The sequence below is a fragment of the Nicotiana tabacum genome, chromosome 21 (genome assembly GCF_000715075.1).
Source record: "Nicotiana tabacum cultivar K326 chromosome 21, ASM71507v2, whole genome shotgun sequence".
Taxonomy (NCBI): domain Eukaryota; kingdom Viridiplantae; phylum Streptophyta; class Magnoliopsida; order Solanales; family Solanaceae; genus Nicotiana; species Nicotiana tabacum.
In genome coordinates, this window is record NC_134100.1 from 85,579,039 (window position 1) to 85,651,127 (window position 72,089).

A 72,089-nucleotide genomic window follows, 5' to 3' on the forward strand; every position below is an offset into this window, starting at 1 on the left:
TGTGCGGCCAAAATAGACTCACCAACCATAGTAGATACAGAGAATGACTCATGAAGTTGTTCCGGTTCTATCTCAAATTCCATAGCAACATAAGGAGTGACATATGACAAAGTGGAACCGGGATCAATAAGAGCATACACATCATGAGATTGGACAGTCAATATACCTGTGACAATATCTGGAGAAGTCTCTTAATACTGGCGACCCCTCATAGCATAGAAACAGCTGGATCCTCACGAACTCTGTGCTCCACCCATAGCTGCACCATGCCCTGCGGGTGTTGGAGTGCCTCGAGCTGGAGGAGGTGTTGCGGATGTAGTAGCTGCAGAACTGGCTGGCTGTGCCGTGCCCTTTCCCGCACCCTGGCGGGATGAATGATAATCCCTCTGAATATGACCCCTCAATCCGCACCCGTAGCATATGGGTAAGTCCATGTAGCATATTACTAAGTGCATCTTTACACACTAAGGGCATGGGTGCCTCCGCTGCTGCTGGAATCTACCACCATGCAAACCCTGTTGGTAGGCGCCCATGTTGCTCTGACTGGGCTTGAAACGGCTCCATTGCTACTGACTGGGCCCTGATGGCGGTGCACTAGCCGAAGACTGAGCAAAGGACTGAGATGGACCTGACGACCCTCCCCTGAATGTTGACCTGCCACCACTAGAATAACCACCAAAGTTGCTCGTAGACCAAGCCTTATTGCAACCCTCTCACTCCATTCCGTTCTTCAATTTGTGGGTCTATGTGGCTTGAGCGAATGCCACCATCTTCCCATAGTTCATATCAGAATTCAAGGTAGCTGTAGTGGTCTCATTAATTACTGAGGGACTAAGTCCCTGCACAAACTGGCTCACTCTAGCCTCTATAGTGGGCAGCATGAAAAATAACATACTTGGACAGGTGCGCAAATCTCATATGGTACTCCCACACACTCAGGATACCTTGCCTCAGGCTCTCAAACTCAGCGGCACGGGCTTCCTTAGTCTCTGCAGGTAAGAAATGATCAATGAAGGCATCAGCAAACTCACCCCACCTCGCCGGGGGGCTCCCTTCCTCACGAGACTCCTCCCATAGCTCAAACCAAGAATATGCCACCTCTTTCAAGCGGTAGGAGGTCAACTCCACTGGATCTGTCTCAGTAGAACGCAGAACCCAGAGAGTCTTGTGCATCTCATCAATGAAGTTTTAGGGGTCCTCCTCTGGGTTAGTACCGATGAACACTGGAGGATCCAACTAGAGAAACCTGTTCACCCTGGAACTAGTAGAATCCCCTGGTTGATTGGAAGGAGTGGATGTAACATTTGATCTCTAGGTCTGGGAGGCCACTATCTGAGCCAACATCTGTATGGCTCCCCTAAGATTCCCATCGGAAACACCGAAATCGGAAGCTCGGGCTGGAGGTGGAACTGGAATATCAGTTGGAGGGATAATTTCACCCTCAGTAGGTATAGGGACAAGTGCGGTCTGATCAGTTGTAGTAGAATCAAGCAGTGTAGTAATTGGGGGAATATCCTCACCCCTTGGGTGCTCAACCGCATTATCAACTATAGGATCAACTGCCACTCCCGGGGTGACATTGGCTCTCTAGCCAGTTCTTGCCCTTTTCTTAGGTGCCATGTGTTGAAAATAAGAACAACGCACGAGTTAAAGGAGGAACAATATTACAATCAGCTTTATCGCACGATCGAGAACATGAAAGAAGTGTATTATTCCTAAATGCCCAAGTAGCATCCTAATTATAGATGTGGTCAACAACACACCGATAAGAAGGACTCCCCTAGACACGGCTCCGAGACATCCTAGGACACTTTAAAAACTTAGGCTATGATACCAAAGTTTGTCACGCCTCAAACTCGGGGAGCGCGACCGACGCTCAACCGAGTGAACCCGGTCAAGCAAGCCTGTTAGATACTTTCTACCCAAACTCACTTATGAATAAAGAGAATACATATTTTCGTTAATTAGACAATAAGGAGATCATGTATACAATACCAATTCATTACCATTAGTTACTTCATTTTAAAGTCTCAAATTACACACATTTTCATGGTCTGAAGTGGAACAAGTAATTCAAACACAACATAACTTGTTTGACTTTCCCAACACTAATATACAATCCATACTATATCTACGGAGCCTCTAATAGATATAAAAGAGTACTATGATAGTGCCGGCAAAAAGGTCCCGCTCTACCTAAAACACAATACACTAGGAACAAAAGATACATGACCCCGAAATGAAGTGAGGCTCACCAAGTCAGCTGGGAAGAGGGTATACCGTTATCACTGATCAATGTCTCCTGCTGTGGAACTACCTGCATCCATTGAAGATACAGCGCCCCTGGCAAAAAGGACGTTAGTACATATGGAATAGTACTAGTATGAATGACAAAACATCCTCTCAATAGAATGATAAATAATACAAGCAAGAACAATCATAATATCAGTGGAAGCCACAAACAACATCAAACCTCAAATTAGGATCAAGACATTGTTCAAATAAATTTCCATATCTTAAGTTGGGAGATCTTTAGTACCAATATACCACCATTCACAATACCAATACCACCGTACTTTTATCACAGAGTCCAATTATGTAGGCCGTCTCATCTGAGACATTAACCATAATCACAATTTCAATTATAATTTCCAACACAATCACGACCATGTGTGCGGCATGGCGTCCGATCACGACCCGATCAGCAAGGCCGTCTCACCACAATGATGTGTGGATCGACATCATCCTTTTCTACCAATCATCTCGTTTCATGCTTCTTTCACATCTTTTTATTTCATTGGCACTATTGGCCACAATTATAAAATTATTCTTTGCACGTGGACCGTATTTCATGCTCACCTTTTTCACTTTCAAACATCATCATCATCATCAACAACAACAAGGCATTTCAAATCATGGTTTTTAATACACAAATGAGCAATTAAGATTCTTAGGCACATAGAGATATTTCACAAAATTTGACATAATAGCCTTCGTTTGAAATTGACTTAAAGTTGAAACATTTTTAATGCACAACCCATACTTTGAACACATTCTCAAATGATAACATAACATGATAAAAACATTTGGGATACAATCCTCAAACATGTAAGCCTACCTCGGCACCACGAAACCTTAAATTCCTTTACGAAATTTTACGGGGCCTTACAGATATGCAACCAAAGAGTCAAACGATGAGGCCACAAAAACGAGCCTGGAATTATTGGACGAGAGGCGCGAGGCTGCCCTCGTCCGATTGGCCGCCCAAAAATAATGGATCGAAAGGTATTACAACCGGAGAGCCAACTTCCGACACTTCAATATCAGGGACTTGGTGTTAATAAAGGTGACACTAAACACCCGGAACCCGAATGAGGGTAAGCAGGGACTGAATTGGGAAGGTCCATATCGAATTACCGAGATTACCAGCAAATGATTATACAAACTCGAAGCAGGGAACGGTGAGAGACTACCGAATAACTGGAATGTAACCCACTTAAAACGATACTACTACTAAGGTACGACCCCATCCATTCTTTTCTTTACATATATTACGAATTGGACTAACACTTGCAGGCAACGACCAAAGAATGATGCAGCTATTAGGCCCGAAAGCACGCATTTCACTCCTTTTTCCTTGAACCGGTTTTGTCCCAAATGGGTTTTTCGGCAAGGTTTTTAACGAGGCAACAATAGATCGTGCTAATTTAGAATTGAAGACCGGTTATGAACCAGAATTGAGGGTCACGTCAACAGTATCCGAGCCCTCTCTATGATCGGCCTTGAATACTGGGGGCCGTCACCCTCAGATAATGATTTTAATAAGGAAAGAAACGTTATGCTCGAACAGTCTGGGCTTGGTGGATAGGATTTATTATAAGGGCCAAACGGTCAAATGAACCGTGCCCACATAGACCACTCAAGCCATAACACAAAGTTTGTACACATTTGCAATCTTGTATGTTGCGCACATAAATGAAAGGAAGTTTTTACCTTGCAGATACATATTTTGTCTCCTAAATATTACTACATTTTGTTCCTTTAGGATAGATATTGAGCCCAAGGTCCACCTCTATCTGAATCCAAGAGATCACCCCCACTCGGGGACTGTCGTCCTAAGCAAGCCCGGACGATTCGGGTATCGAAGCCTGGGGGTACAAAGCCTATTAGGCAATACCCGAAGTTAAAAGGCTACCACCATCCTAGAAATGACTCGGAGATGTCCGAGGCCCATAATTAGAACATAAGGCCTTCATAAATTCCAAACCGGTTCAAAGGCTACCCTCGACAAAACTATATTCTAAAAACATTTAAGTACGCACTTTGGGGAAAGCTTCCGGTCATACCAAGCCTCCTCGAATTTTAAACAAAATTACATCGAGCACGAGCCTTGTTCGAACCTCCAAACAAGACCATATTACTACGATTTATTTCGTGCTAAGGCATTTTCTCTCTCTCTCTCTCTCTCTCTCTCTCTCTCTCTCTCTCTCTCTCTCTCTCTCTCTCTCTCTCTCTATATATATATATATATATATATATATATATATATATATATATATATATATATATATATATATATATATATATATATATTACAAAGGCCAAACGGCCTCAACAAAGTGAACAAAAATACAAAAACAAAAGAAAATCTCTAAGGCACCTAAGCCTGATCTCCACCGGAGCCAGCCTCGCCACTGGGGCCATCGGGGTTTTCTCTGCCCTCGGGTTTGCTGGAGTCCTCAGAGCCTTTCTCATCCTCGGGGTCAGCCAGCTTCTTGGCCTCGGCCTCGAGCCTTTTAGAATCTTCGATATCGACTGACAGGTCGAAACCCCAGGCATGGACCTCCTCAAGAACCTTTCTTCGGGATTGCCATTTCACATATTCAACAGTGACTTTTAGGCGGTCCTAGGATGCCTCAACATCAGCTTTGTACTGAGTCACCATCTCTTCAACATCGGCCCTGGTTGTTTCCATCACTGACTTGGCTATTTTCAGCTCTTTGCCAAAGGCATCCCGTTCAGCGATGGTCGAGCCCCATTGAAAATGAAGGTCTTCGACTTTTTGGGCCGGGGCCTAGGCTTTCTCCCTAGCCACTCAAAGTTGGACCTCCACCGTGGCCAGATGCTTCCGGGCGGTTTCTTTCTCCAAAGCCAATCGGTCCATTTTTCCCTTCCACTCTTCGGCTATGGCCTTAACCTCATCTATCTAGGCTCGAAGTTAGTCGATCTTGCCAACCTTCTGCTGAACCTGCACATTTTGACCGTTAGTCGCCATGTCTAACTCGTCATCGCTAACTTTAAAGATCTTTACTTATTCCACTAGGTCGGCATGTTCCTTCTGAGACGCGTCCAACTCAGCCCGGAGATTCTTGACTTCTTCTTCGCGTTGCTCGCTGAGAAGCTTATACATGTCCCTTTTCTCTGCAAGCTCCTTGACCTCAGCCTCGAACTGGTTAATCTCAGCCCGGTACCGTAGAAAGGATTCATGATGGAGTATCGTGGCCTGCAAAGATACAAAAAGGAGAACGCATGAGAGCTATCAAAAATTAAACTCAAAGACAAAAGAGTGTAATGACGCCTTACTCGATTCAGTGCATGCTGTGCTTCGTTGAACAAACACGACGCATCCACCTCGTTCATTTTTGACTGATCTTCTTCTGTTACCAGGCACCAGAGGTAGCTAGCTACTCCGACAGGGGCAGAAAGAACCCGGGCATCCTCCGGGACAGTGATGATAACTGATCGCTTCCCACCGGGATCCATGCTCGGGGAGGGGAACAAGTTGATCAACTTTGGGCTCGAGTTTGGCCCACCAACCTCTGAGGATGAGCTTTTCCTCGGTACCTCTAAATCACCCAACCCGGAGAAGTGTTCTAGAGCGGTTGAGTCCACACCATCAAAAACCCAATGGAGGGGATCGTCTGCGCCATGAACACCTTCGTTGAATATCTCCTTCGTCGCTCGGGATTCATCGAACATGGACTCTGTAAACGAAGGTGACCTCAAAATTTCTATAACACCAGGCGGGGCAAAGCCGCATCTCAAGAGGTCTCGGCCCTCACTTCTGTACCAGCCTCCTGAACCTGAGGGGATTAGCCTCCATTGTTCCTTCTCGGTTTCCACCCGCTCCTCGGGGACGGATGGCTCACAGGCCAAAAAAGATCATCCTCCTCCAGCTCTCCCCTGAGCTGGTAAAGAGAGTCTGAGTCAGGAACTCGAGAGAGGGAACTTTCCTTTAGCTTACGAGCCAACCTTCTCCTTGGTTTCTTTTTCTCCGAGCTTGGGAAACTCGGAGCCCTCCTTCTTTTCTTCTCTCCTGTTGCGGCCCCGGGCTGCCCCAAAGTAGAAGGATCAACGAGCAGGTCTTCGCTCCCTACTAAGGGCCTAAGCTCAATGGTCTTAGGTGGGCCTGCAAAAAAAGAAGAGAAGGAATGAGAACATAGTGCTGAAAACGAAAGCCTAGTGCTACTTATTCAGAAAAAAAAATCTTACCGTGGGAATGGGCCTCCTAGTGGACCTTCGAGAACTCGCACCACGAGCGCTCGACATAAGGCATCTGCGAACAAATGCCCTCAATCCACTCCTTGAGCCAAGGAATCGCATTTGGGACTCGAGCAAGGGCTGCACCACAGCAAATACCGATGAGGAAAAAGGAGGTAAAACGTAAAATCGACATCTAAAAGAAAAGGATACTTACATGCTACATTCCACTTCTCGGGGAATAGCCTAAATTCGGCAGGTATCAGGTCGGCAGTCCTCACCCGAACAAAGCGTCCCTACCAACCCCGATCCCAGTCCTTGTCGATACTCAAAAATGAGGCTTTGCTGGCCCGTCGTACGAGTTTATCAGTTCCCCCGGATGATTCGGGGACTGTACAGGCGGAGCAGATGATCGACGGTAAACAAGCAGTAGTCGATTTTATTCACGAAGAATCGGAAGAGGATTACGATCCTCCACAACGATGGGTGGATCTGGCCGAGACACACTTCATACCTCCTATAGAAATCCAAAACAACTGGGTCCACCGGGCCCAGTGTGAAGGGGTAAGTGTAAACACTCAGATACCCCTCCACATGGGTAGTAATGTCGTCATCGGGCTCGGGGATTACTATGTCCTTATCCGCCCAGCAGCAGTCCTTGCGAATAGCAGGAAGGATAGCCTCGGTGATGGAGCAAATGTACAGGGATACCGCCTCGTATCGGCCTTGCACAGATGAAGCTTTTTCGACCTTAAAGTCATCAGCGACTGAACTCTCCCCGGGGACGAACATTTTCAAGGGAGGTTCGGAGCGGACCTCTTAAGGTCAACCACATCGGGAGCGCTCTCCTCGACTTTCGCGGTCGGCCTTGAAGAGAAAGTAACAACTTTTTGGGGAGCAGTCTTAGAAGTCTTCGCCATTGTTATCTAAGTTAGAATAAGTGAAAAGGAAGATTAGGAGATGAATGATAAAAGCTTGCTGAGAAAATCAAACGTACTGGTTTGGATAAAAGATAAACGAAAACTTGCAATTTGCTGAAAATTCTTAGAAGAACAGAGGTAAAAATGTTAGGGTAGGAAGAGAGGCATTGATATCCCGAAGGTACGAGGGTAGAAGCTTGGTCAAAAAGTAAAAAATGAATGAAAGAGGGGATTATTTATAGAGGCTTCGCGCCATTTCGTATCTAAGGACGGCTGACACGTGCTTAAAGTCATTATGACACATCTGACGGGACGTTTTGAATCTTTTATCGTTTCTGCTATGGTGTGTTGGGGAAGGAATCGAGGTGCTCATGTCGTTTCTCATCGTTTTCGTAAGCTTACTCTATGAGAAACGAGGGGACTATATGTATACACATAAAATCGAGCCCATGAGATGCCTCGTCTTCCGATGAAGAAAACGGAGTAAGAGACAAGCAACAATAGGGAACCAGAATCGAGACCAGGAGCCCCTCGAGCCAGGGTCCGGGCAAAGTGCCCGGCCTCGAGAGTATCGGGGCCATGACCCCGAGTTTGGTTCGAATCCCAAAGGCCTCGGAGAACACTACCAGGTAACCGAGCATGACCAACAAAAGGCCGTGGTATATGATAAATTGGGATTTTAACTGTTTATTAATGTCTTTTAGCTTTTGTTTTAGTCTAAAAGCATTGAATTGTGTTCCTGAAACTAATGAAATGTCCAAAATTGCAGGAATGCTGGAAGTTGGACTCCCGAGATGAAATCCGACTAAAAAAGGAGTAATTTAAACACAAGGCAATAAAGGGCACAGAAGCATGCATTGTGCTATCCGCAGAATTCTATCCGCGGCTGCAACCAAAGAAGTAAAAGTAAGCAGGCATTCGTGCAAATTACAGACCGTACATGAATTATGTGGCCGTAAGAGATGGGCTTAAGATCAAGATCAGAGAGATGACAAAAAGAACAAGTCTAGAGCTTCATTGAATTGCAGACCGCACAAGATTTGTGCGGCCGCAGAAGATTTTCTTGCGGCCGCAATCATACTATTGCGGACCGCAGAAGAGTGCCTTGCGGACCACAGTTCTAAATCTGCGGACCACAGAAATGTTGCCTTGCGGCCGTAGTTCAGAATTGTGAGGCTGCAGTATCCCTGCTCCTGCGAGATGAAGAAGTCTGCGGACTGCACATGGAATTGTGCGGCCGCAGAACCTCCCTAGGGATATTTTTGTCCGAAATTTTCAGCCTTGTATAAATAGACGAGTTTCACAAAATTAGGTTAAGGTTTGACATCAACAATTACTGTAGCTATTTTTCTTTGCCTCTTTTGGAAGTTTACTATATTTTGGTGTATTTTACAATAGATTTTATAATTTTAAGCTTACATTATGAGTTTAATTAGTCTCTCTTCTTCATTTTCTTCAACCCCAAGTATGAGTAGCTAGATTTTCACTAGGGTTGTGACCCAACCCTAGTGTGTTAACCTTATGGGTAATTAAATTAGTACTTGTTTATGATTGAGTTTTTATTATTTAGCCTAATTCATGCTTTAATTTGAGGAATTAGTGGTTGCAAACATTAGTTCATGCCTATTTGACTTAGTCTCTTCTTGAGAAAGAGAGACCTAGTCTAGGATAATTTGGCTAACAAGGAATTAGGTCAATTGAGAGATTGATTCACCCAATTAAAAGGTTTAACTTAGAGATAGTAATAACCCGACTTGAGCTTTTATCAACTATTTTGTGTGATACCTATTTGGTCTTGAGAAAGCCAAATTGGGCAAAATCACTCTCTAACCCAAAGGTATTGAGTGGGTAATTTAGAATTGATAGCTATAATACACCCCAGTCAACAAAACAAGCATTAAGGTCTTTAACCCATTAGGTAAACACCTAGGTAATGGTCACAGCCCTAGGCTTTTTACCAATTTGACAAACCTCAAAAACAACTATTCCTAGTCTTCTTTCTTTATTTAGCAATCTTTAGTGTTAAATTAGAAATAGCATGCAAACCTTTATGTGGAAGTTCAAATCAAGATAATTCAATCACGCGCATTAAAATATATACCCTTAACTCCCATCTTAGCTCCATGTGGATTCGATCCCGACTCTTAGTTGGGTTACTATAATTGCAAATGACTATTTCATACCTTTTTAGAGGTATGCATTTAGAAGTGATCAATATCTGTGATCAGCCGGATATCACGGCGGGGATCTCGGCACGTATCGGCACAGAACCAGTGATTGGTTAAACAGAAGATTTTTTACCTTTCATAAAATTGTACTTAGGGTAAAACTCCCTTACTATATAAAGGGGGGTCTGATTATTCATTGGGGACACTGTAACACGTATATCAAGGCAATAAACTATTATTTACTTTGTTATTCAAAGTACTAGTTCTTGTTCATCAGTGCTTGGTCATTGTGAGTCCGGGATCGAGGGCAGATACTTCATTAAGGCTGTTATTAAGTCTAGAATCGCCCTCCTCGAGTGGTTTGATAATTTATTACCTCCTTTATCCGTTTAATCTCACGCAATTTATCGTTTGTATCAAATTAATCCATGTACCTTTAAAACCACAAACAAATTTAATTGTTATCCATTTTTTAGGGTAAACAGTTTTATTAAATATAATCCGTCATGAATTTTTGTCAAAATAAAAGTATTATTTATTCCACATTAGATGTGGTGACAATATTACCCAAGATTAAAATAAAATAAATATTTATTCAACTTTATCCAGTTAAAAATCAAATACAAAATTAAAATATTGTACATCCCATTTTTAATTTAATAAATCAAACAAAACAAATGCTAAATAATTCAGGAATTATTAATCCAGTATTATTATCTAACATTATAATCTCAAATATAACTTTATTGGCAAATCAAAAGCAATGTTGTGTACGTCAAAAAGAAGTCAAGAAAGTCTCAGCCAAGAGATTTTTAAAAGCCACGTGGCACAGCAGAGACCTCTTTTATGCCATGTAAGAATCAGAAGGGGAATCCAAATCCAAAGCAGAAACCAATCAGCAGCAGCTGCTTTGTAATCCTCAAAATCCATTATTTTCCATAAATAAGCCTTCTTTTACTTCCCAATTAGCAGTGAAAGTAGAAAGTAAGCTTTTTCATAGTTCAAACTTAGCAGCAGCACAAAGAAGATAAAAAAAAAGAAATCTTTAAATGGCTACTTCTGCAATTCAACAATCTGCATTTGCTGGACAGACAGCTCTTAAGTCACAAAATGAGCTCGTTAGGAAGATTGGTAGCTTTAATGGTGGACGTGCCACTATGAGACGCACCGTTAAAAGTGCCCCGCAAAGCATTTGGTAATTTCTTAATTTCTTGAATGAATTATATATTAATGAGTTGTTCTTGTCGATTATTTATAAGGTAGTCTGATATGGACTATATTTTGCATATTGTGTTCAATCTTACCTCGCATTTCTGCGAGCAACTATTTTCATGACATATATTTTTGACCTCTTGATCGCACGATAACAACTCTAATGGTTGCGTCAAGATTTCCTTTTGCGTTAATTATTAAGATACACTAAAAATCAAAAAGACATTTAACACACCCATATTGAATCCATTTCCACTGAGAAAGTAAATTTGTAATTTGATAAATCTAGAGCTTGATGACATAAATATAACAAAATATTGTGGCTTGATAAAAGAAGAATTAACCCAAATTGCCACCCACCTAATTTCGTAAACTAAAAATAGTCGGCGGATGTATAATATATGTAAAATTCATGTATAATATATATATATATATATATATATATATATATAAAATGTGTATAATCTATGTATACCGGCAAGAAAGAATAAACAGTGAATCTGACTGACTATTTGTGTAACAATCCTTGATAAAATAGATATGGAGAAGATAGGCCAAAGTACTTGGGACCATTCTCCGAGCAAACTCCATCGTACTTGACTGGTGAGTTCCCAGGTGATTACGGGTGGGACACTGCTGGACTTTCAGCTGACCCAGAGACATTCGCTAGGAACCGTGAGCTTGAGGTGATCCATTGCCGTTGGGCCATGCTTGGTGCTTTGGGCTGTGTATTCCCTGAAATCCTTTCCAAGAATGGTGTTAAATTCGGTGAGGCAGTTTGGTTCAAGGCCGGATCTCAGATATTCTCAGAAGGCGGTCTTGACTACCTTGGTAACCCAAACCTTATCCATGCACAGAGCATTCTTGCCGTTTGGGCATCCCAAGTTGTGCTCATGGGCTTAATTGAAGGGTACAGAGTTGGTGGAGGCCCACTTGGTGAAGGTCTTGACAAGATCTATCCCGGAGGAGCTTTTGACCCACTTGGGCTCGCTGATGATCCCGAGGCATTCGCTGAGTTGAAGGTGAAGGAAATCAAGAACGGTCGATTGGCTATGTTCTCAATGTTTGGTTTCTTTGTTCAAGCTATTGTCACAGGAAAGGGACCAATTGAAAACCTTTTCGATCACGTTGCTGATCCTGTTGCCAACAATGCTTGGGCTTATGCTACAAACTTTGTACCCGGAAAGTGAAATGATTAATTTGTAATCTGTACAATTTGTGGGGCTACTGCATATTTTTGATGTACTATAAACCTGCTAATATATATGCAAAAGCCAACATTACATATTCTTCAATTCAGTATCTCTAATAAAAGATAATCATTATTCCCTCCATTTTAAAAAGATTGTCATAGTTTGACTTGACACAAACTTTAAAAAAGAAGAGAAGATTTGTGATATGTGGTCTTAAATAAGCTATAGCATTTGCGTGACGGTAAAACTTTTGAAACTTATGTTTTGAAATTTGACATAGCATTTGTGTGTGGCCAAGAAAGAGCTGATCTTGATCTGATTCAGTTGTCCGCGATAGAAAAATCAGTTCATGTGGTAAGTCTGGCTTGACGGCGACAACATTCTTGGCTGAAGTCATTACATGTGACTCTGAGAACGATTTTATTGTTCTGTTTTCTCTCTGCTGTTTTGCTCTTTCTAGTTGCCTGAAACTTTCTTGTATTAATGCAATAGAAGGACCTGTGATATTAGGATCACTACTCTGCCTTTCCATGAAAAAAGCAACTTCACCTACCAACTCCAAAATGTGATAACAATAGCGGATTTTGTTTGTTTTGAGGGCTTTGAAATGTGCATATATAGGGAGAGAATGGCTAGTTTTTGACGTTACAACAACCCAGTGAAATCCCACAAGTGGAGTCTGGAGAGGGTAGTGTGTACGCAGACTTTACCCCTACCATGAGAAGATAGAAAAGCTATTTTTGATAGACCCTCGGCTCGAGAAAGATGAAAAGAAATAGTAGAAACACACAATATCAACAAAGAGGGCCGGAAGGATATTAACAGCAAAGAAAACAGCAGCAACAAGCTGTAACAACAACAAATACTGGTTTGTGACATTGGTTTATTGAAATTTCAGCCAGGATGTAGCAGGGAGCCGTATGGGCGACTAGAGAACAAAATCCAAAAAAGAAATGTTAGAATGCTTATGTTAAAGGTAGCTAGTTTGATGTAGGGAAAGCAGTATTTAGTTTTATTTTAAGAGGAAAATGGCAAGAGGAAGTGCACAAAAGAGGAGAGTTGCACTTGGAAGGTTGTGTTTGAAGGACTAAAGGATTAGGTATATTAAGTCGGCTTGTCTTTCATTAGACCATTTTTTTAACATCCTTCTTGTTGTTCTGCTGTTGATTGTGTTATGAAAATTGTAAGGTACTTCTCCCAAATTTATGGATGTATTGCTTTCCAGGTTGAAACTATTGAATCAAATTATACATACAGGCAATGGACTAAAGATAGACATTATCAGCACACTTACATTAGGTCTCAGTAGTCTTTTTTAGTTTAGTGAGTTATTGTATGACATGTAAGGATAGAGTGCGCGAGCTCCTAATTTGTTGTGAAAGACAGATTATTGAGTAGTGTAATGAAACAATTCTGAAAAGAGTAGAACAGATATAGATGATTCATACAACCGACTCCAACTAGTTAGGGATTGAGCAACGATGTTATTGTTGTTGTACTGCTCCGCACAGTGAACAAATGAACCTTTGAAAGTGATAATCATAGCTTATATGTTGGTGAAAACACCAAGGAAGACACGAGTTAGTTTTTCTCACACAAATTTGACTTCTTATCCAACTGAAACAACATCTACTATGTGATCAAGAAAAAGGACTGTAAAAATCTAAAATAATACAAGCGGATGACACATAAACTGTCAAGTAACATGATAAAACTAGACTATATCAATAAAGGTGGTGATGTAATTCTCACCTAACAATTTATCTGCAGCTGTAATTAAGCATAAATGACCAGCAGCGCACCAACTTCAGCTAAAAACTACTACTTTTACAAGCAAAGATTTACCATTAAGTGTGTATTACATATTCAAGGTTAACATCAAGCATAACTGATATTCAAAAGATCACATAATCTTAAAACATTCATTGAAAATCATCTTATGTAATTACACAGAAGAAATATTTCAGGAAACAAAACAACAAAGTGCTGAACCAATTAGGCATTCCCTGAAACATTAGAGGCCTAAAGACACCATTTTGAGGATCATATAAAGCCACATTGCCACTTTTGTACTCAAGTAAGAGCTCTTCATTCTTCAACAGGCATACAACTTTCACCAAATGTTCCATGACAGAATTTGGAGTTGGTGTATAAGCCCCAATTATGAACTCCTTCACCCATGACTCTTTCACATTGTATTCTTTCATTACCCAAATTTCTGTTCCTCCGCCATTTTGGTGAGGCAAAGTTATAGCAACAGCAAGACAATCTCCAACAACTGCTAGATGAAACTTGTGAATTCTTGGCTTGTCGACAAAATCAACCTTTGGAACTTCAGCAAATACCTCATCAGCTAAATCAAAGGAAACAATAAGCTTATCACGACGTCCATTATACTTTCCAAATCGAGTCAACCAATGCATCTTCCCGTTTAACATAATTCCTTGATAATTTGAATCAATAAGGTAATCAACTTTCTCAATTCTCTCTTCAACTGTTGCCACCAAGAGTAAATACATCAACTTTTGAATTATTAAATGAACGGCCGTCATCATGATAGATGGCATAAAACATGATCTTGATCACCTTGTACTCTTTGGTAATAGGATGAAAACCAAACGCAAGAATCGATTCTTTCTTCTGAAATAGATTCATATAGCAACGTAGGTGCTTGTAGTCTCCTGTAAAAGGATTGTACACATAAAGTGCATCAGTAAACAGAGAATCACACATGCACAATAGTCCATGGCAAGAGCCATCCACTCTGCACCGATGCATAAAATTTGAATGGGGATGTCAAGACTCATGAGTTGCTCCATTCAAATACAATGCATTGGTGCAAAGTGGATGGCACGGCCCCTGCCATATGTATCCAAGGCCTGCCCAACAGCAAGTTGTAGGAAGAAGAGATGTCCATTACTTGAAACAACACCGGAAAATCGACCGGCCAATTTGCAAGGCTAGATAAATTTCTTTGATAACATCTTTTTGCGAACCATCAAAGGGTCTCACACTTACGTGGCTTTCTTTGACTTCCCTCAAATGATTTCCCAACTCCCGTAGGGTGAAGAGCGGTCAAATGTTGACCCCTGATCCGCCATCGACCAACACGGGACACTATTTTGTCCCCGCATTTGACGTTGTTGATAACTTTTCATTTCTCCAAATGTCTTTTAGTTTTTTCAAGAGCAATCTTCTAGGAACTTGTAATGCATTTAGTATACGTTTTTTATTGTGCCCAAGACTCTTGAGCTGCTCTTTTGAGTATTTATACTTCTGTATGATCAAGTGAAAGGACTATTAATAAATGGGAAAATTACTTTGGGCCACACCATGTTTGGCCACATTGACCCAAATGGGGTCATTAAAGTAAATTTACGCCCAAATTAGGGTTTCTGGCCAAACTTTATACCGAGAATGCCCTTACAGTTAGGTTTGAATATTTCTCTCTCACCCATTTAATGCTTGTCTTCCCAATACATGGAAGATCTCAAGCATGCAAACCCTATTTCCCATAAACCTTTTTTTTAAAATCTTTTTACGTATTTTTCATCCTTTTTTTTTGTAGCATACACATATATATTTCGAAATTATTCATCTATATACACGTATTTGATTGTGTATTTCGTATATCTTTCGTATAATAAGGTCTTCAAAGCCCTACTATTTAAACAAACCTAGATGACCGAAAGCATACTTAAGCAAACCTTCATTTAAACTCCTATGTTCTTCTAAGTGTGAGTTAATAGATTAAGGAATCAATAATGGTGCATTCGAAGAAGAATAGTGCTTCAAAAGTATATGTGGTATTTTCTAGTAAAAGGCGAGGAATATACTACTCATGGAGTGAATGTTCTTCTATAGTTATCGGGGTTAAGCGTAGCATCTTCCAGTCTTTCAAGTCTCACGATGCAGCCATATAGGCGTTCAATGAATTTGAAAAATCAATTGAAGGTAAAAAAAATCTCAAATCTATGGTTTTTGTTGTATTTTGTGGTAAGAAGCCGGGATTATACAAATGTTTGGTCTGAGTGTGTTAATATGCTTGTTGGAGTCGAGGGTAGCTACTTTCAAGCTTTCCAATGTTATGATGAAGCCTTCAACAAATTTCAGAAAACAAGTTGTTCACAGGAAGAGTCATCTTCAAGCTCGGCCATTGAAGAAAGTGAAGAAGTGATAACAAATAAAAATGCAGCAAGTGCTATTTCATCTGCTATATTAGCCGGCATATTTATTGGGTTGAAGGTGTCAGAAAATGTTGCAAACTAATTATGTCAATTTTAGTTCTTATTTTATCCTATATTAGAAAAGTGTTTGCTATTTTTCTTTGGTGTGCAAGAGATAAAGACTTTGTTTTTCATTTTGAATATCAAGTATTGTATAGAGTTGGGCATGATTATTTGATGTTTACTTTGTTCATTATTTATGAAGTTCTAATTTTATGACTTCTTTAGCATTTCGATCATGTTTCATGCAAACTATTCCAAGGAAATAATCTGCATTTTGTACATTTTGTATTAATCTGCATTCCTAAATTATTTTTTTTGTTATTTTCTCACTTGGATTTTGGAGCCAAATTTTGTACCCACTGATTTTTCATCTTGAGTAAATTCTGGATTATTGTGAGTCAATCATTTGAAGAGCCATAAAAATACAAGTTAGATCAATAGTGACTCCTGAATTTTTATTTAATCTCTTGTTGATTCAGTTCATTTTGTGATGGTTGCTTTTGAGTTTCATCTCTAGAAAAACTTACGTTCAAGTGAGGTTAAGATGTTTGTATCTCTGTGTTTGTGATGAATCTGCATTTGAATGTTAAATTATTTAATAAATAAATATTAGTATTTACTTTTAGTTTCTCACTTTTAGTATGGAATATGTGTGAGAAGGATACATTTCTCTTTTGATATTGCTAAAACGGATAAAAATGCATCCAAGGATCTACATGGCACTGTTCGAGTTTATGATTTGAGTAATTAATTTCTTTGAAGCATGTTTCATTTTTTTATTCTAGCTATTCTTCCTTAATTTCTTCTTTTAATATTAGAGTGGTAATTTTCATTTTGTTTTCTTCATAATAGATAGGCAAAGTGACCATATTTATGCATAAAAAACGCGTATTGCTTTTGGCTCGATAATATTTGAAACTAGGGGATAAAGGAAGCAAAAATATTTAAAAACATGTATCAAAAAATAAGAACCAAAAGTAAAGAAAGCAATGGGTAAAGAAATACAAAATAAGCATTTTCATTGATTACTTGATACTCTTTAATATATTCCAGATAATATTTGGAAGATAATTCATTTTAGCATACCATGCTACAAACATGGCATGCATAACAAAATGACTTAAAATACCAATCTTTTACTCTACTCTGTCTTTCGATTGATAAATTTTGATGGCTTAGAGGCGACTTCGGTGTCACTGCTTATAACGATAACAGGTGCATCGTTATACTCATTTTGGTCAGCGAGCAGTTCCTCCAACATGTCGTAACAACAGGTAAGAGGGTAGGAATCAAATAGAAGCCTTTTCACGTAGTCGGTGCCAATTTCACGCGTCATCCTAAGCAGCAGCAAGTTCGCCTCAGTTTTCAGCTTTTTCAACTGGTTTCTTACATCTTGGTACAGGATGTTGTGGTTAACCGAAGAACCATGAAGAGGTTTAGCAATTGTTTTTTTAGTTGGAGTTCTTTCCATTGTTATTTTTGCACTTTTCGCAGAATAGGTAGATGATTTGGATGATGAGATTAATAATATAGTTTTCCTTCTATTTATTGCATTATGGTTTGAATTTATCTAGAGTTAGGGTTAGGGTTAGGGTTTCAGATTAGTTAAAGGGAAGAGTCCCATTTCCTTCCTTTTATTTAATTTGAATCACAATTTTCAATGAATCTTTTATACTCCTCAAAGAAGTCTTTACATTTTTCAATGCATCCATTTCGTTTACCCAAAATTCTATTGATGAACTCTTGATCCAACCAGTAGTGAGAATATCTGGTTTGAGAATATTGAACGCTTAATTTCTTTCAATATTAACGGTATTTTCCAGTAAATATTTTGCCACATAATTTAACCACTGAAATAATTCTAGTTAGCCTAAAGAATTCTTATCCTAAAGAATCCGAGAGGTGAGCAACTGTCTGGTTTGGTTTGAATAGAGTTAGTTGAATTGTATTAATTATTTTGGTTACCAATATTATACTGATAACTATAATTTTTGAATCCCCATGTACTAACTATTCACATGCAACCATTTAACTTCTCAATGAAGCATTTATACTTCTCAATTAGTAGTGTGTAGGTAGAATTAGGTTGAATTGATTTAAGTCTGCATCTTGAAGAATTGATTTTTTTTAAAAAATATTAAAAATAGTCTTTGAAATTGATTTCATATGGAAGAAATGAAAACTGTTATAGCAAAGAAGACCAATATGATGAAATGAAATTTAAAAACATCAATAGTTCAACAGAAAATCAAAAGCACAACTAGCATAACTAAATCAACATGAAAATAAAAGATAATAAAGGGATAGAAAAACACAAAACACATCCTAAAAACTAATCAATTTCAACCGGATTATGATCAGAAGTTCCTTCTTCCTTCACTTGAACATTGAAGTCAACATATAGTGGTGCAACATCAACCAATGTAAATTTGACGACGAAACCTCGCTTGACATATTGTCCAAAACAAAAACTTTCCAGTCTACTTTGAACCTTCTTCGATCACCAACGCTCATAGATACATACTGCTCTTTGCCACGATAATGAAGAAGCGCGATTTCAACTATTGGAGGAAGATGCTTGTAGAGTTTTCTTGGAATATACTAAAAAAAAAAAATACTATTAAGTTTTCGAAAAATATAAAATTGAAACACGAAAGAATATATATACAATATTGATGCACAACCAGATCGTCGTAGTTGATGTATGAATCAGTCATAATCACTTTAAATATTGGATGATTCTCTTATTCATCATCACTAGTAGAAGAGTAAGTTAGGGCTCGTTTGGTAGAGGGAGAGGCGTCCATAGTTAAGGTTTGTAGGTGAGTGTTTCTTAGGTCTTTAGTGTTTTAGTATATGAGACTATATATATGGGGCCAACCCAGTCCAAAAAAATATTTCAAACACCCTCCTGAACAAAAAGGGTGTATTGAATGCTAATTTTCCCTCTTTTTCTTCGTACAATTTTGACAACGTTGTATCATATCGTTTGAGTGCTAATTAAATAGTGTTTTAATTCTAATTCCATTGCTTTTCATCCTAAATTTGAATCCTAAGTAGCAATTTTTCTAATGAAATATAGCCTAATGAATACTCCAATTTAGTATTGATAACTACAATTTTTGAATCCCCGTGTAGATATTAAATCCTATTTATTAACAAAACTATTCACATACCAACCATTTAACTTCTCAATGAAGCATTTACATCTCTTATTTACTCTTCCTTAGATTTTTTAAATTCAAGAGTGTATTAGTATGAGTTTGCAATTGCTATTTCCTATTAGTATTTTGAAATGATACAAAAAAAAGATACAGTTATAACAAAAAGAAAACAGGTAAGAGCTGGATGAAGATAGAAACTTGATATCATTCATAGTTCAATAGAAAATAAAAGTACACATTCCATAACTGGATGGAATTAAAAATAAAAGCTAACAAAGGGAAAAAAATAACACAAACATAACCTAAAAACTAATTAATTTCAACCGGATCTTCAGGAGTTCCTTGTCTTTTCACTTGCACTTTGAAGATAACAAACAATTGTGCACTTTCAACCAACTCAAATTTAACGAAACAACCCCACTTGATATCATACTCCATCACAAAATTTTTCCAGCCGTCTTTGAGCCATCTTTGTTCAGCAATGTTCATTCCTACAAACCACTCTTTGCCACCATATTGAAGAAGCGCGGTAGTATATGTTTCAGGAAGATGCTCGTAGATTCGTTTTGGAATATGCTGCAAACAGAAGAAAAAATCATTAGTTTGAAACTTAATTTTTCCAAAACCAAATCGAAACACATATATATTTCGTTTTTCTTAAAAGAGGTTCTCAATCTGTTTGTTTGAAACTAAGTTTTTCCAAAACCAAATTGAAACACATATATATTTCATTTCTGCCGCTTTTTCAAAACCAAATCGAAAAGCAAATTGTTGATTAGCATCATAGTTTTATGATGTAAGAAACTCATTTAAGCCCAAGAGGACTAGAAATTACATGTCCTCTTCTTTCGGAAATAATAGAACCCAGAACAAGAATGTGAAACATTAAAATTTTTAAAAAAAAACTCTTGAAAATCTTAATCCAATTTGGTCATAGAGAATTGAAAAAGTCATCACGAATAATGAATAATTGTATTAATTAGTGATTCAAGGTATTGGAGACCGAAATATTAAATACAATTCAACCACCTCTAGACTTTTCGGATGCTAAACAAAAGGGAAAGCATAATTTTTCAAAACAAACTATGTTGCTGCTAGGTTTCGAACCTTGGTAGCGTATGAAAGGGAAAAAACTTAGAGAGTTGATCAACCAGCGGGTCTATCGGCATTCCTGGTTGGATTCAATATTATAAATACCTTTATTAGTGAGCTGATAAAAAAAGAGAATGTTGGTACTTGTTTTAACCCAGGCAGCAAAGGTTTAGAGTTCATCAACATGACAATATTTTGAGCAAATGCTTTCTGCACTTTCTTTGTTAGAGTACAACGTAACTAATCCAAAATCACGGGGAGAGATAACAACAATAATGTCGTAGCTAATATGCCATTAAAATCAAACAAACACTATAAGAAAAAAAATAATATGTTTAAGTTTCATAAATCATTAAACACCAAAGTTTATACAAAACAAGCAAAATTTCTTCAAAATCAAAAAGTCATGGACCAAATAAAACAACAATGCAATTAGGCCTATTGAGAACTCCAAGTTTCAACTATATTCTTTATTGCTTATTATAGCTCCAAGTCTGGTTCGGCATTGAGATCAAACAAGCTTGATTGCGATTGTGTAGCGTCAATTTGCTGCAATTTAAATCAAATAAACACTATAAGAAAAGATGATATGTTTAAGTAATAAATCAAATGTAGTCGCAAAATTATACCACATTCATACCTAAGGAACCATCATGCTCAATGTTTGTACCTCTGCCTTGCCCATTACCCCTACCCCTGCGTCCACCACTTCTACCGGCACCTCTACCACCATGATTGCCACTACCACTGCCACCAATCCTGCCACCACCCCTGCCACCCCCTCTAACACCAGTTCTTGCGCCATAACTAGCTCCAAATACACTACGTGACTGTGAACTTGTAAAGTAGTATTCAATTCTTCCTCTATATCGATGCAAACGCGGCATGCCACATGAACGAGTGTATTGGGGATCTCGTAGAGTTGTGCTGTCAGTTTCATCTGAGTCATCCTATTCGGGGTTTGGCACAATCATTTCGTCATCCCAGTTTTGAAGATCATGTCCCATCTTCTTCAGATTATGCTTAACATATTGAACCTTCACGCTAGTGCCCAGTATGACTGTCCAACGGGACCGGATGGGACGGGACGAGACAGAATTAACGGGACGGGATGACATTTAGCCGGGACGGGACGAAACGAAATGGGACAAACGGGACAAAACGGTAGGCCCGTCCCGTCTCGCTAACAAACGGGACGGGACGGGACGGACGATAGGCCCATCCCGTCCCACTAACAAACGGGACGAGACGGGACGGGTTCACAGGCCTTAAGTGTCGTTTTAAAAAAAAATTATTTAAGCATTGAGTATGGAAATCGCTATTATTTTGACAATGACTAAGTTTTTAAAGTTTGCAACAGCTAGTTTTTTGAGTTATTTAATAAACTTAAAAATTAAATAAAAATTAGGAAAACTAAGTAAACAAAAGACTTGTAATGAAATATTCTAGTAATTATAAATTTATAATAGAGTTATAATTTATTTAATATAATTTCAAGCCATTAAGTAACTAAGTAAGAGTGTAAGACAATTCATAAAAATAATTCAACGCTTAAAGCCTTTTATTTTATTAATAGAACTTTCAAATCTCACATACAAATATAATTCTTTTGAAGAGCACCTAATCTACGCAGCCACCTTCTAGGAAAGGTTTTGTTTAAACTAGGGCTCTTAGTAGCCAATTATAAATTATCATACTAATATTTGTAAGCTCCTATATAACTTCGTTGTAACTTATCTATAATTTCTCTCGGACATTATTCTGGAATTGGCAATGTTGATTGATGTTCCATGAGTTCCATGCCGTCATAGCTCCCGGTGCTAAATATCTCATTGTATTCTTCTTCTTCCCTAGTTTCACCACTTGGTGTTTTCATAGATTTATATTTATCAAGCATTGATCTAACATAAGAATATATGTTAGTTTGGCAGTCTTCGAGAGATGGTTGTTTATTTTCTTGAATTGCTAAATTCTCATAAATTTTACGAACAAGTCCATTTGCACCTCTTAATTTTAAAGATGGGTTAAGTATAGTAGAAATTAAATAAACTTGGGGAATAGAAAAAAAATACTTTTTAAATTTTGCAATCATTTCATTAATGGCCGGTGCATAAGTTGGATTAATTTTGCAATCATATCATTAAGCTAGTTGCTACAGTTGTGTTAGCACTTAGCATAAGCATTATCTAAGATGATAGTTAAAACTTTATCAATGAGTCCATAAAAATCAATAATTTGTAGAACAATAGTTGCAATATATGCTCCACTATATTTTGAATCAACAAATTTATAAACAATAATACGTTTTTGCATGTTCCAGTGATGATCAACCCAATGACATGTAACAGTTAAATAATCACAACCATTAGGACTATGACCTATATCGGATGTGATAGACAATTTACAATCTAAGTGAAATAATACACAACGAATATACTGAAAATATTTGGTTTGAAATTTAAAAATATCATTTCTAACTGTGGTCTTAGAAAAACCTTAAAAAGCAAGATTACAAGTTTCTTGTATATAATGCACAAAAAAAATAGGACGCAGGACAGGCGGGACGGGACAGGATGGGACGGGACGGGACGAAACGGGACGAAATGGCCATCCCGTGTCCCGTTTAATATGGGCCCATCCCGTTTAGAATTAAGTGGGACGGGACGAGACGGGACGCGAGATGGGACGAGACGGCCCGTCCCATTAGACAGCCTTAGTGCCCAGTACTATATCACAAGCCATGTCAAAATACTTCAACATGCTCTTGTATGTCTTGCACTCAGGAGTCATGTTTGGGTAACCAACTTGATGGAACCGATTCAAGTGTGGCCTAATAACATCGCTTCTCCACCTTGTCAGTATATACCTTTCATAAATTTTATCAATCTTCTTGTGCGACAAGATCTTGAGTATATGTCAATAAAGTATCCCTCTAGACTCGAACCATTTGCAGTTACAACTAAAATAATTGCCGATAGGTATATATTCAACAGTGTACTCAACTGGATTTCTATCATTTTTTACAACTGAATAATCACTAATGATAAATTTCTCAACACCAGGGACAACTTGATGATCGTCGGGGCTGCTGACTTCACAATGATACAATTTCCTTAGCTGTGTCTTGAAATATTCATGCATTGTATGTGTATAACACTGAATTGCCTGCTCCTCCCACTTGAACATTGACTCACACACAATTTGAAATCCCTTTGACCTGTATTCCGCTTCCAACTCTTTCTCATGCTTATCTCTTATAGCTAATTCATACTGGTGAACAAACATCTTAAGAGTTCTTTGACGGGTAATATATCCATCAAAGAACCCATGCATCCCCTCACTTCTTTGCGTAGATAGCATTCCAACCCAAAATGTATTGTATTTGGCATCACTTCAGCAATGGCTGGCTTAATGCTCTGTCATTGATCAGTTATGATCACATCTGGATGAACATTTTCCATGGCCTCAAGCCAAGTTCTAAAAACCAATTTATAACTATCGATATCTTCATGAGGCATGGGAGCACATCCCAGTAAGATGGACTGTCTATGGTGATTGATGTCAACAAATATAACACATGGCATATTATATCGATTCACAACGTACGTCGTATCAAAGCATATCGCATCATGGAATTGCTCATACACTACCTTACAGTGTGAATGCACCCATACCATATTTCGCAGCCTACCAATATTATCAACGTCTATTGAATAGAAAAATTCCTTATCCTTTACCTGCATTTCACGAAAAAAGTTGAGCAACGACTGTGCGTCCCCTTCTCGCATTTCAAAATTCCTACTCTTTAAAATAAAATTTTTACAATCCTTTGGAGTGCAACCTAAATTTTGCGGTCCACCACGTTGAACCTCGGTAAGTCTAATATTCTTGGAGGGTCTAATGCTAGATTGATCGTGAGCTACAAGATCCCTCTTCAAAGAATCACAAACGGACCTATGTCCAGCCATCAGGCACGCTATGGAAGGGAGAAAATCATGGTTGTGATCGTGAACAATTTTAGAGATGCGCCAATAACCAGAATCATCCAAAACAACAGCGAGCCTAACTTTACAATTGTTACTCTTGGTGGTAAACTTTGTTTTGCGAATCCTAGCCCTATCACAATAATAAGTTATGTACCTGGCAGTGTCACCACCCTTCTTGTTAGAATTTCTTTTGACGACGGAGAATCCTTTCAATCGTGCATGTTCTTTGTAGAATGCAAACAAAGAGTCTTTATCTCTAATCGCATTTCAGAGATTGGACCTACAACCACATCCTCTTCAGTGAATTCATTCTCCATTTCCTGATCAACATCACATAACTCTAACTCATTTCCTAAAACCTGCTCCTCATCATAGTCAGCTTCTCCGTAATATTCTCCATCGTGTTCTTCATCATCATCATCTAAGAGCACAACATTGTTGAAACTGCCGTGAGAATCAACATCGACCCATTTGTATTCATTCAACAAACTGTCATTCGATGTCATCCCTAAAGACCTGTACAACTCGTCCCTAAACCGATCAAACCTATTATCTTGGTTCATATTCGTGGTTGTTGTATTTGTGTTATGTTCATTTGGATTCATATTTTCTTGCACCACCAAATTTTTTTGGTTTGAATCCATTTTTAGATAAGGAGAAAGTGTCCACTTGACTTGGTTTGATAAGGAGGAAGTATACTAAATCGTATACCGTATTTATTTTTAAGAAAATATAATAATTTGTATACACATAAATACAATGGAAATACAAATATAATTCAAAGACTCTTCAGCTACCAACATTTAATTTTCGCATACCTCAATGCTTGGGAATAGGAAGAGCTTCTCCACATTTAATTTTGTGTTTTGGAGGAAAAAATGTAGGCTAAATAGTTAGGGGGTCTTTGATGTCTTTTCACGCGTGTGGCCAAAGTTGGGTCCCTAAAGTTGGGCCGTTTAGCATCACTCTAATAAATGTCATTCTTTTGACAAAACCGAAACATGCTTCAACTAGCAACAAGAAAACTAGACATTATCATACAGATGGTGATAATTCATACCTAACCATTTATCTCTATTCAAGCATAAATGACCTGCACTCTGCAACTACAGTGCTCCAAGGGTGATCAGGCAAACACCCTTACATTTTGTATATGTCATGACCCAAAATCTCATATGTCGTGATGACGCCTATATCACTACTAAGCAAGCCGACAATATCAATAAATCATCATATCTTTTAAATGCAGAAAATATAATAATTAAATTCAGCGAAAGAAACTCACAATTTCAAATACAACACTCCCAAAATCCGGTATCACTATGTACATGAGCATCTAATATGAATACAAAGTCTGACTGATAAAATCACTGTTTGAAAATATAGAACAGTACAATAATTAAACAGGAAGAGAATCAAGTCTGCGGACGTCAAGCAGTTACCTTGATAGTCTCCAACATAATTAACTTCAAAATCTAGCAGTTGCCGTATCCGGAAGCATCTGGATCTGCACACGAAGTGCAGAGTGTAGTATGAGTACAACTAACTCAATAAATAACAAGACTAATCTCTGGGTTGAAAGAAATGACAAGCTTCGTAGGTACAGTCCAGTATAAATAATGGTACAAAAATGTAGGCATCCTTTCAAATTTAACAGTTAAACTCAGTACAAGTGAAATAGATCAATACTGCATGATATGGGGAATATGGCATCTCAGTAGAAAGACCTCATGTAAATACTGGTCATAAATTATCCGGTCACTTGATACTATTTATGGCCAATCCAGCCCAGGGGTGTTCCAACCCGTATATAAATACACATCAACTGACAGTCAGTCACTCAATACCGTATAAGGCCAATCCAGCCCTGGGGTAATTTATTCACAAATATAAATGATACGGACAAGATCCATATCCAGGTAAATTCATTACAATATAAATAAGTAAGACAAGCCCATGCCCTGGAAAATTCATCCCAAATATATATAATCATCAACGCTCACTGGGGAGGGGGGGAGTGTACAAACTCCGGAGGGGCTCCTTCAACCAAAGCGTGACATAAAGCCTATATGGCCTACTGCAGGCGGGCAGTCCTGATCCGTATAATAACAAAGCCTATAAGGCCTGCTGCAGGCGGGTAACCCCGATGCATAAAATAGTAAAGCCTATAAGGCCTGCTGCAGGCGGGCAGCCCCGATCCATTTAATGATAACGTATATAAAGCCAATATGGCCTGTTGCGGCGCGCAACTCGATCCCATAAATATCCTCACAATGGACGAATATGACCGAGTGTGAAATGTATATTTTTGAAATAATTAATTCCACAGCAACATGACCCCATGGGTCCCAAAATATTGGCACATAACCTAAACACGATATTTAATAATAGCCTCGACTCAATTTCTCTAACACGTGGAACATGTTCAGATAATAACATGATTCTTTAATTTTTTGACTCCACAGAATTTATTCAAGTCATAATTTCAATAGTGCACGTCCACACGCTCATCAACTATCGTGTGCGTCACTTCCTATAACACTAATTCGGGGATTCATACCCTCACAACCAAGTTTAGAAATGTTACTTACCTCAAAACGTGTAATTCTTTACTCTACTATGCCTTTGCCTCGTGAATTGGCCTCCAAACGCCTCGAATCTAGCCACAATTAATTCGATTCAGTCAATAAAATTTATTGGAATTAATTCCATATGAAAATAGAATTTTTCCTTAAAAACCCGAAATTTAACTCAAAAATTGCCCGTGGGGCCCACGTCTCGGAACCCGACAAAAGTTATGAAATCCGAAAGCCCATTCAACCACGAGTCTAACCATACCAATTTTACTTAAACTAAGAGGGTTTTCTAATCTTTCCAACTTAATTCACCAATTAAATGTTAAAAACAACCATGGATTCGGGTAATTTGACCAATAATGAGTTAAGAACACTTACCCCAAATACCCACGCAAGCATCTCTCCAAAAACAGCCTTCTACCGAGCTCCAAATTTGATTTTGTAGTATGAACTCAAAACCCCAGTTTTGAACCTTTTAATTCTGCCCAGAAATGCCTTCATCGCGTTCGCGACCATAGCTTCGCGTTCGCGAAGTACAAAAATGTGCTGCCAAGATTCATTCTTTGCATTCGTGATCTCCTCATCACGTTCAAGATGCCTTCCGACCTCTGCCCTTTGTGTTCGCGAGACACGATCTGCGTTCACGAAGGCTTAACGCCAGGCAGGCCCCTATGTCACGACCCAAATTAACCCTCCGTAAGGTGTCGTGACGGCACCTAGTCTTTACGACTAGATAAGCCTAATATTACAAAAAATGTAAAGAAAACACAACATTTTAAAGATAAACAACATATTGTGAATAACCAAAAGTAGTACCACTCGGCCTGTACAAAATAATTTTCCAAGACCCGAAATATCACGAAGTCACAAGCTGCTAAAATCTATGTAGCTCTATACAAAAGTCTGAAGATAATAAAGAAAGTCTCTATGCGAGGGAGTAGAAGGGGACTCCGAGGATCTACGGACGCAAGCAGAAGTACCTTGAAATCTCCTAGAATCAGCAGCATGCATTAACCCCGAGGCTGATAGCTCGCACCTGGATCTGCACACGAAAACATGTGCAGGAAAGATCATGAGTACACCAGAATGGTACCCAGTAAGTGCCAAGCCTAACCTCGGTCGAGTAGTGACGAGGTCAGGTCAAGGCCCCACCGAAGTAAATATAATAAATTAAATAGTAAAAGATATAAGTAAAGTTTTAGGGTAACACAGTTAAAGAAATTCTCGAAAATTTAACAGTTAAGGGAGCCCTCGGCTCAGAACAAGGTAAACATAATGGAAAATCTCCCGGGATACCGTCCCGTAGTTCCGAATGAATATGCAGTATATGGGGATCTCCCGGAATACGTGTGTAGTCCCAAAGTAAATATGCAGTGCTGAGGGATCTCCCGGAATACATCTGTAGTCCAAAAATAAATATGCAAGACAGGGGGATCTCTCGGAATACGTCCGTAGTCCCAATTTAAATATGCAAGACAGGGGGATCTCCCGAAATACGACCGTAGTCCCAATTTAAATATGTAAGACAGGAGGACTTGTGACTCGCGACTCCTATGAACCTAGATGCTCTTATACCAACTTGTCACGACCCAAATTAACTCGCCGTAAGGTGTTGTGACGGCACCTAATCTTTACGACTAGGTAAGCCTAATATTACGAAAAATGTAAAGAAAACACAATATTTTAAAGATAAACAACATATTGTGAATAACCAAAAGTAGTACCAGTCGGCATATACAAAATAATTTCCCAAGACCTGAAATATCACGAAGTCACAAGCTGCTATACTCTATATAGCTCTGATACCAACTTGTCACGACCCAAATTAACCCTCCGTAAGGTGTCGTGACGGCACCTAGTCTTTACGACTAGATAAGCCTAATATTACGAAAAATGTAAAGAAAACATAACATTTTAAAGATAAACAACATATTGTGAATAACCAAAAGTAGTACCACTCGGCCTATACAAAATAATTTTTCAAGACCCAAAATATCACGAAGTCACAAGCTGCTAAAATCTATGTAGCTCTATACAAAAGTCTGAAGATAATAAAGAAAGTCTCTAGGCGAGGGAGTAGAAGGGGACTCCGAAGATCTACGGACGCAAGCAGAAGTACCTTGAAATCTCCTAGAATCAGCAGCACGCACTAACCCCGAGGCTGATAGCTCGCACCTGGATCTGCACACGAAAACATGTGCAGGAAAGGGCATGAGTACACCAGAATGGTACCCAATAAGTGCCAAGCCTAACCTCGGTCGAGTAGTGACGAGGTCAGGTCACGGCCCTACCGAAGTAAATATCATAAATTAAACAGTAAAAGATATAAGTAAAGTTTTAGGGTAACACAGTTAAAGAAATTCTCGAAAATTTAACAGTTAAGGGAGCCCTCGGCTCAAAATAAGGTAAACACAATGGGAAATCTCCGGGGATACCGTCGCGTAGTTTCGAATGAATATGCAGTACATGGGGATCTCCCGGAATACGTGTGTAGTCCCAAAGTAAATATGCAGTGCTGGGGGATCTCCTGCAATACGTTCGTAGTCCCAAAATAAATATGCAAGACAGGGGGATGTCCCGGAATACATCCGTAGTCCCAATTTAAATATGCAAGACAGGGGGATCTCCCTTCTACTCCCTCGCCTAGAGACTTTTTTTATTATCTTCAGACTTTTGTATAAAGCTACATATATTGTAGCAGCTTGTGACTTCGTGATATTCCAGGTCTTGGAAAATTATTTTGTATATGCCGATTGGTACTACTTTTGGTTATTCACAATATGCTGTTTATCTTTAAAATATTGTGTTTTCTTTACATTTTTTATAATATTAGGTTTACCTAGTCATAAAGACTAGGTGCCGTCACGACACCTTACGGAGGGTTAATTTGGGTCGTGACACCCTAGCTCCCTTTCCTCTTCGCGTTCGCGTTCGCCCACTCACGTTCGCGTAGGCTTCCCCCGTCTCTTCTTCGTGTTCGCGATGGGTAAATCCCAGCAGCCTAACATCCTTCTTCGCGAACACGTGAGACCCTTCGCGTTCGCGAAGAACAATACCGGATATCAGTTCTAGCAGTTGCAAAACAAGAAAAAATGATCCGAAACCATCCCGGAACTCACCCGAGCCCTCCTGGACCCCAACCAAACATATCATCAAGTCCCAAAACATCATACAAACTTAGTCGAACCCTCAAATCACCTCAAACAATGCTAAAACTACGAATCATACCCTAATTCAAGCCTAATGAACTTTGAAATTTCAAATTCTATATCTTGTGCCGAAACACATCAAATCAATCCGAAATGACTTCAAATTTTGCACACAAGTCACATTTCACATTACGGATCTATTTCAATTTCTAGAATCGAATTCTGTCCCCGATATCAAAAAGTCAACCCCCCGGTCAAACTTACCAAAATTTCAACTTTCGTCATTTCTAGCCTAATTCCACTACGGAACTCCAAATAATTTTTCGGACATGTTCCTAAATCTAAAATCACCATATAGAGCTATTGGAATCATCAGAATTCAAATCCGTGGTCATTTACACATAAGTCAACATCCGGTCGACTTTTTCAACTTAAGTTTTCCATTATGAGACTAAGTGTCTCAATTCATTCTAAAATCTCTCCGGACCCGAACTAACTAATCCGATAAGTCATAATACAACTATAAAACATAAATTGAGCAGTAAATGGGGAAACGGGGTTGTAATACTCAAAACGATCGGCCGGATCGTTACAGTATACAAGTAAAATGCTATTATCCCAATGAATTCATTTTTTACAGCACGTTTAATATATATTAATTTTCAAATAAAAAAATAGCATCTATCTATCTATCTATATTATGAACACCAAAAGTTAAAAGTTGAATTATCAAAATACCCAATCTAAATAACCTAAAATATTTTACTTCTAAATAAGTACTATTATTTAATAATAATATTTAAATGATATTAATATTTAAGTTTGATTTGTCTTTCCAGAAAGGTTGTGACCCTCCAATTTTGCACCTAACCGTTTGAGTTCTAAAATTAGTTATTGGTGGCTTGTAATGAAAAGCCACATTCTTATATGAACTTTGTCAGCCAATGAATTGTAAAGAAAGCCACACTTTTAATATTAATCTGCATTAAGAAAACCTCAACGTTACGTTTTTAAGAAACTCAAAGTCAGTTCATTATTGCAATCTTAATTACACCTCTAAAGAATCGCGAGATGTATCATTTGAATACCTTTATTCACGGAATACTTGATGATGGATAAGTCAAAGCTTCATATAGAACAGGATGATCCAACTTCCCTCCGTTACCTAATCTCTTCATTTCTCCAAGTTCCTACTTGGATATGAGACACTTATCATGGTTAAAAATTGATGGATGAAATTTAATTGAATAAAACAAAACTCTAACCACAGTTAAAGTATTTAATTCCTTCTTTTATTCATTACCAAATAATATCTTTTGCAATCATACAATTATAGCTAATTAGCTACACATTATCTAAGATTCTTTCTCTTTTTCTTGTGGTAATTTTCTTTCTGTGAGTTAACTTTTTTTTTAATTCTACAAAATCTTCCATTCTCATTAAAAAATAAGAAATAGAAGTAAGTTCCAACATTTTAATAATTAAAGAAGGGTACAAATAGTAGAAGTAAGTTCCAATCTTGCACCAATTTTAAACCAATTTTTTTCTTGAAACAGAGGAGGATAATAAGGGGAATTTGAGGGAACCAACAGAAGAAAAATTCTCAGCTCTATTTTTAGCTTTCACAACACAGAAACAACGAAAAACAATTGTTAGAATCACTGTTCAGCATCGACTTCTGGGAAAACAAAAAACAAGGAAAATCCACATTCTTATAATGTTCACTTACTAGAAAAAACATATCGCTATTAAATTTTCCATCCATTTATGACATATCTCATTATCTATATATCACATCATCTTCCTTTTCTTTTTCTTTTGAAATGGATCCACTTACAAAAAAAACATAATAAATTGAAGTTAATTAATATCACGTGTATTAATATTTATCAATTATATAATAACATCATCGTATAATTTTTTTTTTGTCACATTAAAGTAATTGAACTTTACACTTTACATGCTATAACACGACATATGGGACCCTTGATGATGACGTTGTTATAAGCTCATCGTTTCCCTTTTGTCTTTCATCCTTATACTTTGTAGCTTGGTTTTCTAAACTAGTTTTTTAGGGTGTGTTTGGTACGAAAGAAAATACTTTTCGAAAAATATTTTTTAATTTTTTCATGTTTGATTAGCTTAAATATTTTAAAAAATATTTTTTTTATAAACTCATTTTTCTCCAATTGAAGGAAAATATTTTCCTTATAAACTCATTTTCCTCCAATTAGAGGAAAATATTTTCCTTATCAAGAGAATGGAAAATATTTTCCAAAACTCCTTCTCAACCTTCCCTACCCTATTCTCCACCCTCACCAACCCACCCCACACCCTCACACCCACCCTCCTAACCCCACCCATGCCTACTCATCCCACCCCCTCTCTCGTAAAGGCTTTTGTTTTTTCAAATTTCAGTTTTTTTTTTCCGTCACCACCTACTCTACTAACACCACCCCGCAAAAAATATTTTTTTGTAATTTCAAATTTTTGTTTTTCGTTTTTATGCATCACCCACCCCCACTGCCCCACCCCCACCCCGCACAATATTTGTTTTTTTACTTTTTTTTTATAATTTCAAATTTCTATTTTTTCGTTTTTCTGCCACCCTCCCCCCCCTTCCCCCCCCAAAAAAAAAATTATATATTTACAATTTTAGTTTTTTCATCTTTCGGTTTACATATTCGAAATTTTACAAGTTCCAAAGTTATGAGTTCGGAGATTTATGTATTTGGAAGTTTACGCGTACCAAACATCGAAAAATAAATAAGATTACTACTTGTTTTCGAAGAAAAAATATTTTCCATGAAAAATATTTTTCGTTATACCAAACACACCCTTAATGTACAAAAGAAGTTGTTGATATTCGGTACATGTTTAATTAAAGATTATGTGATCTTCTGAGTATATCAATATATGCTAGATATCAACAATATTTTAAACAAACTTATTTGAATGTAAGAGTTCTTGTGTAGTCTGTCTCCATTTCCCTAAGGAACTTGTTGATTTCTCTTGTTTTCTGGAATTAATTCCCTCGAATTATTTTGAATGTCGGAGTTAAATGCAGTATCAGCTGCCTGTTGGAAATATTAGTTGAATGTGCATAGCCTTTGCTTTAAGTGTATTTTTATATATAGTTACTATACCTTAGTGGAACTGTGACAAACTTTTGCAGGTTAATAAGCTTCACTAGATTCTTTAATCTATTGTGAAAGCTTGTGTTTATCAAATAGTTCCTCCGTTTACTTTTACTTCGCATGTATACTAAAAATAAATTTTTAAATTTACTTGTCATTTTATGCATATCAAGAGAAGATAAATTTTTTTTCCTGTTATGCCCACAATATTTATTACTCATTTCAAATCATTTTCTCAAATCCAATAAAATATGCATCAATTAATATGAGTATCATGGTAAATTATGTACTTCATTTATTATTTCTTAAGAGGTGTGAAAAGTCCAAACATGCCAAGTAAAAGTGAACGGAGGGAGTAATTAGCTTCTCTGAAAATAATGTAAATATCAATTTGATTTAGAAGGTAAAGTTTTAAACTCCTCTAGCTCCGTATATCCAGATCCATGTATAAGTTAAGTTGTGGTAATTGAACAGAATACTTTATATTATTGTCATTTTTATTCTATTACGAACTAGAATATTATTTTGCAACTCTGAGTCATGTTATACGTCTGTTTATCCTCAAAATCGGATAACAATTGAATTTATATATGATTTTAAGGATACGTTATCGAATTTGATACAAAATGATAAATCAGATTGAAATTGAAATAAGCACTAGGAAAGTAAATGCAAACCACGTAAGTTGAATAGTCTTAGCGTTGGAAGGTTAGCCACCCTTGAGCCAAAAGAGTTTTTATCAATATCAGAATGAAATGACAAGAGAATAATAAGAACTAAAAATAACAATATATTGTTTTAGGATGCATGTTACAATATGGTTTACAAGTAATCAGATCCCTTTTATATAGTAGGGGAGTCCTATTTTAGGTACAATTTTATAAAAGGTAAAAATCTCTTGGTTTGCTGATTTGCCAGTTCCCTATTGATACGTGCCGAAATTTTCGCCGTGATATCTGACTGGTTACAGATGTTTCGGCCTTCTATTATTCCGGTCTTCTGTTGGTTGTATCGGTGATAGTTTCTCGAGCTTACTCGGGGTCAGGGTCGATTCCGGGATCATGGACTCAATGTTCTTAAGGACGAACATTCTGACCTCGTGTTCTGGTTCGACGAGACTCGGGGTCGATCTTCAACCCCTCACATTCCGAGTCCGATCTGTCATGTAGTAATCAAGCCCGATTTCGACCGTAAATAAGGTCTTATGCATCTTTATTGGAGAGTAAGCGACGAGAAACGACATGAGCTTCTGATTCTCACCTCGATACTCTGCGTCAGAAACGATAAAATGAACGAAACATCTCGTCAATCACGTTTTAATGGCATTAAATGCCCGTCAGTTGCTGGTCGGCCACTCCTGGCTTTGAACCGTCGTTTGAAAATTATAAATACCTCCTTCTTCATTCATTCAAACTTTACATCCAAACTTTCTTTACTCTTGTTCCTTATAAATCTCTACATTTTCTAGCACTTGCATCCTGATTTCTTGAGATCTTTGTAAGAACTTTTGCTTGTCTTCACTTCGAACCGTCAAGTGTACCCCTTTAACTTCCTCTTTTTCATCTTTTTACCCTCAATTTAAAAGAAAATGGTGAAGACTTTAAAAATAGTTCCCCAAGAAGAAACTACTTCTACATCATGGCTGGCCGGCGAGGAACCAGCAGCGGAACCTCCTCTTAGCATGTTTATCCCTGGCGGGTGCTCGGTGACCGCCGATTTTAAGGTTAAAAAACCTGCACCCGTTCCGGGCCGGTGTGAGAAGGTCTCGAGGTACATCTGCTCGATCACTGAAGAGATTCTTCGTACAGTCAAGAAAGATTGCAACTTGGTTGGCAAAGATGTGGTGGTTCCCGGGGCCGAAGAAGATATTACTACCCACGTCGAGGGATACTTAAGTGTTTACACTTATCCTTTTATACTAGGCCCATTGGACCTGGTAATTATCCACTTCTGCAGAAGGTACGAGGTGTGCCTCAGCCAGATTCATCCCTCGTTCTGGAGGATCGTCATTCTTCTTCGGTTCTTTGTGAGCAAGATCGACGGATGTTCGTTCACCGTCGACCACCTCATGCGCCTATATAGTCCCCGATTCTTCTGTGGGGTGCTAATTAAACTTGCACGCCGGGCTAGTAAAGCCCCATTCTCGAGCATCGATGAAGACCGAGATCGAGGTTGGCTAGGATGTTTTGTCCGAGTGAGGACCTCGGACCTGATCCCGGCAGAGTACATGTCGTTCCCCGAGAAGTGGAACACGAAACGTAAGTAAAGTTTCATTTTTCCCAAAATTTTATTTTTTATTCTCTTTTCCTTCTTTCTTATCCGTGTTTGGTGGTGGTGCAGATGTTGCTCGGGTCCCAAAAATAGTCCCTCAGGAGTGGGTCGAGGGAATTGTGTCATAGAAACCGTATTCCGAGCACGCATGGTGCGAGCTTTCAAATGGCCAGTGGGAGGCCCGTTCTCATGGTGAGATTCTTTTCTTGAGTGGACAACACTTAGGTTTCCTGGCCGAGGAGCTCGAGATAGCCAATCGAGAAAACCTGGCCAAGGAGCTTGAGACGGCCAATGTATAATTATGCATAATAATTATACATGTATACATGCTTTGTGCCAGGGCTCGAGCAGTCTATGAGGGCATGATTCATTTTACCGTTTGGCCCTTACAATAAATCTTATCGATCGAGATCCTTCAATCACGAAGTTTCTTTCCTTGCTAAAGTCGATATTCGAGGGTAATGCCCCCCAGTATTTGGGGATGATCGAAGAGAGGCCTCGAATGCTATTGTGATCTTCGTCACCAGTTCATAGTCGGCCTTCAATTAAAGTTAGCACGATTTACTTATTGCCTCATTAAAATTCTTGCCGGAAAACCCATTTGGGACAAAACTGGTTCAAGGAAAAAAAGTGCAACGCGTGCTTTTAGACCTAAAATGTTGTATCGTTCCTTGTTGGTTACCTACAAGTGTTAGTTTAAAATGTAAATAAGAGAAAGAATGGGCCGTACCTTAGCAATAATATCGTTTCAAGTGAGTTATATTCCAGTTCTTCGGCAGTTGCTCGCCGTTCATTGTTCCGAGTTTGTAGGATCCCTTTTCGGTGATCTCGATAATTTGGTACGGTCCTTCTGAGTTAGGCCCCAATTTTCCTTCGTTCGGGTTTCGGGTGCTCAGTGTGACCTTCCTTAGTACTAAGTCCCCGGTATTGAAGTGTTGAACGTTGGCCCTTTGATTGTAATACCTTTCGATTCGCTATTTTTGGGCGCCATCCGGACAAGGGCGACTTCGTGCCTTTCACCTAATATCTCCAGGCTCGTACTCATGGCCTCGTCATTTGATTTCTTCGTTGCATATCGGAATCTGATACTTGGTTCTCTAACTTCGATCAGTATTAGAGCTTCTGCGCCGTAAATCAATGAAAATGGGGTAGCCCCGGTACTGGACTTCGAGGTCATACGGTATGCCTATAGGACTTCGGGTAGGATTTTCTTCCATTTTTCTTTGGCATCGGTTAACCTCTTTTTAAGGTTTTGGAGTATGTTTTTGGTGGTAGATTTAGCTTGTCCGTTCACACTAGGGTGATAGGATCATTTTGATCTTGTGGTCTTTAAGAAATTTGGTTACTTTGTTGCCAATGAATTATTTTCCATTGTCGCATACGCTCCCGGCTGGCATTCCGAACTGGCATGTGATGTGGTCCCAAATGAAATCTATGACTTCCTTCTCCCTGACCTTCTCGTACGCTTGGGCTTCCACCCATTTAGAAAAATAGTCAGTCATAGACAATATAAATTGAGCCTTACCGGGTACCCATGAAAGGGGGCCGACGATGTCCATTCCCTACTTCCTGAACGGCCACGGTGACAAAACCGAATGCAGCAGCTCCACGGGTTGATGAATCATCAGAGCGTGTCTTTGGCACCCATCACATTTTCGAACGAACTCCTTTGCGTCTTTTTTCATGTTGATCCAGTAGTAACCGACTCTGATTATTTTTTAAACCAGCGATTTGGTGCCCGAATGATTTCCACAGGTACCTTTGTGGATTTCTCTTAAAACGTACTCAGTATCCCCTGGCCCTAGACATATTGCAACTGAGCCATCAAATGTTCTTCTGAACAGGGTTCCATCTTCGGACACGCTAAACCGGGCTGCCTTTGTACGCAGGGCCCTCAATTCTTTTGGATCCGAGGGCAGTTTCCCGGTCATGAGATATTCTACATATTTATTTCTCCAGTCCCTGTAAGCACGTAATTTTTGACCCACGCAATTTTTAAAAGTAGTATTTCAAAAATATTTATTTATTTTTATTTTTAATAGGATTTTAGTTAACTTTTAGTTTTAATTGTAAAACATAAGTTTGAAAACAAAAAAAATAGTTTTATAACATTTTTTTAGCTTATTAGTATTTTATAATATTTATAACATTTTAAAAAAAAAAAAACACCAAAAATATTTTCATTTTAATATATAGTTCACTTTAATAATGTATTCTTATTAACTAAGATTAATTAGTATATTTTGGTAGTATTTTTATTTTTATTTTTATTCAATGAGAAATAATTGAATTTGGGCCAATTGGGAGTTTATTTTCGGATTTTAGTGGCCCAGCAAGATAAAAGCCCATTCTTCCTAATCCCTTTTAGCCCAAACCCTTTTCTCACCCATCAAACCCCTCCCTTAATTATAGCAATTGATCTACTTTCATTCAAGGGCCAATACTCACTCCCCATTACCATATAAAAACTAAATTAACACCCAAAAACCCTAGACTAATTCCCCCACTTCAGACACAAAAGACTCCAGCAGCCACCCCTTCTTCAAAAAGACAGCCACACACCTAAAATCAACCGCACCTCCCAAATATAGAGAGATCTCCATCGTCACTCTCCCTGACAAAAAGAAAAGTTGTAGTTTGGTGATGATATTTTCAACAAGTTAAAAAAAAAAAAAATATTGTGAGTCGAATTTTAGCAGATCGGCAAAACCAGAACATCTCTATACAAAGGTTCAGGTTCGGACACCACCAGATTTCGGCCTGAAACTGTTCAGATTTAGCCGGTCTTGTGATTTTCCGACGATTCGAGTTTCGATTTTCTGTTCGAGATTGCGTTGCCGATCCGGGGTTCCAGTTAATACCTCATTTGAGTGTTGCTATTTCTTTGGTGTTAGCTTGCTTTGTATGCAGCAAAAAGGTTAGAATCCAATAACAAAAAGCCTATTTTTATTTACATATGATTTTGGTTGGTTTTTGGTATGAAAATGTGACTTTCTCCAGTCACATTAGTAAGTGACGTTGTGATTTATGAATGTGCTATGCTTCCTCTGTTAGTCTCTTGAATTAGTTTCATTATTGAGGATCTTGATTAGGAGGAGGTGATAATGAAAATTCTTGGGTAATTCAACTATCTTCATTTGAGTTTCAGTTGGGTGGTTACTTCTTTTAACAATGTGACAGTGATCTTTAACAATGTTCTTGGGCCGAACAAGTTTAATCTCCAGGCCTCATTGATTTTAGTCAATAGATTAAGATAAATGTCTCATAATTTTAAAGGTAGAGTAGATAACTCCTTCCATAATTCTCATGCCTTACAATAATCTATTATTAGTTTAGAAGATAATTCATAAACATCGTAGTTTATTTTAGGCGCGATTATTAAATTATCACGGCCATGGGTACGGTTCCCGTGGCATGGTCACGATACGTAAATCCCAGTCAGGTGTGCATTTCAGTTGACCCGACCATAACTTCAAATAATAATAAAAATAAACATGTCGTAAGTCGCGAGTGCATTTCATGTAGCACGGTTTGCAATGTGTATCAGAATGACAAGTGTACGACATCGTGACTTGTTCCATAAATAATTAAAAGTGGTTAAAATGTAAAAATGCACCATAGGCTTTAAATATGTATTAATCAGATAATTAGGCCAATTATTAATAGTTGAGCGACCGTGCTAAAATCACGGAACTCGGGAGTGCCTCACACCTTCTCCAGAGTTAACAGAATTCCTTACCCGGTCTTCTGTGTTCGCGGACCATAAATGGAGTCAATTTTCCTCGATTTGGGATTTAAAAATAAACCGGTGACTTGGGACACCACAAATTATTCCAAGTGGCGACTCTGATTAAAATAATAATCCCATTTCGAATAATGTCACTTAAATTGAAAAAACTCCCCCATCCCTTCGGGAAAAAGGAGGTGTGATAGCTCTGGCGACTCTGCTGGGGAAAAGAACCCAGAATCTTTGGTTTAGGGTTCAAAATTCGAGCTTAGAATAAGTGTGATACCTGGTTTTGTTTATTTTCTGATTTTTACGTGTTTGAGCCTAATGTGCTAAATGCCGCTTTTTACCGCTTTGATATTGTTTGAACTGTATATAAACTCCTACGAAACCCTCCTTCTCTCGGAGTCTTCTAAATCTTCTGGGGAGCGTGCGCTTCGCATGGCTTCTTTTCTGTTAGAGTCATATCCTAATTTTAGAACGAGGTTCGGACAAGTTGCAAATCCGGTGAAGCTTCTGTATTCCCGGTACGCTGCCCCCTCCCCCCGGTACGCTCCCCCCCCGCTCGAGTTGTCCGCTCGGGTAAGTCGGGTCTAGAACAATATACCCAGGATTTAAACTTAGAATAACACATTCTCATGCCGGATCCCTAGTAGGTACGTTTGCTTGCATCACTTGCATTTGACTTAGGTGACTCAACATAGGGGTTGGGTCCATCTAGGACAGGTGTACCCAAAATTAATGGACCATCCTGATGCATTCTTTACGTGCTACTTGTGCATTAATTTGCTTGGCTTGTATGTTGACCGACTTATTGAGTAAGGAAAAAAAATCCAAAAAACAAAAGAGAGAAACCAAGAGTGAGGTAGGATAGAAAAACACCCATTTTTGATAATCCCGGTATTCAAAAAATCCCATTATTCTGTCGAAATTTCAAAAAAAAAAGAGAATCATTTCAAAATAAATCATATTTTTATGTGCATCAAAATTGACGAACTACGCGAGTTTGATTCTCACTTGGTGTGAGATACATAGGCAAACCTCATCGGTTCCGGCCCCCAATTTTAAAAAAAAAATCCAAAAATATTTTCTTTTAATCTCTTCTAAAAATCCAAAAATATTTTCATTCTTCTTTCGAAAATTGAAAAGAAAATTCAAGATTCAAAAATATTTTTTTTTCTTTAGAAGTATTTATTTCATAAATTCAAAATAAAAGTTCAAAAATCAAAAATATTTCCTTTCTTCTTTAGAAGTTTTTTCTTTCGAAATTCCAAAAAAAAAAAGTCAAAATTGTTTTAAAAATATTTTCTATCTTCTTTAGATGTCTTTCTTTTCAAAAATTCTTAAAAATAAAACAAACAAATCAAATTCCAAAAATATTTTCTTTCTTCTTTATAAGTCTTTCTTTCGAAAATTAAAAAAAAAATTCAAAATCCAAAAAAAAAAAAAGTTAGTTTATTTCCTTTATTTCTGATCTTCCCGAACTACGCATACCTAATTCTCGTCTTTCGAGGCGGGATACATAGGCACTCAACATAGGGCCCGGTCTTCCTAGTGAGTCTTAAGTTCTTGGCTTCGGTGGTCATAGCCAAATCTTGCATGCCTAGCCACGTTTGGCCACATCGGTCATTTTACAAAATAGGGCTATTTTTCTCAAAGTAGTTTGTTAATCCATGTCTTAGAGGCCTAAGTCCACAACAAGTCTCTCAGTTTAAGGTCCATTCCCGTTGAACTTGCATGATTAACCATTTTTCGGCCACATATGCCATTTATGCAGGTCATTTTTGCAAAGCAATTTTAGGGACCGCAGTTCCTGAGAGTTTATTAGCCTTCGTGAGGTGTTTTCATGTTTTAGAGGTCGTCCTAATTGAGTTTTTACTTCTAGCCACGCTTGGCCACATATATCATTTTGTAGAAATAGCCCCTCTCGTGCTTTACATGTGCCCAATAGGAAGCGTTATGGTCTCACATAGTATCCTGAGTCACTAACTCTGTTTGGTCTTATCCTTATCATTAAGGTTTGGATCCACTTACTAGAGGTTGAGCATGACAGACGCTGTAGGACCATCCCAATCAGGACCGTTGCCTTTAGAAGCCGCTTGAGGAGACTTTTTATATTTTTGAGTCTGTTTTCATGTTTTTTTTACTTTCTGGTCTTGTCCAGTAGTATTGAGTCTTTTAGGTGGTGTCAGAGTCTGTCATAGTCTAGTTGAGTTTGTCGAGCTTTTTGTTATCGTACTTCTTATTTTGTATTTGAAAAACCAAAAAAATTATAAATGAAAAATCCAAAAAGATTTTAGTTTATTTTGTCCACCACTTTTTCAGAACTATGCTTAGTCTGATTCTCACCGGATGTGGGATATATAGGCAACCTACATCAGGTTCGATCGAATTATTTTCAAAAGAAAAAAAGAAAAAAAAAGAGGTTTTCCAAAATAAAGGTTGACTCGTGACAAGTTTGGAGTTGAACAAATACCATTCTGATTCTATTCAACCAAAAGCAATGTTGGCCAGAAATTCAAGACCATACCCATCTTCTTTCAATCCATCTTCACATCAAAAGATAACATAGACCATGTACCACTCGATATAAACCGTCACTTCCCTCCATGCCTTGGCCCCTTTTGAACACTTCAAGGTCTTGATTAATTAAAATGATTCATTGAGTTGATTCAAAATGGAGGATACCAATGTCCCTTGGTCTCACATGCCAATAATAGCTTATGACCTTATCCAAAGGACTCAAGAATAGTGCATACCTCAATCCTTTCTCGTGTCAAAGGGACTTGTTTGTGGTTTTAATTTGTTCATTCTTTCAGATAGACCGGTTCAACCAGGGGTTTTGGATCGTGTTTTGTTTGTCTTGTTCAACCCCCATGTCCTTTTCACCTTTCTCTCTTAAATGAAATCTTTTACCCATTCCCCATTGTTATTGTATTTTCTCATTCACATTCACTACAGTTCACCATCTTCTAGCCTACTAAATGTGACATGCGTCATGACCAGTGGCACGGTTTGGACATTAGCAAAAGCTTTCAGGCAATGAGTTATAAGATAATGAAGTTCCAAGGGAAAAGATGATAATGAATTTCACATTCAGGAAGAAATAAGTTTTTGAGCTAATGATAAACACCTCTAGGACCCAATTGAAGAGAGATTTCGCAAGTGGAATCTAAAGTAATTTTGGTTCTATCCTCCATATGTATGTTAATCCTTCAGGATGTTCCAGGTGAAATCAGTGTGAAGCATGTCTTGAGTTGGCATTTTTAGAGTTAAAATGACGAAAGACTATCTTTCTGCTATCCGAACACTAATACCACTTGTCAGCCCTTTGAGCCTTAATATGTTTCTCTTTCAGTGGCAACCCTCTTTTGGATTCAAGTGCCTGTCAGGGTTTAGAGTTGTGCCCGTTTGAATGGTAATATCCAAGAAAAAAAGAAATAAAAGGTAGAATGAAAAATAAAAGGAAAAAAAAGAAGAAAAGAAAAAAAAGGAAGGAAAAAGAAAAAGAGAGATATCCTCACACCATGTAGTTCTTTGAACTAACGACCTGATTATTGTCACCACAAGATATGTAGGCAGCCTTACGGTTCGGTCGCACCAAATAAAATATTTCATAATCCCACAAAGTCAAGAGTGGGGCAGGTTTATTAGAAATTTCATCTCAAAAAGAAAAGAAAAATAAAAGAATAAAAAAAGAAAAAAAAAACTAAATTATCTTGTATCAGAAACTAGGGCAAAGTTTTTAAAATGGATTCCAAAAGTTGTAAATAAAATACCCCTGTCATCACAATTTTGAGTCTCCATGCGGTCCTTTCTTTCTCGCCCTGTCCAAAAGCCTCGTTACGGTCCAAATAAAAGTCCTTATCAGATCGACTCCTGAAAATGCCAAGTTAAGCATGTTGTGAGATTATCAACATTTTTGTGAAAAATCAATACAATTGAAAGTGTAGTCAATTAGCCAAGCTAAGAATTGGAAGCGACATTGAATGAGAGCAAAAAGGAAAATGAGAGACTTGTTGGTGAAAACCTTTCGAGACGCTACAAGTCGAAATGGTGAGATATGTATGCAACAAAATATCTTTGATTAAAACATGCAATGTCTGCGGCACATTTGGAGGAGCAAAGTTGACCAACTCTTCAACATCAAGTAAGGATTTGACGAGTCAACAAGTTTGGAAAGATGGACAAATCAAGTTATTGGTCTAAATGCATGTCACATTCCTTTGCCTTATTCTTCAATTTAGATAACCTCTCCTTCTCCTTAGTGGAATCTCATCATACACCACTTTCTTTGATTTTTTACTTGTGCATTTATTCTTCTTCTTTTGCTCAAGACAAGCAAGAAAGAATTTTCAAATTTGCCACAAATAGGTCCCAAATTAGGAAGGGAGGCGATCAATTTGACAATCAATGTGAAGAGACACTCAATTCGGCAATCCAAGTGAAAGGGAAATAAATTGTCTGGCAATATAACTGAAATAGATGAATTAATTTTGGGAATTTGAGTGAAGTGACATGAACAAACTTGGTCGAATCCAATGGGCAAATCACTCTGGATCTTCTTCGAAACTAATGCAAATCAACCATGGCAAGCCAAATCAAATAACAATGCTTAAAAGTCAGCTTGCAAGTTTGTCCCGAGTCAATCAATTGTTTTTAATTAAAAAAAGGAAAAAAGAGAAAAAAATCATGTATTTGTTTTAATTGAAGCATAGGCTGTTTGAGAATCTCATTACCCCCGGGTATTTTCTTATTTGAGAAGATCATTGCCTCCCGGGCATTTTTTCTAGTTGAGAAGAACTATACCTCCTAGGCATTCTCCTAGTTGAGAAAAATCTTTAGTTTTTTTTAAGTTCAGGGTCCCGCCTGGAAAATAGGGTGAGTTTTTATTCTAGTCAAGCTCACTTTACAATTTTCCTCAGGCTCAATCTTACATCTAGGAGACACACTTCCTACTTTGAGTTATTCAGTTTCTAGGAGATGTACTTCCTAGTTCAAGTTTTACCCTTAGGAGACGCACTTCCTAGTATGGGTCTTTCAAGTCATTCTTTTAGGAGACACACTTCCTAAATTGAGATTTCACTTCTAGGAGACACACTTCTTAGTTTGGGTACTTTGAGTTCATCCTTAGGAGACACAATTTCTAGTTTGGGTAGTTTGAGTTCATCCTTAGGAGACACACTTCCTAGTTTGGATCATTCAAGTGTCACCCCTAGGAGACGCACTTCTAGTTTGGGTCATTCAAGTTTTATTTTTAGCAGACACATTTGCTAGTCAAAAATTTTCTTGGTTATACTTACAGGAGACACACATCCTAGTCGAGTCTTTAGTTTTAGTCTCATCATTGCATCCTTCATCGATAGCATAGGTGGTTTACAGTTTTTCTAACAACTCACAGATCTTCCTAGTGCAAACTGGGGCAGAAAATTTTGTTTGTTTTGTTTGTTTTGATTGAAGGCACCCACCTGGAGAACGAGAGAAAATATTTCAGAAATCGATTTTAGGTTCAAGTCAGAAGTACCAGGAGCCCGCCTGAAAAACTGGGTCAACTTTTAGTTTTTAAGTTACAAGTCAGTAGCATGCACTCACCTGGAGAATGAAGGAATTTATTTTAAGTTCAAGTCATTAGCAGGCGCCCACCTGAAGAACGAGGGAATTTATTTTAAGTTTCAAGTCATTGGCAGGCGCCCACCTGGAGAATGAGAAAATTTATTTTAAGTTTCAAGTCATTGGCAAGCGCCCACCTGGAGAATGAGGGAATTTATTTCAAGTTCAAGTCATTGGCAGGCGCCCACCTGGAGAATGAGAGAGTTTATTTCAAGTAATTAGCAGGCGCCCACCTGGAGAACGAGGGAATTTATTTCAAGTTACAAGTCATTGGCAGGCTCCCACCTGGAGAATGAGGGAATTCATTTCAAGTATTAAGTCAGCATCAGGCGCCCACCTGGAGAATGAGGGAATTCATTTCAAATGTTAAGTCAACATCAGGCACCCATCTGGAAAATGAGGGAATTCATTTCAAGTTTTTAAGTCAGCAGGAGCCCACCTGGAGAATGAGGTAATTTATTTCAAGTTTTAAGTTAGCATCAGGCGCCCACCTGGAGAACGAGGGAATTCATTTCAAGTTTTAAGTCAGCATCAGGCGCCCACCTGAAGAAAGAGGGAATTTATTTCAAGTTTTAAGTCATTGGCAGGCGCCCACCTGGAGAACGAGGGAATTCATTTCAAGTTCAAGTCAGTCGTAGGCCCACCTAGAGAACGAGGGAATTCATTTCAAGTTCAAGAGGCATCAGGAGCCTACCTGAAGAACAGGGTCAATTTTCAGTTTTTAAGTTCAAATCAGAGAAGCATCAGGAGCCCGCCTGAAGAACAGGGTCAACTTTCAATTTTCAAGTTCAAGTTAGAGAGGCATCAGGAGCCCGCCTGAAGAACAGGGTCAACTTTCAATTTTCAAGTTCAAGTTAGAGAGGCATCAGGAGCCCGCCTGGAGAATGAGAAAATTCATTTCAAGTTCAAGGCATTAGCAGGCACCCACCTGGAGAATGAGAGAATTCATTTTAAGTTTCAAGTTATTAGCACGCGCCCACCTGGAGAGCGAGGGAAGTCATTTCAGAATTCACTTAGAGTTCGAGTCAGGAGCATCAGGAGCCCGCCTGAAGAACGGGGTCAACTTTTAATTTTCAAGTTCAAGTTAGAGAGGCATTAGGAGCCCGCCTGAAGAATAGGGTTAATCTCCAGTTTTTTTCAATTCAAATCTGAAGTAGCACGAGCCGCCTGAAGAACAAGGTCAACTTTCAGTTTTCAAGTTCAAGTCAGAGACAGCAGGATCCCTCCTGAAGAATAGGGGTAACCTCCAGTCTTTTCAATTCAAATCAGAAGTAGCACGAGCCGCCTGAAGAACAAGGTTTGCAAGCTCAAGTCTACTCCAAGTTCAAGTTTATTTCAAGTGCAAGAAGCAGGATGCCAGCCTGAAGAACATGGTTAACTTCCAGTTTTCTTCAAATTCAAGTCAGCGGGATGCCAATCTGAAGAATAGGGTGAACTTTCAGTTTCAAGTTGAAGGATCAAGTGGAGATTCAAGGAAGATTCAAGACAAGAAGTAGACAGGATCTTGTATTTTTCATTTATTTTTGTTGTAATTTTTGCTTTCAATTTATGATGTAATGGCAGGGACCGCGGACCGGAACCTCGACGGAACCTCACTCGACTCTCTTATCCTCTCCACACACTCCATCACTTCATTCACCTCTGAACTACACGTGGCCTAATTCCTTTAAAGCCAAGGATATGTAGGCAACTCAAATACCAAGGCTCGGTCACAATCTTTTGTCCGTCTTTATTTCGTTTTGAATAAGCGTCGGATCATAAATCAATTACGTTGCTTATTGTTCTTTGCTCTGAAAACTCTTCGTATTTCCAAGCAAAGAGGGGCAGTTGTAAGCACGTAATATTTGACCCGCACAATTTTTAAAAGTAGTATTTTAAAAATATATATGTTTATTTTTATTTTTAATAGGATTTTAGTCAACTTTTAGTTTTAATTGTAAAACATAAGTTTAAAAACACAAAAATAGTTTTATAACATTTTTTTAGCTTATTAGTATTTTATAATATTTATAACATTTAAAAAAAACACACACCAAAAATATTTTCATTTTAATATATAATTCACTTTAATAATGGATTCTTATTAACAAAGATTAATTAGTATATTTTGATAGTATTTTTATTTTTATTTAATGAGAAAGAATTGAATTTGAGCCAATTGGGAGTTCATTTTCAGATTTTAGTGGCCCAGCAAGACAAATGCCCATTTTTCCCAATCCCTTTTATCCCAAACCCTTTTCTCACCCATCAAACCCCTCCCTTAATCATAGCCATTGATATACTTTTATCCAAGGGCCAATACTCACTCCCCACTACTATATAAAAACCAAATTAACACCCAAAAACCCTAGGCTAATTCCCCCACTTCAGACACAAAAGACTCCAGCAGCCACCCCTTCTTCAAAAAAACAGCCACACACCTAAAATCAGCCGCACCTCCGAAATATAGAGAGATCTCCATCGTCACTCTCCCTGACAAAAAGAAAAGTTGTAGTTTGGTGATGATATTTTCAACAAGTTAAAAAAAAAACATTGTGAGTCGAATTTTAGCAGATCGGCAAATCCAGAACATCTCTATACAAAGGTTCAGGTTCGAACACCACCAGATTTCGCCCTGAAACTGTTCAGATTTAGCCGGTCTTGTGATTTTCCGACGATTCGAGTTTCGATTTTCTGTTCGAGGTTGCGTTGCCGGTCCGGGGTTCCAGTTAATACGTCTTTTGAGCGTTGCTATTTCTTTGGTGTTAGCTTGCTTTGTATGCAGCAAAAAGGTTAGAATCCAATAACAAAAAGCCTATTTTTATTTACATATGATTTTGGTTGGTTTCTGGTATGAAAATGTGACTTTCTCTAGTCACATTAGTAAGTGATGTTGTGATTTATGAATGTGCTATGCTTCCTCTGTTAGTCTCTTGAATTAGTTTCATTATTGAGGATCTTGATTAGGAGGAGGTGATAATGAAAATTCTTGGGTAATTCAACTATCTTCATTTGAGTTTCAGTTGGGTGGTTACTGCTTTTAACAATGTGACAGTGATCTTTAACAATGTTCTTGGGCCGAACAAGTTTAATCTCCAGGCCTCATTGATTTTAGTCAATAGATTAAGATAAATGTCTCATAATTTTAAAGGTAGAGTAGATAACTCCTTCCATAATTCTCATGCCTTACAATAATCTCTAATTAGTTTAGAAGATAATTCATAAACATCGCAGCTTATTTTAGGCGCGATTATTAAATCATCGCGGCCATGGGTACGGTTCCTGTGGCATGGTCATGATACGTAAATCCCATTCGGGTGTGCATTTCATGTGACCCGACCATAACTTCGAATAATAATAAAAATAAACATGTCGTAAGTCGCGAGTGCATTTCATGTAGCGCGGTTTGCAATGTGTATCAGAATGATAAGTGTACGACATCGTGACTTGTTCCATAAATAATTCCATAAATAATTAAAAGTGGTTAAAATGTAAAAATACACCATAGGCTTTAAATATATATTAATCAGATAATTAGGCCAATTATTAATAGTTGAGCGACTGTGCTAAAATCACGGAACTCGGGAGTGCCTCACACCTTCTCCCAGGTTAATAGAATTTCTTACCCGGTCTTCTATGTTCGCGGACCATAAATGGAGTCAATTTTCCTCGATTTGAGATTTAAAAATATACCGGTGACTTGGGACATCATAAATTATTTTAAGTGGCGACTTTGATTAAAATAATAATCCCATTTCGAATAATGTCACTTAAATTGGAAAAACTCCACCATCCCTTCAGGAAAAAAGAGGTGTGACAGTCCCAAGTTAGGCTCGTTGAGTTGATTTCAGCATGGCCTTCTTCCACCACCGATCTCATAAGCTGTACGATTGCCCCCGAATTAAACTCTTCATCTTCGACCGATGATCCCAAGTTAGCGAGGGCATCGGCCTCACTGTTTTGATCTCGAGGCACGTGTTGCAAAGTCCATTCTTTGAACCGATGTAATGTTACCTGCAACTTGCCTCAGTATCTTTGCATTCGTTCTTCTCAGACCTCGAACGCTCCATTAACTTGGTTTACCACAAGAAGGGAGTCGCACTAGGCTTCGATCACCTCTGCCCCCAAGCTTTTGGATAGTTCAAGACCTGCAATCATGGCCTCATATTCAGCCTCGTTGTTAGTCAATTTCAAAGTTTTAATAGATTGTCTAACTACATTGCCTATTGGTGGCTTCAAGACGATGCCAAGTCCGGACCCTTTTGCGTTTGAGGTGCAATCCGTAAAGAGGGTCCAGATTCCCGAGGAAGTCCCTGAGTTAATTAATAACTCTTTTTCAACCTCTGGTATTAGGGCCGACGTAAAGTCGACCACAAAGTCTGCCAAGATTTAAGACTTAATGGCGGTCCAGGGTTGGTATTCAATATTGTACCTACTTATTTCCATGACCTATTTGGACAACCGGCTCGAGAGCTCGGGGCTTATACATAACGTTCCTCAATGGGTAAGTAGTTACGACACATATGGGGTGACACTGAAAGTATGGTTTTAGCTTCCTATAGGTGCTTAGCTAAGCGAGAGCCAGTTTTTCTAGGTGAGGGTACCTAGTTTCAGCCTCACCTAGGGTCCTTCTAACATAGTAAATTGGAAATTATGTACCTTGCTCTTCCCGGACTATGACTCCACTTACCGTTATTGCCGAAACCGCCAACTACAAGTACATTTGTTCGTCTACCTTCGGTGTGTGAAGCAAAGTCGGGCTCGATAGGTATCGTTTGAGTTCCTCCAAAGCTCGTTGACATTCTGGGGTCCATGAGAAGTTATTCTTCTTCTTCAATAGTGCGAAGAATCAGTGGCTCTTATTGGACGACCTCGAAATGAATCGTCCCAAGGCGGCTATGCGTCCAGTTAGTCTTTGCACGGCTTTCACATTGTCTACAACCGTGATATCTTTGATGGCTTTGATTTTGTCGGGATTGATCTTGATTCCCCGGTTGGATACCATGAATCCGAGGAATTTACCCGACCCAACTTCAAACGCATATTTTTCTGGATTCAACTTCATATTGTATTGCTTCAATATGCTGAAGGTTTCTTGCAAATATTTTAAATGGTCCTCTGCTCGCAGGGACTTAACCAATATGTCGTCAATGTAAACTTGCATTGATTTTCCTATTTGTTGCTCGAACATCCGATTTACTAGGCGTTGGTAAGTGGCACCGGCATTTTTTAATCTGAATGACATCATGTTATAGCAGTATATGCCGTATTTAGTAATGACGGAAGTTTTTTCCTGATCATCCAGGTCCATCCGTATTTGGTTGTACCCGGAATAGGCATCGAGAAAACTGAGGATCTAGTGGTCGGCCGTGGCATCGATCATACGATCAATGTTGGGCAAAGGAAAAGAGTCTTTGGGACATGCCTTATTCAAATCTTTATAATCTACACACATTCTTAGTTTATTCCTTTCTTAGGGACTACCACTACGTTTGCTAACCAATCTGGGTATTTAACCTCCCGAATAGACCCTATTTTAAGGAGTTTAGATACCTCGTCCTTGATGAAAGCATGCTTGATCTCGGACTGGGGTCTCCTCTTCTGTTTGACTGGATGGAACTTTGGGTCTAGGCTTAGCTTGTGAGTGGTTATCTCTGGCGGGATCCCTGTCATGTCAAGGTGGGACCAAGTGAAACAATCTTCATTAGTTATAAGAAATTGAATGAGTTTTTTTCTGAGCTCGGGGCTTAACCCCGTGCTCAAGTATATCTTTCGATCGGCAAGTGTTCTCTCAATATGACTTGTTCCAGCTCCTCGACCGTCAATTTAGTGGCATCAGAATCATCGGGGGCTATAAAAGATCTGGGAACCCCGTAGTCATCATCCTCGCCTTCCCCTTGTTTGTCCGAATCTGCCGAGGTTGGTACCAGTGATTGCTATTTGGCTCAGTTTTTGACCATCTGGCTCAGATCCTTCGACGTTGAGATTGTCGATGCCGGTATCACCTCCTCGACCGCGAATATTTGCTTGGCAGCTGGTTGTTCACCGTAGACTGTTTTGACTCCGCTAGGTGTTGGGAATTTCAGTGCCTAGTGCAGTGTCGAGGGCACCGCCCTTATGTTGTGGATCTATGGCCTTCCGAATATAGCGTTGTTCCTCATGTCTCCTTCGATCACACAAAATTTAGTTTCCTGGATAGTCCCGGCGGTGTTTACTGGTAGCGTTATCTCGCCCTTAGTAGTTTCACACACCATGTTGAACCAATTTAGAACTCGGATTGCAGGCACGATTTGGTCTTGTAGACCGAGTCGCTCCACGACCCTCGATCGGATAATATTGGCGGAGCTACCTGAGTCAATTAACACACATTTAACTAAGGATTTATTTATGAGTTCAGATATTACTAGTGCATCATTGTGGGACTGCACAATTCCTTATGCGTTCTTATCGTTGAAAGTCAAGGTTCCTTCCGGTATGTAATCTCGAGTTCGTTTCTCCCTTATGATGGATATTTTGATGCGTTTCAACATCGGCCCCTGAAGAACATCGACCCCATCGATAATCATGTTAATGACGTGTTGAGGTTCTTCTTGCTCATCCTGCTTGTTAGAATCCATATTCCTGAAATGATTTTTTGCTCGGTCGCTCAGGAATTCTCGAAGATGCCCGTTGTTGAATAATCGGGCTACTTCCTCTCTCAATTGTTGGCAATCCTACGTTTTGTGGTCGTGAGTGTCGTGATATTTACACATATGGCTAGGATCCCTCTAGGACGGATCGAATTGTAAGGGTCGAGGCCATTTGGTGTCCTTGATACGTCCGATAGTTGATACGATTGCAACAGCGTCAATGTTAAAGTTGTATTCTGATAACCTCAGTGCTTCCTTAGGCCCGACGGTCCTGTCGAAACTGTTTTTACTCATGAGTCCCTGACTGTGTTGACCTCGATCATTTCTCATTTGGAATATCGGGCATATGGAATTTTTTTTGGGTTCGGCTTCGGAGTCGCACTCGGAGGAAAAGGCTTTTGCACGAACTTCTTGGAATCCAGGCCTTTCAATATTGGAGGTGCTCCTGGGATCTAGTCTACCCTGGAATTATAGGTTTCCACTTTTTGTCATTAGCTTCGATTTTCTTTTCCCCCGGCTCCACTCATTTTGTCATTTCCTCGAGCATTTTTATGATCTCGGGGTTAGTCCCCGATTCGTTTTTGTTAGATCTTTCTGCAACCGGTATGTCCCTACGGGTAACTTCTCGGGGCGGATCGGGCTCGGCTCTGCTCGGTGCGCGGCCCTGGTTTTGTAACTGGGCTATCGCCACTTGTTGAGCTTGCAACATTTCGAAGATCACCCTTAAATTGATCCCGTCTTCTCCAATATTTTGCGTATTTTGAGCCGCTAATCGGGCTCCACCACAGACGCTATTTTCAGGATCGGTTGGCAGGTTCGCATCGATAGCCACATGTGAATTAGCGTCAATTAGGTATGCGACTGGAATTTCGACGGGATCAGCAGGCGGTACCTCGTTACCGGGCGCTATGTTGTTATTTTCACCTTGATGACAAGACTCGTTGTCAACATGTGGGGGTGCTGATTGAGAGTTTGACACTTTGTGTTTTAACCTGGAGTAAAAGACACTTCAAAGAGCAAGTGCAAAATAGTGTGTGTTATAAAGATTTGTATTAAATAACTACTATTATCCTTAGCCCCACAGTGGGTGCCAAACTGCTTATCCTCAAAATCGGATAGCAATTGAATTTGTATGTGGTTTTAAGGATACGTGATCTAATTTGATATAAAATGATAAATCAGATTGAAATTGAAATAAACACTGGGAAAGTAAATGCAAACCACACAAGTTGAACAGTCTTAGCCTTGGAAGGTTAGCCACCCTTGAGCCAAAAGAGTTTTTATCGATATCAGAATGGAATGACAAGAGAATAATAAGAACTAAAAATAACAATATATTGCTTTGGGATGCGTGTTACAATGTGCTTTACAAGTACTCATACCCCCTATAGTAGGGGAGTCCTATTTTAGGTATAATTCTATAAAAGGTAAAAATCTCCTGGTTTGCTGATTTGCCGGTTCCCTATTGATACGTGCTGAGATTTTCGCCGTGATATATGACCGGTTACGGATATTTCGGCATTTTGTTATTTCGGTCTTCTGTTGGTTACACCGGCAATGTTTTCTCGAGCTTACTCGGGGTCAGGGTCGATTGCGGGATCATGGACTCAATGTTCTCGAGGACGAACATTCTGACCTCGTGTTCTGGTTCGACGAGACTCGGGGTCGATCTTCAACCCCTCACATTCCGAGTCCGATCTGTCATGTAGTAATCAAGCCCGATTTCGACCGTAAATAAGGTCTTATGCATCTTTATGTTTTACTTTTTCAAGTAAAATAAAATATTATGTTAGCATGTTTATAATAGATATATACACATTTTTATTAATTATATAATTCTTTTGAATTTTTTGTAATTTTAGCATTTTATATATTTATATGCTTATTTTAATTATTTATAAAATATTAAAAATAAAATACCCATGGGGCTTATGCCCGCGCCTATCGTCATGCCTTTTTAAAACACTGTACTGAACTACTTTCTTCCATTTTCAATATCACAGAAATATATTGCTACTGGAATAGTCAAAATTTAATGTTTTAATATTTTCGTATGGAACATTAAATGAGAAGGTGAAGAGAATTAGGTAACCATTCCCGCACTATCGAATAAGAAATTAAAGATGCAACGCTTGATATGTCCTACTTACCAAATATAAATCACCGTTAATGAGTAATGAACAGCAAACGATCGAGCTGAAATGTCAGAGATATTGCCTCTTCCTTGGCCCTTGCTATGTAAATATGGATGGTACCACCGTCACATCGAGAGTTGTTGACCGTGTAGCCATTCTGAACATTGGCATCTCTCAACTAAGGAGTGGTTTGACGTATCCAAATCCAATTGTTGGGATTGATATTGTAAATGGTGGAGATCTATTGCTGTTTTATGTAAAGATACAGTGTCTTATTATTCAATTTAGGCGCATGATTTCTCTGGATAATCTATCTGAAATTCCCTCTTCTATTCTGCAGTTGCTTTGTGACGCAAATATCACATTTGTTGGTCCAAGAAACATAAGCCAGAAATCTACGGTATCTGAGAGCCGCAGCGCCATAAAATTGGAATGTAACAGAATTGTGGATATTGTATTTGGCGGCTAGTATTCTTATGAAGCCAAAGCTTCTCGCTGGTACACTGGAGGAGCTGATGATTGAAGCCGGGGTTTGTTAGGATTGGGAACCCGGGTAGTGCGGAATTTAGCCAAACAATGGTATAATGACAATAACAAAGACAATTGAAGTTGATAACAACGGCAATTAAAGCATATAAAGAAGACACCAATTTAACATGGTTCGGTCAAAGTGACCTACGTCCACAAGCGGAGAGGAACAATTTTACTATACCAATAAGAGTACAAAAGAGAGTACAAAATTAGAGTAAATACTCTAATTAATCCCAAGTACTCCAAGGGAATAAACCTCACAAGATCACTCCAAAGAAAGGGTTCACACAAGTGCTTCTCAATACTTAACTCTCATACAAAACACTCTTAATAAAGGAAGAAAGGAAGAAACAAGAAATGAAGACTCAAGTCTTGTTGGTGTGTCTAAAATGAACTAATGACCTTCCCTTTTATAAGCAAAAAAATCTTGGCCTCTTAGGTGTAAAAGGAGAGATACAACTTGTGCAAATGATGTCCAACACATAATGCAATATTTTTGGGTTTCAAAGAATATTGCCAACAAAGTCTACACTTTGCAAAAATGCTTATGCTTATGTGAGATGGACTCCATTAGCCAAAATATTGACCATAATTACAGATATTAAGAGGCCTGTCATTAGTGAAGAAGGCACGATGCGTCTTAACTGGAAATCGTCTTCGATTCTCTCGGATGAGGAGATAAAATCTGCAGTGTATGAAGTTCATTCATGCTATCAAATTGCAACCAAGCTTACTGATGCAATAAGGGCAAGTATGCGCGGGCAGTAGCCTTAGGTTCTGTAGTAGTTATTTATGATCCTATATATGTTTTATCTTATGTATCTTTTTATGAAGGTGATATATGAGCTACTGACAATACAATAGCTTCAAAACCTCTTGAATGTATGTCCTGCTTCTGCTAATCTAATTCATACCGTTGATGAAATTAACCAATCCATCATCATTTAGGTACTACAGTTCAAGTCATATCATTCATGAATACTTTTTCATTAAAATACTGCCAAATTTGCTAATATTATTATAAATGTCACGATCCGAAATCTCACCCGTCGTGATGGCGCCTATCTCACTACTAGGCAAACATCAATAACCCACAATTTATTTTAAATATGGAAAACATAATAATTAAGTTTAAGAGAGAATCTCACAAATACTGAATATAAATACACTCCCAAAATCCGGTGTCACTGAGTACATGAGTATCTATACATCACAAATCTGGAAAACACGTTCTATAATAGTCTAAGACCAAATACAGTAAACAAAGAGGTAGGGAAGGAGAGACAAGGTCTGCGAAACACGGCAGCTACCTCAAAATATCCGAAAAATCAACTGTGCGAAATAATCAATACCCGCTGTATCCGGGTTCACCTGGATCTGCAGACGAAGTGCATGGTCTAGTTTGAGTACAACCAACTCAGTAAGTAACAATAATAAATAAAGAGTTGAAGGTAGTGACGAGCTTCACGGCTAAGTTCAAATACAATAATTTCCAACATAAAAGGGTAGACATGCTTTCAAGTTCAACATTTAAAACTTCACAGTAATTTCATATCAACCTTAACTGAAACAGAAAATAATATCTTTTCGAAATTTCCAAAATAGTGATATATGACAGCTGAAATGCAACAATAATGAAATCAATGCATCCTCTCAGAGAAACAGTCACTCAATCCTCCCATTTACTCCAATCTCACAGTCACTCTTTCCTCACAGTCACTCATTCCTCCCAATCATTCAACACTCGGCACTCGGCACTCGGCACTCGCGCTTGCACTCAATAGGTACCTGCGCTCACTGGGGGTGTGTACAGACTCTGGAGAGGCTCCTTCAGTCCAAGCGCTATAATCCGTACGGAAAACTCACGTGCTGCACGGACAAATCACGTGCTATAGTATCAATATCTGGATCCGTAGTATAATATAAGGATCCGCACGGACAACTCACGTGCTATAGTATAATATCTGGATCCGCACGGACAACTCACGTGCTGCACAGACAACTCACGTGCTATAGTATAATATAAGAATTCCGCATAGACAACTCACATGTTATACAGACAACTCACGTGCTATAATATAATATCTCACAATCAGGCTCTCGGCCTCACTCAGTCATAAATCTCTCGAATCTCTCGGGCTCTCAATAATCATAAAATTAGCCCAACAACAATGATATGATGCATCAATAATGAACAATAGAGACTGAAATTGAAATAGACAAGTAAACTATGACTGAGTACAGAACAACAATTAAGCAGATAGTTCAATATGTACACGACCTCTGTGGGTCCCTATAGTGCCAACATATAATCTAAACATAATTTGTGGTTCAATTTCTTTACTACATGGAGAATGTACAGACAACAACAGATTATTCAACTATACAGTTCCATGAAATTTGACCAATTCATAATTTTTACGGTGCACGCACACACGCCCGTCACCTAGCATGTGTGTCACCTCAAAACCAATCACATAACATATAATCTGGGGTTTCATACCCTCAGGACCAAATCTAGAACTGTTACTTACCTCAAACTGTGTAATTTCTTATTCCGCTATGCCTTTGCCTCGTGAATTGGCCTCCAAACGCCTTGTATCTAGCCACAAATAATTCGATTCAGTCAATAAAAATTATATAAATTTATTCCATATAAAAATATAATTTTTCCATAAAAATCCGAAATTTCACCCAAAAATCGCTCGTGGGGCCCACGTCTCGGAACCCGACAAAGTTATAAAATACGGAAGCCCATTCAACCACGAGTCTACCCATACCAATTTTACCAAATTCCGACATCAACTCGACCTTTAAATCTTCAAATTAAACCAAGGGGGTTTTTCTAAATCTTCCGACTTATATCACTAATTAAATATCAAAAATAACTATGGATTCGGATAATTTAATCAATATTGAGTTAGAAACACTTATCCCGTTATTTTTCTTGAAAATCTCCCGAAAAGCTTCTCTCTCCGAGCTCCAAATCGGTAAAAATGGAAAATGGGACGAAGTCCCATTTTTAGAACTTAAACATTCTGCCTAGTCATTTCTTATATGCGATCGCAGACAAGGTCCCGCGATCGCAAAGTACAATTGCAAGTTGCCCAGAAAAGACCCTACGCGATCGCGGTGTGCTTCACACGATCGAGAAGCACATGATCCTCAGCCCTACGCGATCGCGGACAGCCACACGCGATCGCATAGAGCAAACACGTGGGCCGACCTTCTGCCTCATTCCTCTTCGCGAACACGGCATTTCCCACGCGTTCGCGTAGCACAACATGGCCAAACCTACACGATCACGGATGCCTTCACGCAATCGCATAGAACAAAATCTCACTGCTCCAACTTAGCCTACGCGATCGCGGACATTCTTATGCGATCGCGTAGAAGGAAACCAGTGACAGAAAACCAGCATTCTTCAGCTAGAATGCCAAGTCCAAAATTGATCTGTTAGCCGTCCGAAACTCACCCGAGGCCCCCGAGACCTCAACTAAATATAACTACAAGTCCTAAAATATCATACGAACTTAGTCGAGTCTTCAAAACACATCAAACAACTCTAAAAATATGAATCACACATAGATTCAAGCCCAATGAACTTTGAAACTTCCAATTTATACAAACGGCGCCGGAACCTATCAAATCATGTCCGATTGACCTCAAAATTTGCACACAAGTCATAAATGACATAACAGACCTATTCAAATTTCGAGAATCGAATTCCGACTCAAATATCAAAAGTCAACCCCCCGATCAAACTTTTCAAAAATTTGAGTTTCGTCATTTCAAGCCTAATTCCACTACGGACCTCCAAATAATTTTTCGGACACACTCCTAAGTCCAAAATTACCATACGGAGCTATTGGAATTATCGGAATTCAAATATGAGGTTGTTTATACATAAGTCAATATTTAGTTAACCTTTTCAACTTAAGTTTTCAATTGTGAGACTAAGTGTCTCATTTCACTCTGAAATCCTTTCGGACTCGAACCAACTAACCTGGTAAGTCATAAAACAACTATAAAGCATAACTTGAGCAGTAAATGGGAGAATGGGGTTATAATACTCAAAACGACCGGCCGAGTGGTTACATTCTCCCCCTCTTAAACAAACGTTCGTCCCCGAACGGGTTTAGAATCATACTTGGAGTCTCAAATAGGTGTGGATATTTGCTCCGCATCTCCTGCTCAATCTCCCAAGTAGCTTCCCCGACTGGCTGTCCTCTCCACTGTACCTTCACTGATGCTATGTTCTTTGACCTCAGCTTTCGAACCTGCCGGTATAAATTGGCCACCAGCTCCACGTCATAAGTCAAATTACTGTCCAGCTGCACTGTACAGAAATCCAAAATATGAGACGAATCTCCGACATACTTCCGGAGCATAGATACATGGAACACTAGATGAACACCTAATAGACTAGGTGGCAAATCAAGTTCATAAGCCACCTCTCCAATCTTCTTAAGTATTTCAAAAGGCCCAATATACTGATGGCTCAACTTGCCCTTCTTCCCGAACCTCAACACACCCTTCATGGGCGAAATCTTGAGCAAGACCTTTTCCCCAACCATGTAAGCAACATCACGGACCTTCCGGTCGGCATAACTCTTCTGTCTAGACTGCGCCGTGCGAAGCCACTCCTGAATCAATTTAACCTTTTCCAAAGCATCCAGTACCCAATAGCCTAGTCTCACACGGCTCAAACCAACCTACCGGAGACCGACACCGTCTCCCATATACAGCTTCATACGGAGCCATCTGAATGCTCGACTAGTAGCTGTTATTGTAAGAAAACTCCGCGAGTGGAAAAAAACTGTTCCCAAGAACCCCCAAAATCAATGACACAAGTGCGTAACATATCCTCCAATATCTGAATAGTGCGCTCAGACTGTCTGTTCGTCTGAGGGTGAAATGCTGTACTCAACAGAACCCGTGTGACCAATTCTCACTACACTTCTCTCCAAAACTGTGATGTAAACTGCGTGCCCTGATCTTAAATGATGGACACTAGCATACCATGTAGGCGAACAATATCGCGGATATAAATCTCAGCCAACCTCTCCGAAGAATAATTAGTACCAACTGGAATAAAATGTGCGGATTTGGTCAATCGATCTACAATCACTCAAACATCATCAAACTTCCTAAAAGTCCGTGGAAGCCCAACTACGAAGTCCATGGTAATACGCTCCCACTTCCACTTCGGAATTTCAAGTCTCTGAAGCAATCCTCCCGGTCTCTGATGCTCGTATTTCACCTGTTGACAATTTAAACACCGAGCTACAAACCCAACTATATCTTTTTTCATTCGCCTCCACTAATAGTGCTTCCTCAAATCCTGATACATTTTTGCGACACCTGGAGAAATGAAGTACCTCGAACTGTAAGCTTGCTGGAGAATCAACTCACTCAAACCATCTACTTTAGGCACACATAGCCTGCCCTGCATCTGTAATACCCTGAACCTGTAGGCAACACCACTGCTAGGGCTGTAGTCAAAGCTGTCTTGAGCTTCTGAAAGCTCTCTTCACACTCATCCGACCACCTGAACATAGCACCTTTCTGGGTCTATTTAGTAAAAGGCGATGCAATAGACGAGAAATCCCCCACAAAGCGACGATAATAACCAGCCAAGCCGAGAAAACCCCGAATCTCAGTAGCTGAAGATTGTCTGGGCCAACTCTGAACTGCCTCTATTTTCTTCGGATCCACCTTAATCACTTCATTGGAAACTATGTGTCCCAAAAATGCCGTCGAACTAAGCCAGAATTCGCACTTAGAGAATTTGGCATACAATCTCTCCTTTCTCAGCCTCTGTAATATAATACCCAATTGTTGTGCATGCTCCTCCTGGCTACGTGAGTACACCAGAATATCACCAATAAATACTAGGACAAATGAATCAAGATATGGCTGAAACACACTATTCATCAAGTACATAAATACTGCTGGGGCGTTGGTCAGCCCAAAAGACATCACGAGGAATTCATAGTGGCCATAACGAGTCTTGAATGCCGTTTTTAGAATATCCGAATCCCGAATTTTTAACTGGTGATATCCCGACCTCAAGTCAATTTTGGAGAATACCCTCACTCCATGAAGTTGGTCAAATAAATCATCAATACGCGGCAAAGGATATTTGTTCTAGATTGTAACTTTGTTTAGTTCCCTGTAATCAATGCACATCCGCATAGTACCATCTTTCTTTTTCACAAACAAAACTGGTGCACCCCAAGGTGACATGCTAGGCCTAATAAATCCCTTTTCAAGGAGTTCCTAAAGTTGTTCTTTCAATTCATTCAACTCAACTGGTGCCATATGATACTGAGGAATAGAAATGGGTTGAGTGCCCGGCACCAAAACAATACCGAAATCAATATCCATGTCGGGTGGCATACCTGGCAGGTCTGCAGGAAATACATCCGTAAAGTCTCGCACGACCGGTACTGAATCAATAGTAGGAGTATCTTCATCAACATCTCTCACAAAGGCCAAATATGACAAACACCCCTTCCCAACCATACGTTGGGCCTTCAAATAAGAAATTACCCTGCTAGGAACATAATCTAGAGAACCTCTCCATTCAAACTTTGGCAACCCCGGCATCGCTAACGTCACAATTTTTGCATGACAGTCCAGAATAGCATGACATGGATACAACCAATCCATACCCAGGATTACATCGAAATCAATCATACTGAGCAATAAGAGATCAAATCTAGTCTTCAGTTCCCCAATAGTTACCACACATGACCAATACACACGATCCACCATAATAGTATTGCCCACCGGCGTAGATACACGTACAGGTGACACTAAGGACTCACAGGGCATATCCAGAAAATGAGTAAAGTACGATGATACATACGAATAGGTAGAACCAGAGTCAAATAATATAGAAGCTTCCCTATGGGACACTGAGACAATACCTGTGATCATTGCATCTGAAGCAACAACATCTGGCCTGGCAGGAAAAGCATAGAATCGGGTCTGACCGCCACCAGATCGGACTCCCTCTCTTGTACCACCCCTAACTGGCTGAGCCCCACTCAAGCTGGCTGGGCGGGTTATGTAACTGCTGGTGCTTGTGCCGTCGGTCAAGAAATCTGTTGTGGAGCACCACTCAATAGCCTAGGACAATCTCTTTTGTAATGACCAAATTCGAGTGCTCTCGAAACAACCCCTCCTCTGACGGAACTGCTACTCCTGATAACCCGAGGAATTACCTGTAGAAGCCTGAGCGGACGAGGCATGATGAGAACTGTGCACTGGTAGTGCACTGAATGAAGACTTGCCTGGGTGAGCACTATAAGAACCATGGCTAGCTGATGCACTACGATGAGCTGGACGAGTCATCTGAGCGGGCCTATAAGGGCGACCGCCCAGAAGATATCCCACCAAAACCGCTCGAACCTCGAGGCCTCTTAGCCTTCCTTTCACCATGCTCTTGGCTATGGACAACCTCTATCTGTCAAGCAATGTCAACCACCTCGTCAAAAGTGGCACCATATACCCTCTCTCTAGTCATAACCAACCGCAGCTGATACGTGAGGCCATCAATGAACCTCCCAATCCTCTCCCTATCAGTGGGAACCAACCAAACTGCGTGACGAGCCAACTCAAAAAACCTCATCTCGTACTGGGTCATAGACATGCCATCCTGCCGAAGCTTCTCAAACTGTCTGCGCAGCTCCTCCCTATGAGACTACGGCACGAACTTCTCCAAAAGGAGAATAGAGAATTCCTGCCATCTAAATGGTACTGCACCGACCGGCCTGCGCCTCTCATATGCCTCCCACCATCTGAAGGCAGCCCCAGAAAATTAAAAAGTAGTGAACAAGACCCCACTGGTCTCTAGAATACCCGTTGTCCGAAGCATCCGCTGGCACTTATCCAGAAAGCCCTGAGCATCCTCTAACTCAGCACCGCTAAATGATGGAGGTCGAAGCCTCCCAAATCTCTCAAGTCTCCTCTACTCATCATCTCCCATAACAGGAACTATCGGGGCCTGAGCAGCTGCAACCGGCTGGGCTGGTAGTGCCCCCGGTATATTAAGTCCCTACACTACCTGCTCTGGAGTACAGGCAACAGAGGTATGAGTACCTCCCCCACCCTGAGAAGTGGCTAGTTCAACCTGAGCTGAAACCACCCGAGCAAGGCCAGTGCAAACAGTCAATATATATGCTAGAGCCTCCTGAAGGCCTGGAATCACAATAGGCACAGCTGGTGCCTGAGCTGGTCCCGCTGGCTCAAATATATCGGGAATCTGCACCTGAGCTGAAGCAACTGGTGGTGCTATAGGTGCTGTTCCAACTGCTGTACGAGCTGCACCTTGACCTCTACCTCGGCCCCGACCTCTCGCGGCCCTAACGGTGGCACTGGTAGCTGACCGTTCGATCCGGTAGTACGTGTCCTCACTATCTGTGAGAGAATAGAATGACAGAAATTTAGTTTCCGGAATCAGCAAATTCGCATGACAGAATACAAGAAGGTAAAATTTTCCTAAGGGTTCGGCAGCCTCTCGAAGATAAGTATAAACGTCTCTGTACCGATCTGCAAGACTCTACTAAACCTGCTCATGACTCGTGAGACCTATGTAACCTACTCTGATACCAACTTGTCACGACCCAAAATCTCACACGTCGTGATGGCGCCTATTTCAATACTAGGCAAGCCGACAACATCAATAACCCACAATTTATTTTAAATACGAAAAATATAATAATTAAGTTTAAGAGAGAATCCCACAAATACTAGATATAAAGACACTCCCAAAACCCGATGTCACTGAGTACATGAACATCCATACATCACAATTCTGGAAAATACGGTCTATAATAGTCTAAAACCAATTACAGTAAACAAACATGTAGGGAAAGAGAGACAAGGTCTGCGAAACACGGCAGCTACCTCAAAATCTTCGGAAAATCAGCTGTCCGAAAGAATCAACACCCGCTACATACGGGATCACCTGGATCTGCACACGAAGTGCATGGTGTAGTTTGAGTACAACCAACTCAGTAAGTAACAATAATAAATAAAGAGCTGAAGTAGTGACGAGCTTCACGGCTAAGTCCAAATACAGTAATTTCCAACATAAAAGGGTAGACATACTTTCAAGTTCAACATTTAAAACTTCACAGTAATTTCATATCAACTTTGACTGAAATTGAAAATAATATCTTTCCGAAATTTCGAAAATAGTGATATATGACAGCTGAAATGCAACAATAATAAAATCAATGCATCCTCTCAGGGTAACAGTCACTCAATCCTCCCATTCACTCCAACCTCACAGTTACTCTTTCCTCACAGTCACTCATTCCTCCCAATCACTCAGCATTCGTCACTCGGCACTCGCGCTCGCATTCAGTAGGTACCTGCGCTCATTGGGGGGTGTGTACAGACTCCGTAGGGGCTCCTTCAGCCCAAGCGCTATAATCCGCACGAAAAACTTGTTGCACGGATAAATCACGTGCTATAGTATCAATATCTGGATCCGCACAGACAACTCACGTGCTGCACAGGCAACTCACTTGCTATAGTATAATATATCACAATCCTGCCCTCGGCCTCACTCAGTCATAAATCTCTCCATTCTTTCGGGCTCCCAGTAATCATGAAATCAGCCCAAGAACAATGATATGGTGCATCAATAATGAACAATAGAGACTGAGATTGAAATAAACAAGTAACTGTGACTGAGTACAAAATAACAATTAAGTAGATAGTTCAACATGTACACGACCTCTGTGGGTCCCTACAGTGCCGACATATAAGTTACACATGATTTGTGGTTCAATTTCTCTACTACATGGAGAATGTACAGATCACAACATATTATTCCACTACACCGTTCCATGGAATTTATCAAGTCATAATTTTCTACGGTGCACGCCCACACGTCCTGTCATCTAGCATGTGCGTCACCTCAGGGTTTTCATACCCTCAGGACCAAATTTAGAACTGTTACTTACCTCAAACCGTGTAATTTCTTATTTCGCTATGACTTTGCCTCGTGAATTGGCCTCCAAATGCCTCGAATCTAGCCACAAATAATTCGATTCAGTCAATAAAAATTATAGGAATTAATTTTCATATGAAAATATAATTTTTCGATAAAAATCCAAAATTTCACCAAAATTTGCCCGTGGGGCCCACATCTCGAAACCCGATAAAAGTTACAAAATTCAGAAGCACATTCAACCATGAGTCTACCCATACCAATTTTAGCAAATTCCGACATCAACTCGACCAAGAGGGTTTTCTAAATCTTCCGACTTAATTCACTAATTAAATGTCAAAAATAACCATGGATTCGGAAAATTTAACCAATATTGAGTTAGAAACACTTATCCCATTATTTTCCTTGAAACTCTCCCGAAAATCTTCTCTCTCCGAGCTCCAAATCGGTAAAAATGGAAAATGGGACGAAGTCCTATTTTCAGAACTTAAATATTCTGCACAGTCATTTCTTATATGCGATCGCAGACAAGGCCCCGTGATCGTGAAGTGCAATTGTAAGCTGCCCAAAAAAGAGCCTACGTGATCGTGGTGTCCTTCACGAAATCGCGAAGCACATGATCCTCAGCCCTAAGCGATCGCGGACAGCCACACGCGATTGCATAGAGCAAACGCGTGGCCCAGCCTTCTGCCGCATTCCTCTTCGTGAACGTGGCATTTCCCACGCGTTCGCGTAGCACAGCCTGGCCAAACCTACGCGATCGCGGATGCCTTCACACGATCGCATAGCATAAAATCTCACTGCTCCAACTTAGCCTACGCGATCGCGGACATTCTCATGCGATCGCGTTGAAGGAAACCAGTGACAGAAAACCAGCATTCTTCAGCTGGAATGCCAAGTCCAAAATTGATTCGTTAGCCGTCTGAAACTTATCCGAGGCCCCCGAGACCTCAACCAAATATACTAAAAAATCCTAAAATATCATACGAACTTAGTTGAGTCTTCAAATCACATCAAACAACACTAAAAATACAAATCACACATAGATTCAAGCCTAATGAACTTTGAAACTTCCAATTTCTACAAAGGATGCCGGAATCTACCAAATCATGTCCCATTGACCTAAAATTTTGCACACAAGTCATAAATGACATAACAGACCTATTCAAATTTCTAGAATCAGATTCCGACCCCGACATTAAAAGTCAACCCTCCGGTCAAACTTTTTAAAAATTTGACTTTTGCCATTTCATGCCTAATTCCACTACGGACCTCCAAATAATTTTCCGGACACGCTCCTAAGTCCAAAATCTCCATACGAAGCTATTGGAATCATCGGAATTCAAATCCGAGGTCGTTTAGACATAAGTCATCATCCGGTCAACTTTTCGAACTTAAGTTTTCAATTATGAGACTAAGTGTCTCATTGTAATCCGAAATCCTTCCGGACCCGAACCAACTAACCCGATAAATCATAAAATAACTGTAAAATATAACTTGAGCAGTAAATGGGAGAACGAGATTATAATACTCAAAATGACCGGCCGGGTCGTTATTGCCGTTTATTAATTGGTGTAATCATCAATGTTGATAAGTTTGCCGTCCAAAAGAATATAATACTTTCTTTGTGGAATTAAATAGTACTACAAGAGTTCATCTTTCCACGCCTCCTAGTTCTTTCCTCATGACCTTTCTACTTAATAATTTTGCCTATTTTTGAATGTGTCATAGATACACAAATTAAGAAACAGGAGTGTAAATCTGATCAAGTTCCCCGAAGGTATGGATTTAATTGCCTACCTTAAGAAATTGTCTTTGACATAGTTTCCAGGCTCCCCATAACATCTTTAGTCCAATTCAAGTTTGCTTTCAAGTAATTTTACAACTTGTTGCATGATAAAGAGCTTGTGAATCTGTGATCACGCCTGCGATCGTTGCAAATATAATAAGGTTTACAAGTCCGGAGTCGAATCTCACAGGGAAATAACATACTAATTACAACCAATAGTTTTGTACGAATTCAAGTAATCAACCTGCAGAAATATTATATAACGATTTGAGAGTTTAATAACTAAGATCAAAGTAATTAAAAATGCAGTAATTTATAACTCACAAAGCAAATGTTGTAGACAAGATTTGAAAAAGTCTAAGGTTATGATTTTCCCTATTGCCGGAATCTTTCCCGCTACGTTTTATTATGAATTTGCCTAAATATTCTCTACCAATTGTGAGTACTTTGAATGTCGTAGCTCTCTTTGGAGAAACTACCACAATTTACTAGAAGCATTCTCTCGAACAACGCTAGCTGGCACTAATTTACTACTCACTTTGCACCAATACTTCGTTATCTCTAATCCCGCCTTTAAACCCTCCGTATCGATCTCTCAACTACGTTAGGAGTGGTGTTGTTCAACAAATACCTAAATGTGTACTCTCTCTCGAGCAATATACACAGTAAATAGGCCCAGTTAATTGAGAGCTCTTCAATTAACAACAACGAAAATATAGTTGAACAAGTAGAGAAAAATCAAAGGGAAATCTATATTAAACGCAATAGAAAATAATCCTCTAATAGGTTCCATCAAACCTTAGATAAGAGAGTTTAGCTACTCATAAATACAACAACAATTAACATAATGTTCAAAGACATTAAACTACAAAGTAAAGAGATAAAGAAAGGGAAAACTCGTTTTGATTCCTACTCCATAGTGCTTGGCAGCCTTTTTCTTCTCCAAAATCGTGTCCAATCTAGAATAACTTATTTGGGGAGTATTTCAATCCCCCGGTCCAAATCCGGGTTGGGTATTTTAACCCGCGACTTTTAATTACAGTGCTATAGACCTCGCGAAGCCTGGTCTGTAGCGCGGTCAATCTGGCTATAGACCTTGCGAAGCCTGGTTGGTAGTGCGGTCAACCTAGCTATAGACCTCATGAAATCTGGTCTATAACGCGGTCGGCCTGGCTATAGACCTCGCGAAGCTTGGTCTATAGCGCGGTCAGCCTGGATATAGACCTTGTGAACCCTTGTCTATAGCGCGGTCGACCTGGATATAGACCTCGTGAAGCCTGGTCTATAGCGCGGTCAGGGTACTTGATGCTTTTGGCTCTTTTCATGCATTTTTGTCCTTTTTTTGTGAAACTTTCATTCGATGATTTATTCCGATGTTCCTACACATAAAATAACATAATTTAGCGCAATTATCGCATAATAACTCACTAAACCAACAAAATATAGGGCGAGTAATGTGCTAAAAGTATAGAATTTATGCCTAACATCACCACCCCACACTTAAACGTTGCTCGTCCTCGAGTCAACCACCAATTCCTAGAGCACTTTTATTCTCTTTTAGCACATCTGAAGCATACCATACCTATGACTATGGTTGATAGCAACAATTAAACTTTAGCATATGCCGTTAAACTTCCCCTTACGTTATGTCATACTTCAAATCTTTATTATACAAAAAGACAACATATTTATAATAATCCTAACCTCACAAACCGGCTCAATATCACAATGTATTCATGGCTTGAACACTTACATCATAGAGAAATCTAATAACGTCACCTATCCCTTGCAAAATCATGTGCCCTCACAACAAAAACAAGAGAGTAAGTTGAATCCTCACATTCGAATCAAATGCTCAAATATATTTTAAGGATTCACATATATCAAAGAAAATCCCTCACTCTCATAATGAAGTCACATGCATGCACAAAGTACCATAGGCTTGACCATTATGTAGACCTCTACTAATATAGGCTCGCTCGGTCTAAAATCACTTAGGACTTTTTATGGTTGTAATGTTGGCCTAAGGACGGGTAAGATAAATTTAGGAATAGTGACTAACCCTCCTAAACACTTTAACACATCACATAATTAACTTTAAGCACATTTCTTTTTCTCAACCCAACTGCATTGTAACAAACAATATCATCCCCAAAGTATTTTCTCTTTCTTTAAGCACTACTTTAATTCATACCCACTAGCAAGAACAAGATTACTATTTTTTTATTTTTTTTAAGTTTTCGCTAGTGGTGTATTAATTTACAAAATAAGTACACCCTTCTTTCTTTCATTGGTTCCACTCGAAAGCCACCACACACTTAGTCCTTACTTATTCTAGCGCTCACTTCATAATTAAAGTACTTTACGAAGTACAAGGATAAAATTAATGACAATTAAGAGCAAATGAGTATAGGCTTGTAATGTGATTGCCAAATAAAGGTCTATAGACTCAAAAGGATTGACTAGGGATAAATTTTATTTGTGGTAGGCATTAAGTTCAAAGAGATCAAAGAAAGCCTAAAATCATTTTTCAAACCGAGCAAAACCTAAAATTTCGCTTGAACTCACATGCCGGGCAAGTTCTAGACTCTAATGCAATGACACGGACTATACAATTTCTCACCACACTTGGCATGTGATTCACCAAGGACGGTTCCATTCCTACTCTCAAACAATTGCAAATATTCACAGAGCCACAAAATATTAAGCATCAAGCACAAAGTGACACAAGCCAAGAAAACGAGATATAGGCATCAATAAACATGTTATTACCCAATAAGGCATCATAACATTTTCAAACCATAGGTAAGGTACTACACATGCTAGAGCCTAAATATGCTACTATCAAACTAGTCAAAGGCGCCTATCAATTCTCATTTTCCCATTCTTTTATTCCCTAAATCATATTCTAATCTAAAGACAAAACAAAAACTACTACCTGGTTCAACTACATCCCGCGAAAAAGAACCGCGACACGAAAAAAAAACAACGAGGGATTATTACTATCTAAAATAATAAAAAGAACTATATATATACTTATTTATTTTTGTTAGACTTTAGTCCCTCAAGAAAACTGCCTAAGAGATCCATCGTCGCGAAAAGTTGAGTCATATTTTTTTTAAAAGGGGAATTACGAAGCTAAAAAGTAAAATAAAAAATTTAAACACATGAACTAATTAGTTTATCTAATATATACAAATGACAAAGAATATACAACCTCCCACCCCACACTTAATTCATGCAATGTCCTTAGTGCATATATAAATTTATAAAACAAAACAAGTAGGGTGGTAAGAAAAACTCCATGATCAAGCATCATCATCGTCATTGCCTTCATCTTCGAAGGCCTCATCTGCAGTTATCCACTCTTCATCCTCTGCTCCCCCCTTAGCATCATTATCCTCCTCCTCCTCGGACTGCTATGTCTCCGCCTCGGAACACACTGGTGTGTTGACATCCTCATCCTCTGGGAGTCTTTGGCCAGCGCCAAGCCCAACCATTTGTTCGGCATGAGCATTGAGTGGAAAACGCTCCTCCAAAATGGCCCTTTCCTCCGTAGTGGCCAGCCTTCCTCCAATCCTGAGCTGTAAATCCATCATCCCATATCAATGGGCCATAAAGTTGTCATCTCGATCATTACGCTCGGCACCTGTCATTGTGGCCATGGAATTCTCCTCCTTAACCCGAATGCTTGTGATGTCCGTTAGTCGGAGGGGCGGGGGAATGACTATATTAAAATCTCGCTCCTCATCCACCTATTCTTTTCTCAGGTACTGAGTCAACATGTTAGTGAAGGAAAATCTATCCATTCTCTTTCTTGTTCTAACCTGGGCCTTCTGGTAGCGTATCAAGTGGCCCATATTCACTTTCTGGTCAGTCATTAGAAAGTACAATATGCATATCCTTTCACGGCTAATAAGAGTCTCTTGGTTGCATGGTAGTAGTCGCATGTTGATCAATTTCAACCATACTTGAGCGTCCGACTTCATTTTTTTCTGTGGAAATTTCCTATGGCATTGGGTCTTCTTGTCACGAATCTAAGCCGCCACATAATTTACACCACAGAGAGTGTGTCTCAATGCTCGATATGTTGGAAGGGTGATGAAGTTGTCTAAGGGTTCCGGTAGAACATCCGGAGCTCCTAAAAAATTGCATATAATTGATGCCGAAAAAGCGATCAACCTTCCCCGAATAGGCACCAGCTGCTCAGGATCATTTAGATTAAAACCAGCATAAAACTCCCGAACAAGGTTTACATTGATATCCCTGGTGTATCTAAACACGTAGCTCAACCTAAGATCATGAATACCCTTCCAAATTGATTGATACTTAGCTTGTAGGTGACGTTCATGAATAATTGACTCAGAATGTATATGTCTCGGCCGACAAAGCTTGTACCAGTCCTTGGCAGATGGGGGTATGCTCCTTAGTAAAAATTCTTGATGTCCCTCAGGTTGTGGGTGTGTGGTTACTATAGCTGCAACTGTTTGCAACCTTTCAACTTGGCTTGAAGTGGCCTCCCTTCCTTTTCTCTTTTTCGGTGGAGGTCCGGAGGAAAACTTGGCCTTAGTAGTAGAATTAGCTTTACCCTTTCCTTTACCATCATCTTTCTTAGGAGGAATCTTCGTACCTACATAAGTGAACGGTACTCATCCATAGAGAATATGAATCAATTCAAAACATGGTCTTGAAACCCCACACTTAAGCGTTCATGACATGATGTTCAACCATTTTGAGGCTACTCAGACTTCACCTCTTTAATTTAGCATGAGAATCAAGCAATGGAAAGATGATGTTTACTATAATTACGATGCATTTAGCTAACAGTGAGCCCACCTAAACTTGCAGTTTGGAGTGGTGATAGGCAACATAGCACTAGTATTACAACCCCGGAGACTAGAACTCCATTTGGGCAAAGAATGCCTTTGAAGCATTTAGACAAACACTTAGCGTGCATTAGTGTTGTCTCAATGGTTGTAAGGATGAAAGATTGCCTCACCCTCCCCAAACTGGCTCGGGGATTTCATGTTATTACCCTTGTACACAATAACAATACGAATCCAATGCGGTTTATGGGTTTAGGGCGAGGAAGCACATTGTTGCTATGAAGATATACCCACAAGTTGTGGAATTGCATTACTTAACTCAATTCGAATTTTTGACAAAGAAAAGAGTTAGAAACATACCTTAGATCCTTAGAAGGGGAAATTGCTCTTCAATTGATATTGTTAGTGAGTGAAGGAATGGATGAATGAGTGGCTTCAATGGAGTTTGTGTGTTAGGAGAAAGGGGAAATTGGGAGCGGGCAATGTGGTAGGGCAAAATTATGTTAAGGGAGGGTTTGTGTGTGTGTTATGTTTGGGAAGGGCTGGATGGGTAGTTCGTTAACTAAGGGTGTTAGTTTTAGGATATGGAATTAAGAAGAAAAACAGAAGGAATAAGATTAAAAAATAAATAATTGTGACTTACCTGGTGCCACGAGGTGGATCTCGCTACAGCCCTGACGATGCAAGGTCTGCCGCGAGGAAGGGACTGGGCGGTGCGAGCTTTAAAGCTAGCAAGGGATCGGGCGACGCAAGTGAAACATCCTGGCCTAGCGCTCTAGGAACCTGGAGCAGCGAGGTCTGCTTCTAGGTCCACTGTACTGTATGCATGTGCGACACGAGGTAGGCAGCGCGGTCTGGAGCGTACTATTGCAATTTTTATTTGGTTTTGTGACCGACTCCAAGCACCATGACCTCCCATCGTGCTCCATTACCTGTTCAAGCACAAAGAGTTAGCTAAAAATTTGTTAGTGCATATAAACAAACAAAAATTCTTGTGAAGCTAAAATAAACTACGAATTGGGTTGCCTCCAAACGAGCGCCTGATTTAACGTCGCGGCACGACGCATGCGATCAAACTTAAGGATCACTCAACACTTGAGGCTCCTTCAAATGTATCACCGATACAACGTTTTCCTCCTCCATGCTAAGGTAATGTTTCAACCTTTGCCCATTGACTCTAAACCTGTTCGTTCCATCCTCGGATTCAATTTTTACAGCTCCACTTGAGAGTACTTGCAACACTCTAAATGGTCCCGGGTTTGAAAATCCTCTCTTGAATATGCTTAGTGTGCATGATCTTCATCATTTCCTTGTAC

At 39.3% G+C, this 72,089-nt stretch overlaps 2 protein-coding genes, 1 long non-coding RNA gene and 1 pseudogene across 3 annotated transcripts; 2 read left to right on the top strand and 2 right to left on the bottom strand.

Moving 5' to 3' along the window:
* Positions 1-10,481: 10,481 nt before the first annotated feature.
* LOC107768296 (chlorophyll a-b binding protein 36, chloroplastic-like) lies at positions 10,482-12,123 on the top strand (annotated as a pseudogene).
* Positions 12,124-13,910: 1,787 nt separating this feature from the next.
* On the bottom strand, positions 13,911-14,525 carry LOC107768299 (F-box protein At3g07870-like). The gene has a single exon (XM_016587421.2). It carries the CDS (start codon positions 14,523-14,525, stop codon positions 13,911-13,913), a length of 615 nt encoding a protein of 204 aa, XP_016442907.2.
* Positions 14,526-23,374: 8,849 nt separating this feature from the next.
* On the bottom strand, positions 23,375-23,791 carry LOC142175339 (protein FAR-RED IMPAIRED RESPONSE 1-like). Its single transcript, XM_075241921.1, has one exon. It carries the CDS (start codon positions 23,789-23,791, stop codon positions 23,375-23,377), a length of 417 nt encoding a protein of 138 aa, XP_075098022.1.
* A 14,259-nt stretch (positions 23,792-38,050) lies between these two features.
* LOC107759765 (uncharacterized) lies at positions 38,051-55,113 on the top strand. Its single transcript, XR_012704437.1, has 3 exons — positions 38,051-45,742; positions 46,094-47,685; positions 53,998-55,113. It is a non-coding gene; the product is annotated as an uncharacterized LOC107759765 (long non-coding RNA).
* Positions 55,114-72,089: the final 16,976 nt, after the last annotated feature.

Coding starts and splice junctions, on each gene's coding strand:
- LOC107768299 (XM_016587421.2), bottom strand. CDS start 14,525: ATGACGGCCGTTCATTTAATAATTCAAAAGTTGATGTATTTACTCTTG.
- LOC142175339 (XM_075241921.1), bottom strand. CDS start 23,791: ATGCATGGGTTCTTTGATGGATATATTACCCGTCAAAGAACTCTTAAG.